At 42.7% G+C, this 72,089-nt stretch overlaps 2 protein-coding genes across 3 annotated transcripts in view; one reads left to right on the top strand and one right to left on the bottom strand.

Moving 5' to 3' along the window:
* trpv4 (transient receptor potential cation channel, subfamily V, member 4) overlaps positions 1–9,222 on the top strand; it is a 13,744-nt gene extending 4,522 nt beyond the window's left edge. For both annotated transcript variants that reach the window (XM_078250663.1, XM_078250664.1), the window contains 13 exons: positions 49–201; positions 1,022–1,162; positions 2,620–2,918; positions 3,051–3,230; positions 3,479–3,637; positions 4,558–4,650; positions 4,777–4,850; positions 5,220–5,385; positions 5,480–5,546; positions 6,055–6,359; positions 6,805–6,932; positions 7,025–7,146; positions 7,285–9,222. In XM_078250663.1, coding sequence (XP_078106789.1) covers positions 49–201; positions 1,022–1,162; positions 2,620–2,918; positions 3,051–3,230; positions 3,479–3,637; positions 4,558–4,650; positions 4,777–4,850; positions 5,220–5,385; positions 5,480–5,546; positions 6,055–6,359; positions 6,805–6,932; positions 7,025–7,146; positions 7,285–7,385 — 1,988 coding nt within the window. In that variant the 3' untranslated portion in view covers positions 7,386–9,222. The remainder of the gene's footprint in view (positions 1–48; positions 202–1,021; positions 1,163–2,619; positions 2,919–3,050; positions 3,231–3,478; positions 3,638–4,557; positions 4,651–4,776; positions 4,851–5,219; positions 5,386–5,479; positions 5,547–6,054; positions 6,360–6,804; positions 6,933–7,024; positions 7,147–7,284) is intronic.
* A 3,387-nt stretch (positions 9,223–12,609) lies between these two features.
* On the bottom strand, positions 12,610–60,871 carry fam222aa (family with sequence similarity 222 member Aa). The gene is made up of 3 exons (XM_078250662.1): positions 59,982–60,871; positions 35,773–35,915; positions 12,610–19,619 (listed from the first exon to the last, which is right to left on the bottom strand). Exons 2-3 carry the CDS (start codon positions 35,867–35,869, stop codon positions 18,145–18,147), a joined length of 1,572 nt encoding a protein of 523 aa, XP_078106788.1. The 5' UTR covers positions 35,870–35,915; positions 59,982–60,871; the 3' UTR covers positions 12,610–18,144.
* Between the last annotated feature and the right edge of the window lie 11,218 nt (positions 60,872–72,089).

Below are 72,089 nucleotides of genomic sequence, written 5' to 3'. Positions count from 1 at the left end.
GTACTTATACTAAAAACATTCTTTGTTTTAATTTCATTTTTCCACCAGAGCTGTCCACGGGTAAGACATGTCTGCCCAAAGCCCTGTTGAACCTTTACGGTAGGCAGAACGTCACCATCCCACTGCTGGTGGACATAGCAGAGAAGACCGGAAACCTCAGAGAGTTCATCAATACGCCCTTCAGGGACGTCTACTACAGAGGTATGGACAATGGACATAACCAAACAATGATACCATGCATTTACATAAAAGTCATTTGCAATTTAAAGGAGTTGTTGAAGAAATAAGTCATTTGAATTCTGCAGTTTTATACGGCGATCCCCTCATTGAAGTTGAAGCTGTTTGGTTTAGAGTTACTGTAGCTTGCCTGGCTGGTGGTTGACAACCCATTATGGGTAAAAGTACTGTATTTGTATTATATATGTGTACAGCAACTATTTACAGCTCTGTAAATGAGAAGATCCAGGCCTCATTTGTTTCAGCTTTTGTCCCTTACATTGTTGACGAAACCATCAGCCTTCACCACAAAATTTGGTGTTGCTCTTTATCGTTTCTCCATGACTGCCTGATTTGCCTGTTTCTCTGTACTCTGTAATTTTCACAAGAATGGTACTCAGTTTAAGGCATTCATGTAGGAAACACCTTTTTATGTGACAACATAAAAACTTTGAAGGGCTCGGTTTCTTTGGGTTTTGACCCCATAGAAACAACCTGCACATAAAAGAAGCCCTAACCCCTTGTGGCTTTTAGTCTGTTCTTTTATGACCTCAACCCTCTAGCTAATAATTGGAGAAATTGGGTTTCTCAAATGGCAGGAGTTGACACTCTTTCTCTTGTGTAACTGTGCCTATTTTTGCTTAAAGAATGCCTGTCAACATCTCATTTAATAATTATCTCTGTGAAAACACATTCTTTCAGCTGATATCTATGTGATTGAACACAACACACAAAACACACACCTTGGAATACTAATAATAGTTCAGTTGTTTCTGTTTTATTGTGTTTTTTTTTGCATTGCCAGGCCAGACAGCTCTCCACATTGCTATTGAGCGACGCTGTAAGCATTATGTGGAGCTGCTGGTGGAGAAGGGAGCTGATGTTCACGCCCAGGCGAGGGGACGCTTCTTCCAGCCCAGAGACGAGGGGGGCTACTTCTACTTTGGTAAGGACCTTTTTCTTGTGTCATTGTTCTTCTATATTTCAATTTTCAGCAGACCTTTAACTCTCTCCTTAGGTGATAAAGCACTGTATACCGACGGTCACAGGAAGAGTTCTGGAAAACTGTTACTGTATTTTCTGCCTCTTACGGTGGTAATGATGTGGTGTGTTTGTGGTTTCTATGACTTCACTGGTCACTCAGTCAGTTTCCACACTGGCTCTGAGTTTTTGCTTTACTCACAAGAAGTTATTCTGTTTTTTACTGCACAGAGTTGACGTCAAAGTTTTTCGATGTGTTCTACAGCAGCTGCCAAGATAAAATAGTTGGTACATGGTAAAGAAACCTCTGTTGCCATGGAGAAATGAAGTGACATATAAGACCCCACCCTTTCTCTTAATGTGGCAGGTTTTGGAAGCAAACGCAGTCAGGATACTGCTGTGGTCCAGACGTGAAGTCCACCTCATAGCCCAATGTTTTCTAAAGTATCGTTCGAGAAACCATCATTAGTGGTGCTCCAAAAACACATGAAAAGACAAGCATTGTGTCATATGTTCGAGAGGTTGTCCAGTCAAAGGTGTCAGTGTTCTGCAGTGAAGAAAAGTAAACATCCTCGGCTAACCCTCCTCTGGGCAGGACTTCACTGACTTGTAAGAGAGGGAAAATAAATCAGAGCCTGTAAACTAAACTCAACACTGCCCTCTGTGGTGTCCGTTTAGGCACAACCTACATCACATGTGGGATTTGTTATTTATAACAGTGTGTCCTTTTAGCCTCCTGAAGGTAATTATAGCAGATATAATTGATTTTAATGTAACTCTCCAAAAACACTGAAAGAAAGGTCGCTTGTTATGGACTCTGTTTTATTTCTTACCCAACCCAATTTCTAAGATTTTTTTGTTGTTTTTTGTTCATGCAATATATTTCTCCCTCATCACAGAGGAGATGATTTCTATTTGCACTTAGCACGGTTGTCATTCTCCAAATCCCAGCGTGTCCGGGCACAGTGTGAGTAATTTGCCGCGGAGCTTTGTAGTGAGGTGAACAGGAACCTGGCAGGGCTGATGGCTAATGGGATTTAGACTCACGCTAACACTCTGCATGCACCCGTGCAAATCCATGAAGAGGAGTGTTTCTATGTGAGGTGACAAAGTAATCTGTCACCCATGGCAACGGCTCATTTTCAGCAGCTGCTTTTGGCACTCTGGCCCCATTGCGCCCTTCCCTCAAACAACTGCTAATTGTGCTGTTTTCATATCGGGGATTTAAGTCAAATCTTTGATCCATGTTTAGTATGCTTTGCAAAAACATACAGACGTCAGCTACGGTTCTTAATTAACCCTCCTGTTGATTTGCTTATTTTTAATCTGAAATACAGTTCCTTTAATCTCCTGTGAATTCAATATGTAATAATGAGTGCTCTCTCTCTCTCTCTCTCTCTCTCTCTCTCTGTGTTTGCCTAGGTGAGTTGCCTCTCTCACTGGCTGCATGCACTAACCAGCCTGACATAGTGCACTACCTGACTGAGAATCCACACAAGAAGGCCGACCTGCGGCGCCAGGATTCACGTGGAAACACGGTGCTGCACGCCCTAGTGCACATTGCGGACAACACCAAGGACAACACACGTTTCCTCACAAAGATGTACGACCTGCTGCTAATCAAGAGTGCCAAGCTTTACCCAGACTGCAGCCTGGAGACGGTGTTTAACAACGATGGCATGTCACCCCTCATGATGGCCGCCAAGCTGGGCAAGATCGGGGTAGCGATAATGATATATTGTTGTGTCAAGCAGCATCAGTATAATAAAAGAAAATTTTCATTATCCCATTTCCACAGGCCATAATATTTTTAAGTTAAAGGTCAGTAGGTCAGCTTTTCGTTATTCCTCCAGGTTTTTCAGCACATTATCCGGCGTGAGATCAAAGATGAGGAAGTTCGTCATCTGTCACGTAAGTTTAAGGACTGGGCGTATGGGCCAGTGTACTCGTCCCTCTATGACCTGTCTTCACTGGATACATGTGGAGAGGAACCGTCTGTGCTGGAAATCCTGGTCTACAACAGCCGCAATGAGGTGAATAACAATAATTTGCTCACGTTTATGTTTTTATTCCAACTATTTTTTTAAATACAGCTGAAATTAAATATTGTTTCTCTCAGGATCAGAGTATTAAGAGCAACAAGACACCAGGCATAACATAAAACATGTACAGTATAGGTGCATCAAAAACCAGATTGCGATAAAAGTTTCTGTGTGTGTACATTCTGTCTGTTCTTTATTTTATTACATGTCATGTGTGATGTTTCTGGTCCCGTTGTCAGAACCGCCATGAGATGCTGGCAGTGGAGCCTATCAATGAGCTGTTGAGGGCCAAATGGCAGAAGTTTGCTGCTGTCACCTTTTACATCAGTGTGGTTTCCTACCTCATCACCATGATCATCTTCACCCTAGTGGCCTATTACCGCCCAACGCAGGAAACGGTAGGTGTGAAACTACTGGAAATGTGGACGTTTTCACAGCGTAGACAGATCTCATAGGGACAGATCAATGCTTTATGATGTGAAATTGTTGAATGTGCCCATGATGCACTGTATTTTCAGGACAACATACAAACATATTTTGTACCATAGCAGCTATTTAACGTTTTGCTTATTTAGTATACATGTATATATATGTGTACAGTGTATGTTTTATGTGTAGGCCACATGCGTTGTACATCAGATAGCTTAATACTCTTTGTACATGAAATGTTAATGTATCATGTACCAGAGCAGTACATTTGTATTCTGAATTTGTATCAATTTTGTACCAAGTGATCACTTACTGCACTATATTAAAGGAATATTTAAAAGTTTTGGGAAATATATTTCTGCCTTCTTGCAAGTAGGTAGATGAGAAGATTGATACCACTTTCATATCTGTACGCTAAAAATGAAGCTACAGCCAGCAGCTGGTTAGCTTATCTTAGCATGAGGACCAGAAGTTGGAGGGAACCAGCTAGCCTGGCTCTGTTAAAAGTAAAAAAAAAAAAAAATCCACCTTCTAGCACTTCTAATGATTTTACGCAATATATCCTATATATATTAGTTTTTTCTATATGCAAATGTAAAAACGGAAAATTGTGGTTTTACAGAGGGGGTTACATGCTAATGCTAAGCTAAGCTAACCGGCAGCTGGCTCTAGCTTTATCTTAATGGACAGATCAGATGTTAGATTAATAACAATCTTCTCATCTAACTTTTGGTAAGACAGCAAATAAGTATAGTTCTCAAACTGTTGAAATAATCCTTTAACTCTCTGTTTAGTCGTATCAACTGATATGGTGTATTTTGTATATATATTTTTTTGCTAAAATGTTCAGATTGAGTTAATCGGTAAGTCTCGTCTTCCTTCCCTCCAGCCTCCGTACCCTTACACCACATCCTTTGACCACCTGCGTATGGCGGGAGAAATCGTCACCTTAGCATCAGGAATCTTCTTCTTCCTCACCAATGTGAGTCAATATGCGCTGATGCCTCTTTATAGTTTGATCACTGGTTGCTCACTGCTGTCTCCCGGTCTCTTGCCTGTAATGACAGTGTTGTTGTCATTATGGAAATGTCTATCCTGCTCTTTGCAGATTAAGGACCTCTTCTTGAAGAAGTGCCCCGGGGTTAAGTCTTTATTTATTGATGGATCCTTTCAACTGCTGTAGTAAGTCTCCATCCTCCGCCCTTGCTTGCCCTCTTCCTCACCTCTGCTGTAGCTCTTGCTGACTTTTACTCTAGGCAAATTTTGCATCCTCTAAAGTGAGTCATCTAATTAATTTCTCAACCTCCTCCCCCAACATGTTTTATAGTTTACATCTTTAATTAAACCCATGGTCAACACAAAGAGCAGAGAATGTCAAGCACCTCTCTGAACTGTGTTAATTTAAACCATTAGCAACAATGTCTACATTCTGTTAAAAATACAATCACGCCTTCCTGCAATCACGTCTTTCTGCGTTCATATATTACTTCAGTATCACAGACTTTAGCATTCAAACAACTTCCTTGACACACTTCTCTCTGTCCTCTCTAGCTTCATCTACTCTGTGCTGATTATAGTCACAGCTGCTCTCTACCTGTCTGGCATTAAGACCTATGTGGCTGTGATGGTGTTTGCACTTGTCCTGGGCTGGATGAACACTCTTTACTTCACCAGAGGCCTGAAGCTCACTGGCACCTATAGTATCATGATACAGAAGGTTAGAAAATAGAGAACATGGACCAATGAAAATGAATGAACCCTAAATATCACCATCCATGTGTCTTAACACTTATTTTATTTTTGGTTCACAGATTCTTTTCAAAGACCTTTTCAGATTTCTGCTGGTGTACGTGCTCTTCATGATTGGATATGCATCAGGTAGGCTTTGGTCACCTAACCTTACAGGTGTATGTCAGCATTACTAATAGGGATAGTTTGACATTTTGGGAAATAGGAGAAAACAATAACACTGTCATATCTGTCCATTAATGTACATACATAAAGCTACAGCCTGGAGACGGTTAGCTTAGCTTAGCACGAAGCAAACAGGTTTTTTTCCCCAATTCCCAGTCTTTATGATAACTTAACAGTACCTGGGTCCTAGCTTGGCTATGTCAAAAGGTAAAGAAATTGCCTACCAGTACCTCTGAAGTTCACTACTTAACCTGTTAAGTATCTGTTCTGATCTGTTCTGTACATAAAACGTAGTGTAAAAATGTTCAAGGCTGGCTGTAGCTTCATATTAAATGGACAGACATAAGAGCACTATCGATGACCTTATCTAACTTTTGGCAAGAAAGCGAATAGGCAGCTTTCCCAAAATGTTAAACTGTTGCTTTAAGCGCTCACAGACACACAACCCTCCTCTGTTCTTTCTACCCCACAGCCCTGGTGTCCCTGCTGACAGTGTGTCCTCCACCGGGCACAGAGTGTGAAGGGGGCTGCCCCACCTACCCTAACTGCAGGGACCAAGACACCTTCAGTGTTTTCCTACTGGACCTCTTTAAGCTGACCATTGGGATGGGAGACCTGGACATGATCCACAGTGCACAGTATCCTGCAGTCTTCCTCATCCTGTTGGTTACCTACATCATCCTCACCTTTGTCCTGCTGCTGAACATGTTGATCGCTTTGATGGGGGAGACGGTGGGACAGGTGTCGAAAGAGAGCAAGAAGATCTGGAAGCTTCAGGTGAGCTGGAAGTAACTTAAGTTTGTGGGTGTCAGTGTCAATGAAAATTGATCTCTTGCTTTAAAGGGTCAGTTTTCCCAAATTATGAAAACATATATTGTCTTATATGTGTATGTTAGCATCATCCTTGTGAGCAGGTTAGCAAGATGATGTTAGCGTTTAGCTCAAAGAGAGCCAAAGTACAGCCTCACAGAGCCACTAGCGTGGCTGCAGGAAAATGTAATTATTCATAACTGTAAGCACCACAAACAAAATAAGTATTTTATAGTTTCACCTCTTATGTGTTGGAGTGGATGCAGAAATCTCGAATGAATATCTCCAAACCTGCCAAATAAAACCCATACAGTATCTGCATTGCTAATTACCACAAGATGTGAGTAAGAAAATAGGTTTTTGTTATTTGAGTGGCTTAGATACTCTGAACATAATTTACTCATACTCACAGTGGGCAACGACCATCTTGGACATCGAGCGCTCTTTCCCAGTCTGCCTTCGGAAGTCTTTTCGAGTCGGGGAGATGGTGACTGTGGGGAAGAGCTGGGATGGCACACCTGACCGACGCTGGTGCTTCAGGTATTGTGCATGGCTTATAATCACAGTCACTCTACAGCGCCAATGCCACTTCAAAGAAAACTGTCTAACCCAATGGCGTCTTATTATATCAGGGTGGATGAGGTGAACTGGTGCCACTGGAATCAGAACCTAGCGATAATCAACGAGGATCCAGGCAAGAATGAGACATGCCAAGCGAACGGGTTGCAGCAGAGTGTCAGAGCCTTGCGGAGAGGTGAGGTTCTCACTGTGCTCTCATGAATAAATGCATCGACAAATAACTATAGATTCATGTGGAGCGCAGACTTAGTTATTCATACAGATCAAAGCAAATCCTTTTTTTTATTTTTATTTTTTTTTATCATCCCTCCAGACCGCTGGTCCACAGTGGTTCCGCGGGTGGTGGAGTTGAATAAGAGTCCGCGGCCTCGTGATCTGGTGATAGAGATGGAGCCGCTGGCGCCTAGGCACTGACGCCTGCAGAAGACTAGTGCTGTCCTTCTTATAAAGAGACAGCAGAGAGCCATCATTGCCAGTGAGATCACTCTGCAGGTGACTAATTTGCACAGATTTGATGTGCCTTTTGTTCAGAGAAAGTATAGTAAATATTACAGTAAGGTTGCGTCTTAAATTCCATACTGACATGCTAGGCTGAAACAGTATGTGAGATTTTTTAGTACGTCCGAAATCTTAGTATGAAACCAATAGTATGTGAATTGCATACCATTTCCAGTGAAATATTACAGTATGCAAACACTGGACACTACGCCGGTATCTGATAATGCAATGCGGCAGAAACAACAACGTTCGAAACAGACGGACAGCAACCAAGGCAGCTCTGTAAAGTCAAAAACTCTTTAATTTACTATAAAAATCTACATATTAAAATCTGTCATTTTGTCATCTGCAACATTGGTCTAGTTGCTTACCTTTTTCAGCAATTTAAGCATTATCTGGCAATGCCGCTAGAGCTGAGGTTGGCCAGGGTTACTATGGTTACACGTCTCCAACCGGCAAGGAGGCTCACAGGAAGTGACGTTGAAACTTACAGCTTAGTGCGTCCGAAAAGATACACACTACTGTTTATTTACACAAACGTATGATGAACAATAGTATACATATTATGTAGTATGTAGTGCATAGTATGCGATTTTGGACGCAACCTAAGTCAGTGTACTATAATAGGACAGAGCACACAGACACTGGATGTAAAATGTCTTAAAGAATTACTGATCTAAAAAACATAGAATAGAGTTAAAAACACCAAAGCTGAGATAAAAAGAAGAAAAAGTATTATAAAAAAACGTTTTTTACAGCATTTCGAGGCTGATCACTCAGGGATTCAAGAGAGTCAAAATATTTTAGCATTTCCAGTCTCATTATAATGTTACAGAAAACAGAATCATGGGGTTTTCTAATAGCTAGCAGAAGCATAATTACTGTATTATTGCATTAGCAGTGTAAACAAAAGCTTTGGTAGAAATGCCATTTACAGATATAATCACAATGGGAGATATTTTTTCATCATTGCAATAAATATTCATAGACCTATAGTTCTGCTTGTATTTGTTTGCTTTATACTTAAGAGGTCCCTATATGTATCATTAAGATGATATCCTATATGGTAATTTGAATGTGTATTGTTCAGGCTATGGCAGTTTAATGTATATAAACAGGATATATGTATTGTATAAAGTGTATTTTCTCTCCATTTTCTATACCGTATTAAATAAGTAGACTCAAAGTCTCAGGCTTAGTCCGCCAACTCAGGCAGCGCAGCTTTCATTTTAACTGAAACAATGCACTATGCCAATTTCTGATGTGTGCATTATTATATGAACACAAAGACATTGTTCTGAACATGATGGACATGGTGAGCAGGTTATAGTTGTCAAGTAAATATGCAAATGCAAGACAATAGCCTTCCGTGTTATGGTTTGTCTTTGAATTTCCAGTTATTGTTCCTTTGCAGCTGGGGTATTTGCATAATCAACTCTCAGTTCTTGCTATTATGTGCTTCCCCCTATTTACTACAGTGTTTTCATTGCAATTGGCGCCTTGCCCTATAGAGCATATTGTTTATGCACAACTACTGTATGTATACATGTATTTCTGTTATTGTACTACATGACAAGGTTTTATTAAGAGCAGATAGACCATATCATCACTAATTCATTACTGTTGGGGGTCACAGGTCATTGTTCACTATGTTTACATTGCTTTTATAAAAAGACATGTCTATGCATTTCATGTTGTTTTTACATTGCTGCACAGAACATTAAACACTGAATTAATTTTATGAACCATACAATATTGATTGATTAAGTTATTTTATCCTATTTGCTACCAATCAGCATCAACCAGAAATTATTTAATTTGAATTTGTAAGGGAAGCTTAAATGATAAAACACAGTTTGGAAAGTGCTGAAAACAATACCCATAAAAAGAAAGAAAGAATAGTTTAATATGGAAAATGTAAGATTTTTGTGGGTTTTTAAAATCTGGTTTTCTGTTTCCATTTTGTGTTTTAACAAGAAAGATATAGTATTGTTGGACAAACCTTTAAATATCTACATGTATGTTCATCTCAGTATTATCACAACATTGTTCTATAATTCATTGCATGAAAACCCTACATTTTATATTACCATATGGAAAATCAAGAATTACATTTTTGGTGGCCAACCAACTATATTATCTTTCCCAGAAGGTTTTGATGACATTACATGTGTGAAAAATGTGTCCTTGATTTCGAGGAGCAGTTCCTTCTCCGGCCTGCTGATGGCTGCAGAGGTCTAAATTCCTCTGCTGTGTTACACGAAGAGATCCCAGTTGAGGCAGCCAAGTGTCAGCTGTGTCAAACTGTAGGGCTCAAATTTATATTTTGTAATTATAGCTGTAAATATTAAATTGTCAGTGCTAACTGTTATTAGCAACATAACCTTCAATAGGTTATAGTTTGTAGAATGCATTTCACTTATGACATTTTTTTTCTCCTATGGATCTCAGGTCTCATTGACCTCGCTGTAACACCCGGCCAGTAATTACAGGCTTTTGCCTTCGTAATGAAACCACAAGCTGGCAACAATATATGAGCTGCCTCACTGCTTTTCACCTTTCATCATTACACCTCACCTTTCCTTTTCCTCTTTAAAATGCTACAGTGGTGATTCTCACTTATGATAACTAGGGCCTCACCCCTCACCTCCCATCCTCCTCCCCTCCCTCTGAGGCCAGCAGCGATGAAGGACACAGGGAATCTCTCACCACCTCAGAGGGCTAATCCTCTTTGCCCCAACTTTAACTGGGCCACTAATCCTTCAGGTTTATCTAAGCAGTGAGCACCTAGCGCTGCTGACAACTTGGCCTGCCCTCCTCCCCGCAGCCTGTTAAGTAGGGCAGGGCTCGGTCCTGCAAGTGTCACTGTCAGCAACTCTGGAACCACACACTTGCACAGGAAGTGTGAGCTGTTAACAAAATGGCTCACTTGCTTGCAGCATGTGTGTGCTTGCTGCCACAAATGTGTCTCAACAAACCAAAGTGACAGCCAGGCAGGATCATGTTGTAACGGCACTCATTTAGCAACCGCACATAAGGGAAAGTTGACAGTCTCAGACTTAAGTAAACTAACTAGCTTAGATTTTGGCAGTACAAATTGTTCCACTATTGTCCAGCCAGTTAAGCTTTAAGGTGTTTAGGCTGATGAGTCTCAAGCGGACACCAGGCTGGACTTAGGCCAACTCACAATTTATTCACTAAGCAACAATCCAGGCTGTCTGATGGCTTTAAGTACATTTATTGTCAGCCTGAGGTCCAGCAGCCGGACCCAGAGAGGGAAACCTCCCTACATATTGGTTGCACTCTCACTAAACATTTCACCAACTAATATTGTAAAAGAGGTGGATGGATCATCACTGAATAATTCTCTAGGCAAACAGATAAAGTAAGGTTAATAGCTAAAAGCAGGCTTCTCAGAGATTTAAGTCAGTGCTAATTTTCTTCCTTGAAATAATTCCTTGAAATTCCCTCCATAATCCCCCAGTGAAATGTTTCACCAAGGTGTGGTATTTCTAAATGGAATGAGCAATCATTGGAAGCACTGGGAGATGAGAAGCCAGACATATTGGTTAGGTTGCTTGTGAGATGACCTTTCAGTTCATCTAAGATGAAACGAGGCTGCTGAACCCGAAATGATTCAGAGTGTCTAAACTGACAGGCGAGGGCACGGCCGTAGCAGAGCGTCATTCGGCTGCCTGGCCTCTATAGGCATCTCTCATGATTTATTGTGAAATTGCCAGGAACTCAATGTGGCGTGCAGGTGAATGAGTTTTGCTAATAAGAGAAGCATTTCTGCTCCACAGAGCTCTTTTTCTGTATGAGCGAGCGTGTATGAAATCAGTGTGCAGTCTCCCAGTACCACATGCTCTGGTGGAGGCAGCTAGCTCATCAGTCTACAGCTTATCTGATGTTTTAGGTGGGTGGAAAAGGTTGGGAGTGAGGAGAGAAAAGGAGGGTAAAAACTGTGAGATCCTGAAGGTACTTGTGTAACATTGAGATTGGGTTCATGTTGTGTTCCTTATCTTCTTGTATAGTGAGACCATGTTGTACTGGCAAAATCCTACTAAGAAAAATCATTTTTTAACAAAAAAGACAACATATTTTTGATGGCTTGACGTTAGAATATAGAACAGGGATCTTCAACAGGGAGTCCAAGAGTCAATGCAGGGGGGGGCCTCCAAATTATTTTTAATTTTTGAAAGTTTTTTCCAAAGTCTTATCATGAATCCAACATATTATTAGCAAATATAACCCACTGCTTACTGGCCTATAGGTAAGGTAGTCACTAAGGCCATCCACAGCTACAGTCAATCCTAAGGATTCACTGTGCCACATGTATGTTTAACATTAAAACATGATTTATAAAATCATGCATACAATTATTAGTAGCTTAATGTTCTATACAAAAAAAGGTATGTATGAAGGCTTTAGGTTCCCCTACACATTATTGTAGGCCCAGTTTATTATGCAACTTCAATTTATACAATATACGTATGTAGTAGAGGGTCCCTGAGCTGTCTCTATTTTAGTTAGGGGTACTTAGCTTAAAAAACGTTGAAGACTCTTGATATAGACTATTAATGCTAAAATTAAAATGTAATGCAAAACTAAAGCACTAATGTAGTTTGTTAATCATTTTGGTGTATTTTTGGATGAGGCGTATGGAGCAAAGGAGTGTGAGCTGCTGTAAGAGACCATTGACTGTGCTTTGTAACAAATTACATTAAAATAAATGTTTTTTTAAACAGCTGATATTCTCTTATTGTATGACTTAAATGTCCATGATTCAGAGGAGAACATCCAGTCTTTGCCACAAAGCAGTTTCTTTAAATCGTCATCCAGGAAAAATGTCAATCATTCCAACAGTATAAAAGGATACTGTGGGTTGTTTTCCAATGATACTTTGAGGCCATACTGATGCCGCAATATACTGCTGCAAAGGTGAAAAAGGTCAAGTGACCAACAGGATTGTAGAGGCCGGCATATGGCGGTGATGTGCGAAGTGAATCCTAAGACTAATATGCTTACCTTCATTACAGTAAGGTCTCGTCCAGAGTCTTAAAAAATGTTTAAGACGATGTTTACAGCAAGGGACAGAGAAGAAGAAAGACCATGGATGAGTAAAGCAACAAGAGAGGCATAGAAGTCATCTGCTTTATTTACTTTTGTCAAACAATAATACATAAGAGAGGAGAGGTCAAATGAAAACCAACCACCTACATTAAAATAAAGACATTTTAGTCCTGAGATTGACAAAAAGCAGGGAACAGACAAAATATCTACTGTGGTTGTTGGGATGGAGGGGGAACAGTGGCAGTTTCAGCAAATTGAAGATGATGGTTGTGGGGAGATTAGGGGCAGATTACAGAACTGGAGAGGGGGTAGAAGGTAAGCAATCACTGGGATGCTTGGCTGTAGGCACATTCAAAAGTTGAAAACCCCACGACTAAAGGATTTTACAGCTCTCTTTATATTCCGACTTCTTATTTCGAAATCTAAGACTCATATATATATATAATTTTCAAAAAAAGCAAGGTATTCTTTACATTTTTTTATCCTGAGGAGACAAAATCATTTTTTTAAACATAAATACAACACTGCAGGGAGAACAATAAGAGAGATGCTTAATAGATTTCCCATTTCCATATATATTATTTTCTCAAGGTTGCAGCACCCTCAGACTTTGGCAGGGTTGGTGCATTTGAGATCATTTGGGAAAAACAGCCCTGTTTGTTCACAGGAACATTCGGAGAGCACAAACAGTAAAAGGAAACAGGAAGAAAGAAAGCAAAATCCCCAGACTTTTGTGTTTAGATTGGATACAGCAATATACCCACCACATAAACTAGATGAATATTTGGAGGCCATAAGCTTTTTCAGCTGAACATACATAGTTGTGACGCTGAAGAAATAAAAGCTGTAAGCTCCTGGATTTACGACCCGCTGCATTGCCTTTTTGAAAAAGAAAGGGCTCTGGGGCTGTGCCTTTGGAAAAGATCCTGATTTATTTTGTGATCTGTGCTGATTTTTACCTTGTGTTGTATTTTATAAATGCTTAAAACAACATTTAAATTGTATGGTGTTCATACGCGACCCTTCCAGTTTTATTCAGTAGCACTATAGAGATGGCAATGTGCTGTAACTCTATAGCAAAACAACAAATCTTTTAGTGATATTGTGCAATAAAGCTATAAGGCTGGTGGGTTAACTATACAAGCCTCCTCAGGACCAACTGTATTATTGATTAGAGTATTTTCTTGCTAGGTCGGAGAGGACTGGCCTCATGACTTTATCTTCTGCAGACGGTGATGAGGGATGCTGGGAAGGACTCTGAGATGAGAGCACCAGGGGCCCAAGGGCAGCCAAGGGACATGACTGAGGTTGACCAAAGCGGTGTGGAGGGGACGTCACCCCCCTACTCACTCCCCTTTGTCATCTGTAGGTTAGAGAAGCAGCGCCAAGACTCGACAGAGTGAGCAGCTGCTTTATTTTCTCTATCCCTCCGTACCCTCCCGTCCCCTCTGTTTTGAGAGTGAATGAGCTGGTCTGTCCGCTCTCCTTCCTTCTCAGCAGTTTTTAAGGTGCATAATGTGTGACTTGACCTTTCCACTGGGCAAGGGTCTTCATGGACTTACTGGGATTTACTAAGGGATTTTTACAACCAGCATACGTCAATTCCTCTCCACTTTGCCCTCAGGCCATCCTTGTGAGCGTCTCATTGCCCTTGAAAATGTGTTAACAGTCGATAGTCTGTATCCACAGAGATAAGTTATAGATTGAAATGTCCTCCCTCGTTCAGACGGTGTGTGATCGATGTAATGTATAATTTCCTGGGCAGCTTAACTTGAAATATTTTTTCAAGCATTAAAAAGTTAATTACAAATGAAATTTTCACTTACTAGAATTTAGTAAATTGAGGCACAATAAGTCTTTCAGGGAGGAATGTGATTTCCTCAGAGCTTGAATCTGAATGAGGCCGCAGAGCCAAAGAGGGGACGCTGAAACTAGCACCAGGAACATGGCAATTATCCTGATTACTGATGCTTCGAGGCTCCTCTGACCCCAAAATCCCTCCCTGTATCTCTCTCCCTCTTTCTTTCTTTTGCTGAGATCTGTCATATTGCACAGGGCCCCTCAGCCAGGCAGGGAGCAACCATGTATAATCCAACAGAAAACAAATCCCCTCGATCAAACACAGCCCAGCTTTTTAAAGCAGGCCTCTGAGCCCAGGCGCTATGGTGCAGTGCTGAGGCCCTCTGAGACGCTGTGGAGGCTGTGATTTAGCAACCCCCCCTTTAAAACCCTGCTGTCCCCTTCAATGCCAGCCAGCCAGTCCTAACCTTCAGTTTGTTTAAGCACTGCTGAACCATGTTGGCCCCGGACAGGGGGAGGGTGGGCTTAGATAATGACATGCCATATGCCACTCTGCCTCTGCAGCTGAGTGAGCCACGCATGGATCAGCTCAGGCACAAATCTATTTGAAATTTAATTCTATTATCCTAATATGGGCTAAGCGTCCATTGTCCAAATCGGGAATTGTGGAATGGACCAGAGTTGCAGGGCTAAGATGCATCCCATCAATAGGAGCTAATTAATGTGTGTAAAGGACCAGGGGGACAGACAGTTTGGAGCCTGTACAGTAGATAACAGGTATAATTATCTTAATACCACCTTATATTTAATGCAACATGTAAATTAACCTTATATTCTTTTATATTTCTGCTAAAAAGGAAAGAAAAATGCTTCATTTTGTGTTGTCTTCTCTCTGTTTCACTCAGTTGAACTTAGCTCAAAATGGCCAGATTCCTCGCAGTGTCTAATAGGAAATCCCTTGCTATTTGAAAAGGGTTTGATTTCAACCCTTTGAGTGAATGAATACTCTGCACTGGCAGTGTCCAGCAGCCAGGCGTTACCCAATATTCCCATTAGCAGAGAGGCCTGGTGCCTCAGACCTCCACTGGTGGGAAAGGCCAGACACCAGAAACTCCACTGCCTCAAGTGTCTCCTCTTCACTTCAACATCATGTGACAGGGTTTAATGCTTGGATGCAGAAGCCAAACGGAGGGGATTTAGGGACGGGATGTATCTGTAAATCTGTCAAAATATTTCTACAAGACAGAAAATATGCTGGAATCACAGTGTGGCTGGGGTATTAAGCTGTTGAAACAACATGAACATTTTTCACTGGAATGTAAAGGAGGCTTACTGTGCAAATTTAAGCCAAGGGGGCTTCTTATTCTTTCCACTGAAATCTTTGTCAGCCTTCAAAGACAGTAGCGGATCTACAAACACCATTAGCTCAAAATTAAAGGCGCATAATTAAGATTAAGCAGGGGTTATCTTAAGGGGAAAATGGGTCTATTTATGGAGTGCAAATGATCACGGAAACATTATTTCCTGCTTCATCTTTAATGTCTGTGTGTAAATCCTTTCTTTTTTCAACAATGCTGAATTCCTTTCCCTTATCTTTAGATGGCCAAAGTCTCAATTAAATATTGTAGGTTTTTCCTCAATGGCAGAGGTACAGTATAGTAAAGGGTCTACGACACACATTACGCTCCACTCTGGATCTCACAGAGCTGCTGCTGCTGAAACGAGGGCCCGATCTCCCGCTGAATTCTAGAGGACATGCGTTAAAAAATAATGACAGACTTCAAAGCCGAGATGTGGCTTCTGAATATATTCTTAAAGAAATTTATTTTACACCTCAAAACAAAAAAGGATAGGGATTAGGGATGTGGTACATTGGGAATGTATTGACAACTGTAGTTTACATTTTTTTGGTGTAAGCTCAGAGAAAAATGTTAATACAGTCATAATAATTGCACTTCATAAATCTAGACTGATGCCAGTATTTCCCCACAACAAAGCTCCGGCTCCTTCTCTCCAGTTACTAAATTCAATTTACCATTGAAATTTGACGGACAAAAGAAATGCTAATTTAAGACCAGAGGACTGCTGCACTGATCCAATTTTTCTCTTTCACTTGGGTCCCACAAGGCAATAAAACATCGCAGTAATTTAAGTGCAGTACATTCAAGAGAATCTCACAGTCATAATAAATATTTCACTGCTCTGAATCATTGGGTTAAGACTGGCCCTGTCTAAATGTATCCCAACCAGGGGCTGAAAAGGACAAGGCAAAGCAGTGAGCCTCGTCTCATTTCATCTGATACCAGAGGACAGGGCATGATTGTTTCCATTTTGTATGTTTGCAGGATCAGGGGTGAATAGTACTCCCAACCTTCCGTTTGTCCCCACCTCTTTCTGTCATAATGATAACATTTGACAGAAGGGATGTAGCACTGTAACTACAGGTAGAAAGGAGTCATGTGAGAACTTGATCTCTACTATAGCTCCAGAGAATATCTAAAGCCTCTGAGAAAAGGGAGCGAGATTTGCAAAATATCTCCTGTACATTACTCAGATATGATGTTGATGGGACTGGTTAATCAGTTTTTCAGTCTTGATGGTAGTATTCTTATAATGACACAATTACAAAAAAAAAAGTCTGAGGATTTTGATAAACACAAACTAAAATGCACACACGCGCATGCACTCAGCCACATACACGCATAAACATACATGTAAGGTTATATAAATAACCTCCCAATCACATTCTTCATTGTAACATTTCTTTTTCATGGTTGTTTTTTTTGTGACATTTTCTTTTTTAAATAAGTATTTCAAGATGTATTGTAGATTCCAGTGTTGGTTAGGAAAAAGAGCTCTCCGACCAGGTTCTTACAGAACCAAAGCAGCGACTATGCCTCACACCAGGACATAAGAAACTGCACATCAGCTTGAGGAGGAATTATTAAATCATAAAAACAAAAGTGGAAAAAAAAATAAAAATGAAAAAAGCATTTGAGACACTTTTCCCCATAGCAGCCAATGCATATAATATACCTACAAATATATAAAACAACAAAAAATAGGTTCAAGTTTTTCAAGTTTCTTAAATATATCATATCCAATCTACCCAATTCCAAACTTCAAAGTTAACAAGATTCAAGCAGTGCAATTTATGTATCAATTATAACAGCAATCATAACTAATATTGTACTATCCTTTTAATTCAACCTTATGATCCTTGTACATACACACCCGAGTATTATTGTGTATACATTGTGTATCTGTATGTGTTTGTCTATGTCTGTGTTTATTTGTGTATTGTTACAGAGTTTTGGATTTTGAAAGCAGCCCTAAACGTCGGCCCTTTTAAGACCCTTTCAGTGACAACCTACACAGTAGCTTCATCCTTAGTATTTGGAAGGGGGATACAAGTGCCATATGCACTTCATGTCAAGCTATGATTCTCCTCAAAAAGTTCAGGCAAGTAAAACAACAGCAAAAAAAACGAAGAAAAAATAAATCAATCCAAAATTCCTATTGGCAAACCACACAATGGAACATCTGGAGAATCTTGAAATCCCTTTTTCTCTCCCACTGGCAATCACTACCACCTTTCATATGGGGATTGCCACAGCGTGCCTTGAAACCACCAAACCTAGGGTCACATAGCACAACAACCACTCTTCTATAAGCTCCCACACTAGTTAAAGCAGTGCCACTCACAACAATCTGTTCCCATAAAAAAACATCTCTGTTCTTTAACTTTGATTTTCTTCACAAATTCAAAACTCTTGATTCTCTTCCTCCTCTACTTCCCCCTCTATCTGTAAACAGGGAGGCGGATGTGTGCATGCTGGTGGTCTAACAGACGTGGCACAGACACAGTCTCGTAGCCTTTGCCAAGCATCTGCTCCTTGATGCAGGGTGGGTGGATTTCGTTGATCAGGTACTCCAGAGACTGCAAGCTGCTGCTCAGCACTGATGTGTTGCACAAGCTCTTGCTCGGCAGGCTGCAGCATAAACCTCCCCCGCTGTCTATAGCAGGGTGATGATGATGGTGGTAGTGGTGATGGTGGTGGGGGTAGCCCATCTCTCTGTGCCCCGTGACCGGCCCTCCTGTGGAGGTGGCCAAAAGCTCCTGGGGATTGTAGCAGTCACTGTCAGGTGTCACCAAAACACTGTTCCACGGAGGGGCAAAGTATTGACCCACTGAGAAATTTCCATGCATACCCACACAGTTCAAAGGGGATGAGCTGACTTTGTCCATCCCGCCTCCTCCGCTGGCACTTGCTGTCAGGTGGTAAGGTCTGGAGGAAGAGGAGGACATTTGTGCCGCCATAATCCCTCCCCCTGGAACACAAGTTTCGGGGGACTTGCTGATAGCGCCCCCTCCTCCGCTACCTCCGCTGTACATGCGGAGCACAGCCTGTTGATGATGCTGCTGCTGCTGCTGCTGCTGCTGCTGCTGCTGTTGTTGCTGCTGCTTCTGCCAAAGAATGTAGTCCATACTATCTGCGTACACACCAGACTTCATTGCCTCTGCATTTTGAGTCGGCAGCCCGGGCCCTGTGTATACCATATTAGCCTGGGAACCCATTCCTACTACGTAGCCTCCTCCTGAGGAGCTAGATGAGACCCCCATGACAGTTGTGCCCTGCTTGGAGGGGCTGGAATTTGACGGTGCAGTGGCAGCCCCCTGGCACACCTGCTGCAGAGCTTGGGCCTGGCAATGCTGGTTGATCTGGTAGATGATGCTCTGGATGGAGGGGAGGTTGGACTGTGCGGGCAGGGCCAAGCCTCGGCCCCCTGTTACAGGAATCACTGAACCAGCTACAGTGACATTTGGGGGAACCGACAGTACAGGGCCTTCTGGAGGCTTTGATGGCCCAGTGTGGTATACCATTTGGCCGCGGCCACTGGCTAAAGTGCTACTACTAGGTGGAGGGTATGGGGCGACAGCTATGTGGGCTGGAGAGAGCTTAGTCCGTCTGCCTTCGGAGTTCTTGAGAACACCTTTTGAAGGGCCAAAGGTGGCTGTTGATAATGATGACGATGAGGAGGTCTTGACGATGGCGAGCAGGCCCTGGTTGCCCCCTGTGTGGGTATAGGGACTGTAGCGTTGCCCTGTGGTGTCAAATCCATTCACAGTCCGATTAAGGTGCTTGTGCTGGGGAACCCTGATGTTGGTGGGGAAGATCTTGATGGACAGAGGGCTGTTGGCCGTTTTCTGAGCGAAAGCGTTAAGTTCTGCCGCAGTGGGGTAGCGTGGGGAATGTGTGGGCACCACCAGCTCACCTGCAAATCAAACAGAGAGAAATGTATGAGTGAAATGAAAGATTGAGATAAAACTAGTTGTAATGTGTTGCAGACCAGGAGTTTAATTACCAGAAATATCGAAGGAACCAACAGCAATGGCAGCCACAAAGTCAGATCAATCAATCAATTGCAATAACCACTACTCTGTTGCAACAGTAAAAGCTGGGAGCATTACAGTGACTACATTTAAAGCAGACTGAAAAATTAGAGTGTTCGAGAAGAGCAGGTGAATGAAACCAGATGCAAAGAGCGGACACACTGCAGAACAACCCAAACAGAGTTTGCAAATAGTAAATCAGGACTGACATTCATTTATGTTCCATCACTCCCCTCCTTCATTTGAGCTTTATTTCCATCTCATTTTCACACCCTCCTGTGGAGTTTCATCCCTAGGCAAATGGATCTTTAAAAAAAACTCATTCTGTCAAAGCCTGGTACCTTAGGCGCTGTTAAATCAGTGCATTGTGAAATTAATTTGGACCCTCTTTATCATTGAATTGGGTTAGCCTTGGATACCAGTCAAGCACGGACGAAGGGGAGGGGATAAAAGCTTGTTTAATTGCAGTGGCACATTTGAGATTTAAAAGTGGTATCACTTACTGGGTCTTACCCTTGGCCACAGAATTTCAACATTTTTTATTACAGGAGTACGTGGAGAGGCCCTCACAAAAAATCATCTACGGGGAATTACAAGCCTGGTTAAGGTGAACATCATCAGACCAGAGCCAAGTCAAGATTGTTACAATGTTGCTATCTGCAAACTTGGTCAAGGATAAAACTGGAAATTGGTTTGAAGATGAGCATATGCTGAAAAGCATTTAAAAAGATGGAAACACATCATTGTTGAGATTAAATAAATCAAACATAAGACATGCCAATGGTTTGCACTTGTGTGACTATGAAATATTTCAATGATGAACACAGAGTAGCAAAAAGTTTGCGTTTGTGTTCATGTAATATAGATGTTGTATGTTATTGTATGTATTTTACATTTACAGAATAATACATGACAGAACAGACAAAATACAGGTCAAAATATGTTGCTATAGATGCACATGTAAATGCTGTTTATTTTGCCATATGAAACCAATCCAAACTCAAAATTCAATTCTGCAGTAAACGCGGCGAGTAAGACTAGCCATGGTCCTTGCTCAATGAGCCAAGGCTTGGCCATTGTGAATTGAGGTGGCAAACAGGAAAATGGCAATTTCTAAAAACCCCACCATGTGTCATTGTTTGGGGGCTGGGCATGGAGGTGAGAGGCCGAAGTGAGATTGGATTTAAACGACATTATTCAGGCAATTTCATGGCTACTTAGCTCAGTGTAACAAAAAGGGTGGGGGGTTGGAAAAAGAACTCAATTTACAAGCAATATATCAGCTGCCACAAATGACTTGCAACCCCTTCAAAAATGACATTTTTATGCAAAAGTTAACAAAACGCACAAAAATTAACTGCCATAACTGTGCCGTCAGCAAATGTCCTGGCGACCTAAGGAGTCTGCAGGTTGGAGGCTGTGACTAGGACTCACTCCATTTCCTCTCCAATTGCAAAATTATTTTAAAGAGACTCCACAGCCAAGTAGTCACAATTCTCATTTCTTTACTCCCTTACAGATAGCATGGGGAGTTCATTTCAACAACCCTATGGGTCTCCAACTGTGAAAATGATTAAATCTACAAGATCCATATCATAAAAGAAATAAATTGGGAATTTAACAGCAGAGTGGAGAGACTGTGACTATCCCAAGCCAAATTAAGTGCCTATTCCAGTCAGTTTGGTTCATCCTGCAGACAGCATGCTTTCTAAATCAGAAACACTCAACTTCAAATTAGAATTTAGATTTGTAAAAATGACCTGGATTTAATGACTTTGTTTTAATCAGAGTGAGGGAACCTGGTGCCATCCTAATGGGCAAGGCTGAGTGTGCCAGTCCAGCCTATCTAAGATCTTACCATCCTTACTGAGGCAAAGCTCTGCTTCCCTGGTGACGGCAGTGCCATTTGCTTTGATGTTCTGACTTGCAGTGGAAAACTGACAGAAGACTTGTTTCATTTGCTCAGAAGATAAAAAAACATGCTCATTTCAAAGCACATTGCTGGTCCACATGCAAATGGAATGGCAGCATTTTTTCTGATGTTCTTTACATGAGGGCAAAAAAAGATCTTTGATCATCACATGGTCTAAATGAGGAAAAATACTTGTCTTTCAGGCATATCAAGGGCCTGTGCCCTGCCGTCCCTACAAGCCCCCAGCTGCAATATGCCCATCATTCCACCTAATTACTGCCACATGAGGGGAAAAAAACTATAAAATCAGCCAGGAAATTCATTAAAGGGTGGCTAATTCTATTCCTTCTCACTGACTGAGTCCATATTTTCCATGCCTGAGCCTGCATTTCTTCTGAGAGAGACGAGAAAGCCTTCTCCCTCCGTCTTTTCCCAGCTTGGCCCTTGTTTGTCAATAGGCAGAGCCTTTGGCACACCAACCTGGCATCAAAGGGTTTCACACTTCACAGGCCACAGGGATTAGAGGCCTTTCAGGCCTACAAAACCCATCTCAGCTCCACAAAGGCTTCCGGTTATTAGAACCCACAGGCATAAAGGAAGAAGAGGAGGAGGAGGCAAATGAGCATCTGGATGCTTCTGATTCCAGCTTCCTCAATAAAAAGTTCCATGGTATAAATTTTATAGCAAAGTTGATTACAGTTAGTATGGCCAGAAACTGGGGTGTAATTTCACTCTCATACATATACTATTATACACTCTGTGTCTTTGATGTGCAGGGTCTCCACATCTCTCTCCTCCAGAGCAGTACGTCTATACATGTGAGTGAGGACATGGAGGTTAAAGGAGAGTTTCTTTTTAGGCTGGCACTCTGTGACTTATTAGTTTAGGCTGCAGTAGATCATAGCTATGAGCATACAGATGGTGCTGGCTGATAAACACCCTCTGAGGCAGTCAGCACTGCCTCCGTTGAGGAGGTGTGAGCCCTCACCTCCTCATAAGGTAGGGGGTTTCCTGCACCTGTGCACACTCTCCAGTGTAGCCGTGCATGCAAAAACAATGCATGAAAATAGAAAAACAGGCAAATGCAAACACACACACACACACACACACACACACACACACACACACACACACACACACTTGCATCTGTAGTTGTGTGTCTCATTTGCCATCAGTGGAGCATGTTGTTATCCTCTGCTCAGCTCTCTCTCATGAAATGTAGGGCAGGGACAACAACAGGTGCCTGTGCGGGCGACAGCCTGCAATGCCTCCTGGGCTAAATGCCTTACACTCGCTTCATTTCGACATGCGACAGCCTTGTAAGGATTAATTATTTCCCTAGGGATGGAAGAATATGGTTTTTCCCTTCCTGTGAGCAGGAGGCTATGCGCGCTCACAAGCACATGAAACAGCTTATAGTAAACGAACAGGGAAACCTGGGCTAGCACTGCTTTAACAATAAGCAAGAAAAAAAGTTTCACATGAAAGGAATGTAAACAAACCAAGCATATGATTGAACTGCATTGCAGATGAGATAAAAGCTCAGGCAAACACATGCATTAGTTCTGAGAGATCAGGCGCCAGGGAGCGGAGATGGCAGGGAGGCAATTAATGGGCTGACCTTCGTCCTTAATCACCCAGTGCCTGGCACACAATGCCCATGTGTCAGAGCAGCACATCTCTAAATGCCACCCCTCATTAGCACCATGCACGCAGTGAGAGAGGCTATCTGTGCAGCGTTACACTCTCCAGCGGTCAGACAGTGATAGCAAGGCTGCGATAGGATAACATGGCAGCCCAGAGCCGGACTGAGCTGCAGTAGGCCATGATATGATCTAGAAATCCCATTTCACTTGGAGGATGGGCACTCTCCTTTCTCTCTATTTTTGATTGGCATGAAACTCCCCATGCGCAATGTCCTTGGTGTACCCATTGCTGTTAAGGTGATTGCATGTGTGCTTATGTGTGTGTGTGTGTGTGTGTGTGTGTGTGTGTGTGTGTGTGTGTGCGCGCGTGCGCACGCACGCGCGTCTGGTAAAAGGGGTACCCAGTTCTGAACACTCAATTAACACTCCTTTAATTAGCAAGCAGTACATTTTGAATTCTGATGAACTAATTTTCTTGGTGTGAGGGGGGAGGGCTGGTAAAGATGAGGTCCACTGGGTACAAAACAGCAATAAAGAGGGAACTGGTTAGATTAGACTGTAAAAAATCCATTAAATTCTGTGCACTTCTTCCAAGTGAGAGGTCAAATTGTGTTGATCACAAGAAGCAAAGGCAGACAGAGAATATTAGAGCAGGGAGTTAGGTGAGGTGGAAAGGGGAGGGGGGTTAGCAGGGGAGTGGAGAAAAAGGGAGAGGAGATAGGGAGTCAGAGCTGTGCGAGAGTGCAGCACCAAATCCAGAGGACCATGAGAATGCTTTGCATTTTAATTAGTGGTTTAAATGAATAAGCTAAGGGAAAAGTCTGAGAGAACCGCTTGAAATGCCCTTGCTCCCGTTTATTAGTGTTCCAAGTGTTCTAAAATTACAAGCAGGTTGGATAAGTTTCTTCTTATTAGTGGAGAAAATGTTCAACAAATCAAAAAGCTCTCGCCGTTTCTTCTTCTTACCGCATCTTTTGATCCCCTCAGTGGGGAAAAAAAGTGCTTGTTTAAATGAAGGGAGAGAGCCGTTTGGTTGAACTGCAATTAAGTTTTCACAGAACGAGTGCAAAGTACACATAACTTTGGCTAAACAAACAGAGCCGTCTGTGATGAGGTTAGGGCAAACAACAGGAGCAGAGATGAAAGAAAACATGGGGTCAGCCTCAGTCCAACATCAACCAAGTTCACTGGGAGCCATTTCCCCCTGAGAGGGACAGTTTAATGTGTGTGAGCCAAGAGGGGTCATTAGCTGCTGTACTCATCATAGGTCCCTTCAATTTACATGCAGCATGCAGTGGGGTAAGTGCATGCAACAAATGATCCTCACAGGATTCAAATTGGGGATTTCTCAAATATGTGGTACACGTTTTAGACCACTAGGCCACCAGGTTGCCCCTTTTATTCACATTCCACCACTAATGGACACTTTTCCCTTAACCTCATTGTAAATTATTCAAATATAATAATAATTCATGGCTAAAACAGTCTCAGCTTGGAAAAATGTCTGACCTGTCAAATGTTGTTGTTGCCGCCTAGAAAGGGCAGATACAACAGCATTGTTCCATGGAGGAACCCTTGACCTAAGTCTATTGTTTAGATCTTAGCAGATAGGATCATGGTCTATGACATCCTCTCCCCACCTCCGTTAGCCTGCTGTAAAAGGATGGGCAGGCGGGGGGAAGCCAGAAGCAGCTTCGCGTCCTGAACAATACCTGCCTTGTGCTAATGGAGGTGTCATCTGGCACAGGGCTGATTAGTCAGCGATTACAGCCAGGCCTCAATTGCCGTGACAACTGCTGCAAACACAATGGGCCCTGATAGAGCCAGCTGTTTGGTCCTCTGCAATTAACCCTGCATCCCACTCGTCTCCGGCAGTGCGCTGCCTCTAATTGACTATCGGGCACACAAAGCAGGGGCTGTCGGCCAGACCCCCTGGACCTAGCCCCCCACCCCTCTGCCGAGGTAGAGATGATAATAATAGAGGCATCCTGTGGACTCGGCCATCAGTCAATCAAAGCCTCAGTGCCCCACAGGAGCTTCCTGGGGAGAGAGGGAGCAGAGGAAGCACATGTATGAGCCAGTGATGAACAGGGTACAGCAGCGTTGCAGGGGGCAGACATGTTGAATATGCCCTCAGCCAGAGTACTAATCAATTCAAGTGCAAGTGAGGGGAAAGGGAACCCTGCTGCTTGCTTTATATCAGAAAAGCCATTTTTAGGAACACTCATCTCCCTCTGTTCATCTCAAGGTTGATTTTTTGTGCAACAACACAGCGAGAGAGAAAATCAAGGCAATTATTTGTCAGGCCTTCGCTATCTATAATTGCAAAGATAAAAATCAAACTGCAATGATTTCTCAGAGGATAGAGCTGTCTGAATTCACAGCTGCTTGTGTCATCATAATCATTAAACAACTGCATGTTGTAAGACAGTCTTCACCAAACTCCTCTGTGTCTCCTCTAAATTCTTCACATTTATTTTTAAAGGGGGTTGGATTTGAACATTGATTGTAATTTCAAACGTAACTTCTTAAATCCCAAATCTGTATTTTGCGAAGTGAACAACCCGTATATTTTACAGTTACATAGTGCTACGTTTAAATCAAATGTCAGACACTAAATAACAGGAAAATAATTTAATCGAATAAATCACTATATAAATAAAATCAGTAGTTGGGCAACATTTTTCAACAAGCGGTGCCATGCTGCTATCACATATTGGGCTTTTAACCTGCCAACATGTTTCACGAATAGCAAAGAGGATAATGAGAATGTTAAAGCAATCTGCACACTGATCCTTCCAGGCACACAGACATGGCACAATGTCAAAAATGGATTTATTCATTAAAAGAGATTGGAAAAAAGTTGGACAAAACTCCCAAATCTAATCTTTCATTTCATTAAAACCAATCTCATCTCAGATTTAATCTGTTTAACCTATTTCCTGCACAAGCAGATGGAAGAAATACCAAATTGAGAGCCTAATTTGGGCTTCCTCCTCACACAGACTGCAGCATGAGGTCATTTAGTTAGCCTGCAGTGAGGCAGTCCACGTGTGCAGTTAATACAGTACACTGAGACAGAGACAAGGTCCACAGGTACAGATATCACTAGGAAGGAGCAGAGGAAAAACAAGATCCGTTTTACCTTTCTGCACGTGTTTGCCTATCAATATAATTGCTCTTTTACAGTTTCACATATATGTATAACGTGATGGTGGACAATGTGTCCGATCAAAACAACTAATTAGGTTTCTGTTATAAAGGCTTCCTCCCAAGAAATGTGAAATATTATACCACCAGGACACTGTTGTGTTTTCATTTTCTCGTTAGAATTTATCTCTAAAGCCAGATGTTCCTGAATCAGCCATGAAAATTAATTAGCTGGTTTGATGTGGCAACCTCATGCTCCTTCCAGACTGACCTGGCTTTTATGAGCTGTAGGGGAAATTACTGAGAATTGATTGATCCTGAAGGACTCTTCTGTACACATGGCATGGCAGACACACACACACACACACACACACACACACACACACACACACACACACACACACACACACACACACACACACACACAGCTACCAACAGCTGACCCAAACTATTTACCATGCTGTTGATCCTTTCTCTTTAATAGCTACAACATCGATAACGATTTATCGTCAAAATCCATTAATCTAAAGAAGCTCCATACATGTTCTTTATTTTTAGTTCTAAATAGCAGGCAAATAAATGTGATACACAATTAAAACCAGGTTCAATTTCCCTTTATATGTGTCTCTTTCTCTCTTCTTCATCCTCATTATCCCCTCTCTATATTGTGTATGTCTCTTCTCTTGCTTCATCCCCCTCTCTATCTCTTCAGTCTCCCTCTCTGAGTAAGTGAGTTTCATCTGGGGTGCTTGCCGGGCGAAATCACCTCAGGGTGAACACTTTATTATCTGTAGTCAAAGCGTCACCACAAATACCATTCTACACACACAAGTGTCACTTTCCATTTGTCTGCACTCTGGCTGCATTAGCGGAGCCTAGCCGGCCCAGAGGCTTGTCTCAAACACGCCCGGCAGAAGAAAACTAACAGCGTGGGAAAGCACTCGTCCTGCATTCCTGCCCCATTAACACCACTGGCATCACCAGAGGAGACCTACTGCCTCTCCCGGGTAATAAAAACAGTAGCACTAACCTTTGTGAAGATATCATTTGAAAAGGCAGAAAGATAAAGATATTTAGGCAGACATCTTACAGCCTTGGCCTTTTATGTTATGTTTAACGCAAGAAGTCATAGCATGCATGAAAGAGAACTAAAGTCCAAGCAGATCACTACACATTACACATTACACACACACACACACACACACACACACACACACACACACACACACACACACACACACACACACACACACGTTAATTGATCTAGCTGACTGTCCAGCAAAAACAACACCAGTGAGTAGTTTAAGTCCTCTTTGAGCCACAAAGGAATGCAGGCCAACAGCAGCCATGTCAGGCTTTTTGTGGGACACCCGTACACCAAACAAACACAGAAACTGGGGCAACATGTTTACCCAACACTACACACTGCACTCCATTAACAAAATGGACAAACAAAAAGAACGGGCTTCGTGTTTGTTCCAATGACGGCCAACAAAAAAAAAAAGCCATTTCAATAGAAAATATCAACCCTGAATATTTCACGGAGCAGCTCACAGCCACGACCTCATTTCAGGCACGAGTTTCACCAGGCTCTTTCCATTTGCAATAATTTATGGGCCTGGATGGGCAACGTAATAGATTATAAATGGAAAAAACAACTATATTCATCACAAAACTGCTCTCTGTTTAATAATCAAGTTTGGCCAAAGGGCTTAGTGGAGTGCAGGGTTCTGTTTAGATGGGGGGGACCTAGCCCCCGGTTGGTTGGCTGCCTGTGATGAGCCAGCCCTCAGGCCTGCCTGGGCCACCCTCATTGTGCATACAGCATGGTCTAGAAAGCAGAGCTTTATCAGCAAATACCCCGAGTCAGCACAAGCAGCGGGGTGGTTATGCGTTGCGACTGGCACACCAGCTGATATTGTCATGTGCGATTAGGCCTGTGCTCATGGGCCTGTGAACTCATTCCTATGGCATCTAAAAAGTCAAAACCCCCCCCCCCACCCCACCACTACCACCCCCCCGACTGTCCTCCATTTATATCCCTGCCTTTCTGCTGCCCTCTCCTTCTCAAGGTTTTTCCATTTTACGCCCTACCACTTCACAATGTACCCTTACTGAACCTTGTGAAAAGCTGTGCTCCAGTACAAACAGATACAGAGTCAAAATACATCAACAGGTAAGACTGGTTTGATTTCCAAAACAAATCTCTGCAGCTTAATTAACTCGGCCCACAAGGGTCACCCACAAGTTAGAGCTAGCTAGTGCACCAAAAAAGCAGCCGGTGCCAGTTGTTTTGTCTCGGTACACCTTTCCAGATGACAATGATGATAAAGGGGAACAAAGGCCGGCTCACGGAAGAAAGAAATTCAAACTGTGAAGCAAAGGAAGAAGAACTAGAGATTAAACCATTCAGTGATGAGGCAGAGAGCAGCGCAGGGCACAGAGCCAAGAAAGAAATACAACAAGCTAAAATCCTGACCTGAAAGATTTATGTCAAGCCTTCCCTATCCTGTTTTTAGGAGAATATGCCACACTGTGACACTATTTTCTCAAAGGGCTACATGTTCAGCCAAGAGCAAGCAGCATTCACAGTGATGCATAAACTCAAATGGACACAGCAACAACACAAACACACACACACACAGGTTTGGAGTATGGGACCCCAGAGGTAGAGATTGTAAGCGCATACACAGATAAGAAAAGGAACCAGTGCAGAGAGCAGAGACGGAAGAAAAAAGGGAGAGAGTGGGAGTGAGAGGAAGAGATGAGGGGAGGCTGGAGGCGCCTGGGCAGGCCTGTCAGACTGGAGGAAGTGCTGGTGCGCAGGCCTGCAGGTAAATGGAAGAAGAAAGGCGCCTGCAGGCTGCCTGAGGCAAGCCTGGGCCCTTCTGTTCTATCATTTAGGAGACAAGTCTTCCACTGATTCCCAATTAATATTTAACACTGCACAGACAACAAGGCACTCGGCTGCAGTACACATGGAGAGGAGAGGAGAGGAGAGGAGAGGAGAGGAGAGGAGAGGAGAGATTTTCAGCAAGAAAAAGATTTCAAAAGATTTAATGTCAATAGAGTTGTGGAGGCAGAGATTTAACAGAAGCTATGTATTATATTTTAAGTATTGCTGTTTCTTAATTGATATTCTTTAATTTTATCCATCTAATGGACTGAGGTGAAACATAAAAACGGACATAGCTTTAATCACTTCATTAAGTAATACTTTTGCTTTCATGTAACCTAGGTAGGTCAATCACATTTTTAGTGCCTAGCAACATCAGAAAGCTAAAAACAACTTTACGAAGTAGACACTTTGGAAATCTGTTCAAAGGCCTAAAGGTCCAGTGGAAATTGTTCAGAGTTAAAACTACTAATCAGAGGTCAGCAAAGAACACACCCTGCCTCTGAACCTATAACCAAACAAATGTGATTCAGCATTTCTCAAATCTAAAATGATGATGCAGCCAATGCATGAGAAGATGGCCTTCATGAGAATGAACCCAACAAGCATACCACAGAAGATGTGGTAAAATGTCCCACACGAGCATTGATTTCAACATTGTGCTGTGGTCAGTTTGCAGTAACATGCTTTCTCTGCAAAACCCTATACACCATTAGAGCGTACTGAAGTACACAGTTCACAACTGGTTCGGACCAAAACACTAAACTCTACTGCTGTCGGCTCTGTAGTTTTACACTAATTTTACACTTTTCCCAGCGTAATGGCACTCCTTACAGGTGACCCTTAACAACAACATACTGATCAATATTCACCTTTGGTGAATTTTAATCATGGCCGAGAGCTTAGAATGTGTGGGCCAATTAACTAAATTGAAATTAACAGATACAGCTATGGTAGATGTAATTTATGTAACAATAAACTGTGTGTGAGAGTGTAAGCCAGTGACACAAAGTACCATGTTGCTGAATGAGGACTTTTTTTCTATACTTATTTTCACATTATACAATATGTATTTAGCAGACATATAAATATAATAAAATTGTGACTCATACTTTTAAATGTGCTGTAATTTCTTCACGATTTGGATGGAGTGACTGGACAGAAATAGAGTAAAGGCTGGAAATCTAGTTAAAAAGGTAATCAAACCTTTCTTCCTACTTACACACTTTGTAAGTCCAAATCTTGGCCCAAAACTACATTTTTATTTTGAGTTTTCTATCAAAGAGACCACTCCAAAACACTAAGAGCGTGCCAGGAGCGTGCAACACCTCCTGAACGCCTCTCATGGTCAGTCTGTGGTGGGCTCAGCACTGAGATGGCACAAGCTGTGTGTCATTTCCTGTGGGACAGCAAGGGACTGCGGACACTCTCTGTACATTCGCTCACATCCCCCCACCCCACGCCCACTCTCTGGCAGGCAAAGACAGAGGGTGTCAAAGCCTTGCACCTGGGATGCCCAAATGCCAGCTCGAAGGCTTTGGAACCAGGAACCTGTTTTTCAACCCAAATCCCGCTGTGACAAAACTAAAGCAGAGCCCCTCTTCCTCAAGCTCACCTCCCAAGGCAATAAGATTGCTTCGCCCCCTGTGTTCACAGCAGAAGGCAGAGGGCAGAGAGGGAAGGCATGGCTCCGTGGGACGCCACCAGGCGGAAATGATCCTCTGTGTGCCAGCGCTGAGACGCCAACATGACAGAAGAGCCAGTAGTATGCATGAGGTAAGTAGTACTAGCCACTAGCCAATATCACAGGGCTGTCCCTCAGAAATAAAGTGAAACCTGATGAATGATGATGATGAGTGAATACTCTGGATTTTGCAATATAGCAATGTGATGAAGGTGTGAATTACATATTTCAAGTGGCTATGAAAACCCAGTGATCCCCAAAATGAGATTGCATAAGTAGGCACCCAGGAGGAGGCAGGCCATGGATAGCTGTCAATCACCTTTCACTATGAAAAATACCTCATGACCTCTGCTTCCCTGCTGCAGACTGTGGAATAATGACAGTCTCTGTGGGCACTCTGCGGAATTCCAAATGGGAGTTAGGAACGAGGTAGTTCAATCAGTGGGAAAAGGTCAAGTGCATGCATATTCTCTCTCCTTCCTCCGTCTCCATTCCGTTTTCCCCAAGTTCCACTTTATGCCCTCCACCTCCAGGGTACTGAGGCAATCAGGGGAAAGGTTGTTATTTCTGCTGCTGCTTGTGACCACATTTAAATATTCAACAGAAAACGCAGCCCATGTTTTTTTTTTCCTCCCCTACCTAACAGCCGTTGGAAAATCATGCTGCAATTTGATACAGCCAGCTAATTCCCCTGTTTTGTCTCACACTGCCTCAGACAACAGTGGAATAGAGGTGGCTGGAGGTCATTACCTGAGCATATTCCCTCTAACTGGTGGTGTAGCTTAAGGAAGGGAAGCTGCTAGAAGCAAAGCAAACTAATGGCTCTGGCAGCTCCGCCTGCAGAGGCACAGGGCTATTAGGAAAACTACAATCCCCAGGTGAAAGCCCATGTCATGTCCCGAGGCGGTGTGTGACATGGCCAGGTTGTCTCTGTCGATCAAGCCAAAAAAGGTCTGAACCTGGCCTGACATGGCATGAACCTGGGATATCAGGCCTTCTGGGAACTTCTCATCTCCACTCGGATGATTGGCACCTCAGGCCTCCTGGGTGGTGTCACAGAAAATTACGGCTTCAGGTGAGCTTGTGTGTATGTGCATGTGTGTACATGTGTTCACCTCTCTGTTACAAGAAGACACATTCTGGACTTCACACCAGTTGGTTGGACACATTCAACTGGGGAAAAACTGGTTTTCTGAGCTTGTTTTCACCACAGTTGCATTCATCATGATGTGAAATAGTTTGTCTTAATTAGGGTTACATAAGTCATTGCAATGCAACCAAAAGTATGCTGAATCACTGTGTGTGTGTGTGTGTGTGTGTGTGTGTGTGTGTGTGTGTGTGTGTGTGTGTGTGTGTGTGTGTGTGCGTGTGTGCGTGTGTGGATTGCAGCCAGGACCTGCTGGGGTTAGAGACACAAGGGAACACCTAGGTATAGCCCAAAGTTTGATCCAATCACAGGACAAATATGGGAGGGGCAGCGAGCTGTGTGGTTAATGAGGGCAGAACCTGCAACGGGCCTGGATAAAGAGCACAAACATGCACACCGAGTGTGACAATGGCAATCTCATAAAATGTCATGCCTGGCTCAAATGTAACCACTAAGTACTGAATAAACAAATGAAAACTTGCTGAAATCTGAAAATATATAATTTTGGAAGATAGCCAGGCAGAAATATCCCCATCAACCAGTCAAGTGAGGGATTCTGGACCTGTTATACTTTAGCTGACATGTGGCAGAGTAATTGCTGTCTGGGCCAGAGAGGAGACAGGGTAGTGGTGGGGGCTGCTGGGCCTCCTGTCCAGCCATCTCAGTGTTACTCGTTACTGGACAAGTGCACCTCCCTCTTCCATCCAGGAGCAGTGCTGTTACGCTCACCCCTGTTCCCCGGACCTTCAGACCCACAGTGGAGGACGACGATCAAGAAGAGAGATGGGTAGTGAGGGAGATTGCCGCTGGCCGAGGGTGGCCAAGGTCAGTGGCATTCATTGAACCCTTTCCCCTTGCGACCCTTTCTCTCTCATCTGTCTGGATGGGTGCCCTCTCTCTGGGGCACAACACGATGAGAGGCCCTGGCTCCGCTGCCGTCTCTGCCTTTCATGTCTCCATCTAGGGCAGTGGTAGAGAGACGTGGAGGGGAGGACAGAGGAGGGGGCAAGCTACAAATGTCACCCATAAGGGGGGATTTAATTAAAAATGACAGGGGCTGGCGCTGGAGAGTTCAGCCACATATGTGCGGAATTTGGGTGCAGTGAAAGCAAGTGCCTATGATTTATAATTCAAGTAATGCTCTGCACTCCTTTTAATTCTACGGCCAAAAAAAAAAATAAAAATCGAAAGGCCGCCTCTGTGAGGCTAATTCAATATGATATTTTTAAGGGCAGGCGGTCCTCGCTCTCTCTCTCTCTCTCTCTCTCTCTCTCTCCCACTTGTCAGTCTTTCCCTTTCTCCCTCTGCCACTCCCTCATTTCTCTCCCCTGCACTCCCTGCTCTACAGTACCTTACCCAACCCCCCCGAGTCCAGACACAGAGTGGGCTGTGATAATGGAAACATCCACCTCCCGTTTCTCCCGCTAAGCTCTGTGCGCTTGGGGGAAATTGATTGTCTGGCGAGCCGATCTGAACGCTTCCAGCTGATGGTAGAGCCAGTTAAGTCCTTTTTTATTGAGGGTATGAGGGATTTTTAATGGGAGTCGCATCAATGATCTGTGCAGCCACTCGGCATCTGCATGCAGGGGCTTTTGCTAAAACCCTCCTCGCCCTCTCATCCCAACTGCTCTGCCACCCTAGTCCTCACACACATGCACCCATCTCACTACTTTTGTGTAAAGGACAGCAGATGCAAATGACACACCTCACCTCTATCTCACTGCCAGGTAATCCCCCTCCTCTGCTCTCACTCACTCTGTCTCTTTGAGGGATGTATTCTAGTATTCAGCCTCGTGTTGAGAGCCCAGGTCACCTTACCCACAACCCCCATTCCACGTTGGCACAAACTGGTCCACGAACAATCAATCATGGGGACCTGCTCAGCATGGTGACCTGAGTGTGCCCACTTTTGCAGCCAGACCCACTGTCTGCCTTTCTGCACCCCTTCTGGGCCTGGATGAACAATTGCCTTATTGAGGCCAAGAGCTACACAGTGGTGGAAATCCAACACTTGCTCCCCCCTCCCCCTCCAAGAACAGAAAGGAGGCTATTATGTTCAAACATCCTCATTATGAACCTCAAGTCAGTCGCTGTGGTAGTCTTTCAATCAAAGGGTTTAACAGGTGGAGAAAGAGAGGGAGAGGAACAGAGAGGGTCGGTAAGAGGGAGGGCAAAGGGAAGACTGGAGACTGTTCTTTTTCTCTATTGATTTGAGTCCTGACTCCCACTGGCTGCTCCTCAATAAAGGACTCTGAGAGGAAGTGGGCTAATCCTGTGAAATTGGAATGAAGGAATCGATTAAGACTGTTGAGGACTCCTTCCATTTCCGTCAATTCCTCTCCATATTTACCTTCTCTATTTTGTGCAGTTTCTCTTGTCCTCCCTTTCACTTCACCTCTCTCTGAAACCTCATTAGTGAGCCCGGTTGAACCCCACTCAGCTGAAGAGCTGCCTCTTCCAAATGCACTTGGAGCTTTGTTTATGTCTCTTGTTTCTGTTTCACAAACATATATACAGCTCCATATGAAACATCCATACAGACTAGCAACATACAACTCCGGATCTGAGGAGAGAGGCAGCACCTAGTCACCTTGTTATTTGTGACTCTCCTCTCCTCTGTAGGAGGCGACTGGAGTGTGATGTTGAGCTGAGAAGTAGCTAATTGGCCAGTGAGAAGCTGAGAAAGAATGCAGGCAGTGCTTTATTTCTTCGTCTTTCACTGGGCTGGTTACAGGCCTGATACAATGCCCCACTGATGAAGAAGCACAGAACCTGCCATTCCCACTAAGCCTCTCTAAGCTGAGGTAAAAACTGGTAGGCTAGTGTTCCCCTGCTCTCCATCCACCAGTCCTTTTAATCGGCTTGAGGTAGCTCGTAGGCCTGCCATGTAAACAAAGGCCACTAAAGACTCTTGGAGCGTTCAATAAGAAGGAAAGACCTTTCTTTCCCTCATTGGAAAACATACTCTTACTATAAAAGGCTTATCCAAAAGCTTCAACAAAATTCACCTTCCAGATGCCTGACTCCCATAGCTCTCTCTAATCTCAAACTGGTTAGAACTAGTTTCGCCAGCTCTGTAACAGTTTTCAGCTCTTGCTCATCTCTGTCCCTTTACACCATTTTGTGAGTGGACAGAGGGTGGTGCTCGGGGAGCAAACAGAGCAGCTGTCATGCTTTACAGGCGGCCGGCACAGCCAGGGCCAGACACTGTAAATGTTTACAGACCCTCAGGGTCACCCAGGGCCAGTGAGGCACGTTAAACACTGTCTGTTCAGCCCTGTTGCCACGACTGCACAATCAGCACTGCTAAACAGCCCCCCTCACAATGAGTAGCCAAACAACATGGAAATCCAAGGTCTAAGTGCAGAGCGAATGAAACTGTTTAGAATTCCTCAGAGTAGCGAGGGAACACAGTGACAAACAACAGAAACCGGAAAGTCTATTTTCCTTTGCTTATTCACAGTAGGGGTTAACTACCCGTTTCTATCATTCGCCATGACCGATTAAATATAAACGACAAACACAAGCCTCTCTCATTCATTAGCTTTGAGCGAGCTGAACACCTGACCTCCAACGCTCCCTGTCACTTTGTTAACTTACATTTCCGTCCAAGGGCTTGCGGGGGCTCCAGGGTCTTGCTGGCACACACCGGGTGCTGGGGTGGAGGGTTTTGCCTCCTCTGCAGACAGGCCAGCATGGCGAGGTGGGCACAGTACTATAGCCGGGGGAGTTCTGCGGCAAACCTGGAGCAGAAAAAGAGAAAGAGAGGAACGCTGAGTATGTTAAGGAGGATGATTCGAGGTCAAAGCTCCATGGCTGTGTCCGGTAAGCCGGTAGGAGCTGGCCCTGGGCTAGATGGTGTAGGTTTCTCACCCAGGCTTTAATTGGGAAAGCATGCCTACAGCTGCCTGCCTCTCAGCTCTGTGTGCTGAATGATAAACACACACCTGCACTGGGGCAGCACGGTTGACACGGGTTCAGAGCACAGTCCAGGCCAGTCACTCTGCAGCTTCAAACAGCACATGCACACAGCCATTCAACCGCATCTCCCGTCTATGAAACCATCCTCAAAACAAACACACAGGCACACACAGAAAGTAGCAGCACTCAGGCACATTCCTTCCAGGGCAGTGTGTACGTGGTGATTGATGGCGTTATCTATGGACAGCAAAAAAATGGTAATGCTGAGAAAACAGCAGTCTGTCTGCTACAACTTAACATGCAACAGCTCTGGGGGACTGTCAGGAAAAGCCTGGGGGACTGAGCGGTGTCTAGATGTATGTGCAGGTGTGTGTTGAACCGTATGGTTCCATGTGTGTCTGTGTGTGTGTGTGTGTGTGTGTGTGTGTGTGTGTGTGTGTGTGTGTGTGTGTGTGTGTGAAATGCGATGGGTTGGGAGGGAGAGACTGCCAACCGTACATCAGGGCTAGTGACGGCACTAATCAATCTCCCTCTAGGCCATAAATCTCTAGCTCTACACTCCCCCTTTTCCCCACAGCCACCTTCACTCATGAACAGGGAGGCAGTTGCTGCTAGTTTCCTCTCAAAAAGCCCATCACAGCCCCAGTGGAAACACAGGACACAGTATATATATATATATATATGTATATATAAGAAATCCTACTTCTCCCTCACCAAGGACCCTCAACAATCGAGTAGCATGGTAGGTATCATTCATCAGCAACATACCAGTGTCACATAGCACAATGATGACTGATTACTAAGTCTTCTACTTGGATTATGTGTCAGATGAGCACAGCTGAAGCAAACCATTTAGGTCCAGAGAGTGTTTTTATGTGATAAGGATCGAGATTCTCTCTTCTATAGTTCACTTAACGGATATTGTTTGGTTTGAAGGAAACAATGTGCTCACTGCAGACGCCCAGTCTCACCTAAAAAGCATGGCTGTGTCTGTATAAAGCATTGCTGCCTTAATCTTAGCTCTGCATGTGTTTGAGTCTCTTGTCCAAAATGCATCGATATGAAACACTATCGTTTCCATCTGGGCCGGTCTCCTCCCATATTAAAACAAAGAACAGAGGCAAATATTTCATCTGTGCTGTCAGCACCAGCGTCTCCTGCCATGATGCGTGGCAGATTATTGAAAAATGATTTCTCATGCGCCTGTCACAGGCTTGTCCCCTGTTATTTATTTTCTCAGTGAATCACTAAATGAACATTTAGCCACCTGCCATCAGTCCATTACTTAGTTTTATAGATTATCATTTAAAGAAAGCAATTATAATGATTACGAGATAAATTAATGACAGTCCATAAAGCGCCTGCTCCTGTTCTTTCTCATTAAAGGAATAAAGCAAAATATAGATCACCCGTGAAAAACATCAACATATTAAACCACTAATAGAAGCATTCAATCAAACTAACCTTTACACAACATGTTTCTCTCTAAATGTGTTGACTTGTAAAATGTAGATAGTACCATTTAAAATATAATTTAAATCTGAACTGACTGGATTTTCATTAACAGGTGCATGTGTGTGAACCTTAACTGCCCTCCTTACACAGATGGCGTGTAAAGTGCTAAAGTGTGGATTGAGAAATGGAGTAAGCAAGCATGATCAACAACCACCAACACAATTTACTGCCTATAATTAAGGTTAAATGCCTTTCCTGGTTTGAATAGTTCAAAAAAGATTAGAAGCAGGTGTTACAGAAAAAAAGCACCACCCCTGCAAAGGATTCAGTCTTTCACTAATAAAAAAGATTTTATAATAAAACATTTTTTACAAGACATTTCATTTGACCTCAGACCCTGAGGCTTTCATAACACACTTAACACTATAGGTCAAAATAATGTATTTTAAAAATGTGTCAGTAGCAGCACAAAGCAACACTTTTAGCACAAACCTGACAGTGTGAAAATGGTGTTTCACAAAAAATGCTTCTCCCTGATAAATGTAACTAAATCTTTAGACTCAGAATGTATTGTTAATTACACAGTTCACTGTTTCTCTCTCACACACACACACACACACACACACACACACACACACACACACACACACACAAAACACACACATTGCAGATGGAATAGAGGGGCCACTCTATTTCTCGCCAGGTGCTTGAGCAAAAAAGGTCGCTTGCAGTGCCATTTCCTCTCGCACACAGGCAGGCCTGGCCCAAACACACTGGCACTTTGAGCTCATTACTGGCTATTCACATAATCCTTTCTCTGTGTCCTCTCTGTAAGGATACTAATTTCACAACGAGCCCATCCTCACAGCCCGTTTGTTAAAAGATAGTGGTTGAGAGAGAGGAAAGGGACACATGGTGTAGATTGAGACTAAAAGCTAGACTTAACGGGGGGATACCTCCACAGTTTTTCCCTCTGAAATGAAAGACAATCGTGTAACTACCCTCCATTTTTCTCCATTTGCTGCTCGCCAAATGTATTCTGAGGCATTATACTTTGCTGAAAGAGACCCACTTTTTTCAATTCAATTTCAAGAACCAATTTTCTCCTATTATTGACTTTAAGAGTGAGGCAGAAGGAGCAAGTCTTTGGCTTGTTTGTCATGTTACCCCCTTTCCCCTCATCTCCTCCTATTAGGTTATTGTACTACTTAGCAGATGTCTATCAGAGGCAGGAAATTATCACCAAACCAAAAACCCCTGTGACCCATCATCCAGCTGCCCTAAAATCATGCCCAGGTCATGAAGGTGCTGGTGTGAACACACACACACACACACACACACACACACACACACACACACACACACACACACACACACACACAGCCCTACAAGCCGCTCGAAAAACCACCTGCACTTCACTAACTCATCAAATCCATTCACAGGTCTCCTATTACACCAGTGTGGGGATATCTCAAAAGCCTGGATGCCTATCGGCTCTTTGCCGTTCTGCTAACGCTGCTGCGGGGTTTTCAATGGGGGCGGAAGATCAGTCCCATGAGATGAGTGAATAAGCTGGAATCAAGAGGCAGTGGGCTTGGCAGAGGGCTATTTCTAAGTTAAAAGGTTCTTAAACTGCAGAGATCAGAGGAGATGACTCCACGCGCCCAAAGCTGTCTGCCCAGATAAGCTTCCTGCCGAGTGCGGGGTGTTACAGGGTGGTCATGGGTGAATAAACAGAATATGTGTGTGTTTTGAGCTAAACATGTGAGGTGAAAGACAGAGTGAAGAAGAAAAAAAATCAAAAACTGTACCAAAAGATGGCATTTAATGTGGTCAGAGTCATTGTTTGCTTTTGATCAGATGGTTCCTGTATGCAAAGTTCTTGTATGGCTGCTTTTCTTTTGGAAAAACATTTAACATTTGTGACCTTTGGCTTCTTTTGTCAACTGAAAGGGTTTTGTAGAAAAAAACTATCCTAGGAAGTATGTTCATATTAGATGTAACCGCAGCTCAGGATTTATGTGTAGTGTCATGTAGTGTGCCCTATATGTGTGCCTTTTTATTTTATGCCTTTCCTAACCTTAACCATGCTTTAACCTCTAACCGATTATTTGCCATAACCACAAACTTTACATAGCGTTTACCATACCATACATACATGTACAGATGCAAGAATTTCAAAACGTTAGCATTAGATGTAAAAAAAGAAAAACTTCATAAATGTTGTAATCTAAGGTTTTGCAGAATCGTCCAGTGCCAACGTTCTTGTCTGGCAATAAAGGTGTTACAAACCATGCTAATATTTCTCAAAGTAACATATCAGAAAAAGGTATCATGTTGGTATTGATTTTGAAACTCAAGTATTGTGTCAGCTTTAGTAGCAAAAGAACAAAAAAAATATATTCCCAGCCTTACCTAACATTATCCCTCAGTGATTTTTATAGAGAGCAAATCGCCAAGCTTCTATAGATGTTTGACTATCTTGGTTAAAGTGTCCCCAGTGAAGCTCCCCCTTCCAGTGGAGGACCAGCCGTGGCAGACAGCCTCCACAATGAGTGAAGGCGGGGCTTCGACCTAATTGAATGGTGACCCTGCCATCTCTCTGTGGGACACCCCATGCAGTGCTTTTAACAAGCTGCTGTGTCTCCCCTCTTAATAAGCCCAAACAAGTTAATCCAATCGACACACTCAAACCCTTTCTTTTTCTTTAACAAGGCACTGCCTCTACCCCCTTAATCCCCAGCTCCCCCTTTTCCGTCACCATACCGTCACATGAATGGAAGGAGAGTGAAAGGATCCATTAGGAAGGACTGGCAGTAAACCCCTACAGCTTGGCACTTTTAACACATCCACACTAAATAATTTGCACTCATACTGTATATTCAAAACACACACACACACACACACACACACACACACACACACACACACACACACACACACACTAATACTCACATGTGCCTGATATAAAACTGGTCTACTTGAACATGGCACACAATGAGAGGGTTATGTTCGCTGACCCTGATCCACACACCAACAACAAAACAACACACAAACAAAAATTCTGAGGGGACGATTGCCGACAGGCACACACTCTGGGACATATAAAAAAGGCATTGTTAACAAACCCTCCCAGCTCCACAAACAAGAGCTACTGATTCCCTAACAATACAAGCCCCTGGATGCACTCTCTGCACAACCTCAAACCAGCACAATAAATAACCTGCACAACAAAAGGCCATTGTGTGTAAAAGCCTACAGTACAGTTTATGTATTATTTCCATGATATACTGCGTTGGAATAACATATTGGCAGCTGATTCTTATATATATATATATATATATATATATATATATATATATATATATATATATATATATATATATATATACAATGCAGCATGTCACTGTTATTGGGGCTTATACAACATCGTATGCCGTGCAGTCGTATTTATAAGAGGTTTCTCTGCAGATTAGGGGCGTCTTGGTAAACACACTCTATACACTTATATATTCCAGTCAGCTTCAATAGCTTCACCCATGGCATGAAGAGTGAGGAATGTCTGGCAGTCCAATAGCAGCGAGTCGTCTGTCATCTCTAATCAAAACACGCCTGCCTAGACTAATGTCAACCCTGTAATAGCGATGACGACTAATTGACTTCACAGCCAACTGCTGCATCTTTGCACTGGGCTAGGTTTCATTAATGGTAAATAACGGGCTCAGAAGGCAGCGAGCCTTCATGACTGTGTGGTAACCACATTCAAAATGTAGAAGATGCAAAGAGCTGAAGTCAAGCAAATGAAAGTCAAATGAACTTTAGATTCATACAGAGACCCAAGTATTAGTATTATATAATTAGTATACTGTATTGAACTATATCTTTTCAGCCACTACCTGAGCAGCATTCTGAGGGGTAATATTTCATCTGGTCAGGTAATGTGGCATTTCCACCAGTCAAATTGTTTTGGTAGATACTAGCCTATAGGGATGGGGGGGGGATTGATACAGCATAGTATGGAAAAAGGGTAATAAATTGCAGAATATCGCAATATCTTTAAAATTGCAATAATATCATATTGTGACAAAAGTATTGTGAAAATATTGAATCGTGGGGTCTCTGGCGATTCCCACCCCTACTAGCCTACAGGAGGTTATTGTGGATTGGGCTCTTTTTTTTCTTCTTTTAGGGTCTGTCACTGTTAGTGAGCATCCCCACGGTGGTCCAGCTCACATGGCACGTGCATAGATTCATAACCTACTCTGCTTCCTTGTGTGATTTTGAAGGGAAAAAAACTCTCCATACTTGAAACACTGTAGCAGAATTGTTCCTCTATGGCTACCCAAGCTAGTGAGGAAAATACTGCAATCTTAGAAAACAACCAGAGATGGCAATTCTCTAAAGTATTACATGTGCAGCCTTTGGTGGAGCTTACCACATAATCAGTTATGTAAGTCTCTGCATACTGCTCTTTTTACACCTACACTATAGGTGAGCAGTGCACAGGGGCATACAGTAAGCTAAGCCCTGATCAGCTTGACCAAGACATGAGCTGATCATATAATTTCCATAAAATGCCCTGAGCATATAAACTCATTATGCTTGAAGCTCAACAGCACTGTACAATAAAAATAGCAGTGTGACAAGACATGCACAGTACATTACAAGAGAAGAAATTGAATCTGCCATTTGTAGCTTTAAAAAGCGGAAAACATTTTTTAGCAAAGTGCAGCAAGATGAAAAACACCACGATGATAAACAAATCCACAAGTCATAATTGACATGTAGCCTTGGTTTGTATTTCTGATTTTAAAAGTTGTATATCCTGTGCACCAATAACCATTCTGGAACCCAACACATGCATGCGATCCCACGCTGGGAGAGCCCCTTCGGTAAAATATGTTGGTTTCCAGCACAATACAACCAAGGTGCTCGTACAACATGACTGAGCCTCTGTGCTCCTGCGGATGCCAGGGAGGGACTTTGAGCAATGAGAGCGTGGCTTAAGATTGTCAGACAAACCACAGGGGAAACACATCTCCTTCTCCTCTTATTGCCTCAGCCTTTGTTGCATTGTTTTGCGAAGCAGCACCATCAGTTGTCATCTAACACCACTTTCACACAGAAACCATGCGAATGTTGTGACATATTAAACAGATGTGGAGAGTAGCTGTGGAGTTTAAACTGAACTGTTGATCGCAGACACGCCAGAGTGTGTGAAAATACCTCTGCAAAGGACAATTTAAATCAAATCTGGCTGCAATAAAAACTAAATATCACTCTTTAAAACAGGTTTTTGCTGCAGATGCAACCTCACCAGGCAGGACTTTCAAACATAAATCACAAACCCTCCACACTAACTTCAGCCAAATATGAAGAATTAGCTGTGCCAGCTTGGTTTTAATGCTAGGCAGTAAACCTTATTACACACAATTTGTAAAGCATTGTTGATATTGCAAAATTTCTTATCCCAATGTGACACAATCCTTTATTGTCTCAGACAGGTCCATTCACGGCTTAACACACCAACAATAAAACAAGGGTTCTTTTTTTCCTCTCTACCCATCCTATGGTGGCTAACTTGAATATTCAAACAGTGTTGATTGTCTTTTTGTGTTGTGTTCATTGTTTGTTGTGCTGTCATTCCTCAGCTTGGCTCCTGAACTTCAAAGAAAGGATTATGTCAATGTATGATGAAATGGAGTGAGCAGGCGAGAAAAATGAGAGAGAGAGAGAAAGAGAGAAAACCTTCACGCAAAATGGCCCTGCCTCGAAATGTATGCTTATTAATGGGTGTTCAATAAATCAATGGAATATAATTAAATTCAAACAATGTGATTTCTTCTCTCACTTGCCGAAGCCTGACTCCAAACATCGCTCTCTGCAGGGCCTGAGGTGACCCCAATTCCCATGGTCCAAAGGACGACTCTGCCGTCTTTCACTGCAGGGTGTCATAGATCCAATAGTCAAGTCATGCATAACATTAGTGTGTTGTGAAGCCCACAACGCAATCAAATAGTGCACCGTTGAAATGTTGACACTGATCTCATTTGATATATTTGAAGTGTGACAAAGCCATTTTTGCTCTGCTGTATATAAGGGACTATAAAAGAGAAGATGACACAAGTGCTCAGAGCTATACTTGCTGGAAAAGGAAGCACATATTTTCTCCCCATTGCAGTTTCTGTCTTTCCCTTTACTCCATAATGTGTGTTATCCAGCTGTTGTCATCCTGCTCCCTCTCAAAGCCAGCCCTGACCATGCCAGCAGAGGGAATCCAATTGGACAGAGTGGGAGGTGAGTCTGCGGTTGGTAATCACCTGCTGGCTAAAGGCACAGATGGCACAAACACCAGCAAGATGTTGTCGTGCAGCAGCAATCCAAGAAGTCTTTCTGACAGGCAGATAGACAAACACAGAAACCTGGGAAACTCACAGCGAGCTGAGGAATCGCAGCATGCAGATTTGATGCCGAAACCTGGCAACCGGCGAGCTACCTAAAGTGGAAAGAGTTAAAGCATCGATCTTGTGTTTTCACAGGCAAGGTCTTGGTGTCACTGCTCAATGATTGGGGAAAGTGAAAAAATGGGCAGGTTGTAATGATTTAAAATAGATGCTTTCCATGACAAAAGCAACCGATAAGGGCTCCCGTTATCAGCGAGTTTGACCAGCCACGGAGAGAATAGAGAAGCGAGGTCATCGCAGAGATAACAGCACATGTGCAGACTGATTATCTTTTCCCTCTCAAGGATTTTTGATACATTTCGTCGCTCCTGTGATTTATGTGTTAGACCAAAGACATGCCTTCCTGTTTCAGGTCTCAGAACTACACTTCAAGGAGAACACTGGCTGGTCTCCACCTGTTAAGATTTACTCTTGAGCTGCCGTGACTTTAAATCTTCTGACACACTGGAGACAGTCAATTTAAGTTTCCACCGGGATTAACGGAAGATATATGCTGATACATTTAACTACAACAGTTTGAGTAAACGCGCAACTGTCACTGAACTCAGCTGCAGAGCCTGTTAGCTTTTCTCTCTCAGCTAGAAAAAGGAAGTTGGACCAAGTCATTTAGTTTATTGGTGTTGCTAGCAGAGATTTGTTATGGTAGTCAAGGGTCCCAACACATCAAACATATCAGAGTAAAAACACCCCGGAGAGTGTTACTGCTCAGTGCCTTGGTTTGTCCTTCACAAGAGACAGGTAACACTGCCAAGACCCAGTAATTAGTGCAGATGGAGAAATACTCCCTTCCCCTCCCTGCAGAAATGCCAAGGGAGGCAATCTATAAATTCCTGCATATTAATGCAATTTAAAACCACTCCAGACACCTTGCTGGAGGCAGGTGATAAAAAGGTGAAAGGCAGACTACCTGGCACACAGCTGCTGATATGTCGGTGACATCTGTCCTTTGATAGCAACTTCCTGGCCCGACAACCCCCAACACACACACCAAAATAACTTGATAGTCTATCTCCTTTCTTAGAAAATGCTCTCCAAATCCTGACCTTAAGCCTTACAACTCTCTCTATCAATAATTAAATGGTAATCTAAAAATCCATTTTAGTTGGGTCATCTTTCTGCGCCATTGTCCCCGTTTCTCTTCTTCCTCCGTCTATTTTTTCCTCTTTCTGTAAGATCTAGTTAGAGATCCCATTAGCATGAAAGAGCAGGCTGGTAATTGTCTTCACCCTACTGAGTGATCCCTGGATAGAGGATTAGGCGGAGAGAAAGCCCTATTTCAACTCGGAGCACAGATGCTGCCCAAAGCCACCCACTCCAGATTAGATTAGACTGCAGAGGGATGAAACCACCGTAACTTCAAGCAACATTAAACAGAAAGTGTGGACAGGAGGTTAAAACCAATACACTTTTGTTCACTTTTCACCACCAGCTGTGACCCCGCTTGTTTTCCTTTTTCCGTCCTCTTTTTGGAAATTTTCTTTTTAATCTACTAATATGCTTTTCTGTTGAAAATAGGGATTGGGGGAAGGCAGTTTATAATTTCTCTCTCTCTCTCTCTCTATCGCTCTTTCTCTGATATACACAGAGTATTTAGAGCTGAATCTCCCTAAATCATCCCCCTGGGCCACCCTGTCCGTCACTAATCTGCCTGCCGCCGCCCACTCATAAGGAGGTGTCACATTTCTGGCACTCCTTCATGGGATAAGCACTTCAAACACCAGAGCTTCTCCTCTTGACCTTTCCACGGAGATGATCGATTAAGCCTGTTGGATTTATTCCATAAACAGGCAACCACTACATCAAGAAGGCGAGGAATTTACCTCAGAGGCAGAACTTAAAATCCATATAAGCTTCATGAGTGTTCCAATTTTTATTGGCTTTTTCAATCCTCTTCTTGCAGCACATTAATAAGCACAGAGCCTTTTGAGAGGCTGTTTGGTATCTGAATAACTGCAGTTCTCTACCTGTAGTTATTGAAGCAAATAACAATGACAACAGAGTGAAATTCAACTGCTATCTGTACTCCATTAAACCTGTGATGCAGAAAAACTGTTTAGCCCACTCCCCCGCGAGATAGAGTGGAGTACAAAAGTTTGAAAAGTAAAAGCAGCACCGTGGAAAATCTTCACTCTGTTTTTCAACTGTCCAGGAAGCTCTGTGAGGCAAACCAAGGAACAGTAAAAAAGGTATACTGCTCGTTTGATGCATGAGCCATTAAGTTACAACACTGCAGGCGTCCTGTTTTCATGCTTGAACACTTTCCACATGCTTTCAGCAAGGACAAGACTAAACAATCTTGAGTGAAACACCAGGGAGGAGAAACCCAAGAAGACAAATAGCAGCGCAACGACACACGCTTTGAACCACAACAAATCGCGTCATTTCGAATCCCATTTGTGAAAGTTAAAACAGGAAATCTTAAACCAGTTTCATTGAACTAAAAAAAGGGAGAGCTCCCTCTGAGGAGCCAAACCAAACTCCTCCTGTGTGTGATCACAGTAGCCAGCAAACTCTGCTTCAGCTCTGAGGGACTCTATGGTAATCATATCCTATTTGAATAATGAGGCAATACCACCACTCCTGCTGCCCATTCCCCCTGCATCCTTGACTGGAGTCTTTGATAGACACTAATTCTAGCTCCATCTATAAAGCTCCTCTCATGCATTTTTAATAGAATCTATTACTTTAGGATTAAATTATAAAAGACTGTCCTCCTTAAATTTTTAATAGTTTGCATAATTGGTATCGGGGCCTGAATGTGAACCTTAAAAACCCAGTTTGTACAGGACTGCGCTGCAAAACGAGCACTGCACAGCACCGTTGCACAAAAATGACACACATGGCACGACACTATCACCGAAGAGCATGTATCTGCACACGCTTGTGCACGCACATACAAGCAATTGCCATTATTGCTTTGGGCTCATTGCCGTGGAGAATAAGGTGGTGTGAGCCCAGCGCTGTGAATGAAGGGGACAATAAGGTCAGGGACCATGAGAGCTGCCTTTGGCTGCTGAGCTTCTGCAGGAGCCTGAGGCAGGAGGAGTCAGCTGAAACAGGAGACACAAACCAGGTGTCCATAGACACCTGCTGCCACTGATGTCAACTGTGACCACAAGACTCACCGGGGCAAACAGCAAAAACTACTTAGCAGGTTTACAGCCTCCCTTAGTCCCTACAGTGACCAATAACTGTGTTCAGTTAGCTTACATGGAAATGTATTTCACTTCACTGTTCCAGGTTCCAGGCAGATAAGCCATGAGTTAAATGTCATCTGCACTCTCTGCATCTCCAGTTCAGCTCTTTCTAACAACAGACAGAGCATACAGGAGAGCAAATGTGTCTGAGGCAGCTTTTATAAACTAAAGCCCCCTTAGAAATATAGATGCATGTCACCATCCCCCAAATTAGCACCGCAGGGACACCCCCCTCGCCGCCCCCGCCTGCTGGCGGCAGCTCTTTGGCATATCTGTACCGGGGAAAATATTTCACACTGTATGAATTATTAAGTGCGGGGCCAGTGCTAAGCAGTGTGGAGATAGACCAGTTATTCACAGCTCTATTGGGACAGATGCGTCGGAAACCCAGGCCGCTTGCCTATCAGATCGTTTGTCACGAGCGATAGACAATTTACAATGAGAGAGTTTTTCAATTTATTCATTCTGCTGTCACTGCAGTTTTCTACCTCCACTCATTTCACTCAGCAGCCCCCTCTTCCTTTAACTCTGTCTCGTCTGGTGAGGGGGCTCCACGCCTGAACCAACCGCCTACTTCTCTGTCTGACAATGTTGCTCACTTTGTCTTTCCTCAACCTAAGGAGAAAGGTGGAGGTGGAACATTTGTGCAAAAGACATGAGGTGAGCAGATCCTGATACTTTAATCATCTTAACTGAGGTAATGGTGTGTTGGGGACATCCTGTGACCGCTGAGGTGTCCAGGCCCCAAGTGGTGAAGCTGTGGCTGACTGTGGCTCTGTTATAAAGGAACAGAACAGGAAACAAGGCAGATGCCCCCCCCCTTACATACAAACAAAAGAAAAATAACTGAATTAAACTGCTGCTGAGTTATTTACACTATCAAAAGCAAGTTAAGACATGAAAGAGAGAATTTAAAAAAATGATAAATAAATATGTACAATAACTATACTATTTGGATCTGTATTGTAATAAAATAATCTTTCCAAGGGCAAAATCATCCCAAACATAGGTTATTCTTTTAGTTCATGGGAATCTTTATACAGGAGAAAGAATATGATCTCAGAGGGCAGCATACTGCTAATTTTCACTTAAGAGGAAATGCTAAATAACATCTCCCACGCAGACAGACGGAGGACCTCAGCACAAATGTCTGGCAGACTGCAATTTCAACATTAATTACTGAAGGTGAACCAGCAGTCAAAACAGCCACAAATTAGTTTTCAATTCACAATAAAATTCCCAAGAACTACAGAACAGACCAGCCTCTAAAGCCTAAGCAGTGCTCTTCCACCATTTCAAGAGATGGGGACTCAAATTCAGGAGCGACCAAAACACAGATAATGTATGTTAAAATGTAAGCTGAATTTACAGGAGAAATAGAAAATGACATCAGCAGCTTTGTTGCTCTAAATGTTCGGTGAGAGCAGTTTGACCTGAAAAGCAGCCCAGAGTGTTTCTCTATCTGTGATGCCCTTTGAAAGCCCGACACAGACGGGTTGCACTGAATAGGCCTTGATGTGAAAGGCAGAGATGTTAGATAAATGTCCTCGCAGCCAAGGCCTCTGCCCTCTTCGTGATTATGCATTCTTATACTCAAATACCCACTCCCCCTAACACACACACACACACACACACACACACACACACACACACACACACACACACACACACACACACACACACAGACATGCAGTGCCAACAATCCCACTGAGGGCAGCATTTGTTTGGGGACAAGGTGACCCTGTTGCCTAGGGGCCTGTGAACAGGCACAATGAAGGCCTCTCATCCTGCACACACCCAGCCGGCTGTGTTGAGCTGATGACGGGTGGAGGGGTGGGGTGTGAGGGGCATCACAACACCCAGCTACTGCAGTTTTAAAACCCTATTCAGGAAGCCCCCTGAGATAGCTCCTTTCACACCCTGCACAGACGGAGCAAAATCCCCGCTTGTAACCCAGAGTCAGGCAGTCAACAGATGGAGCAGCTATTGAGTGAAGGATCGTGCCGGCAGAGGCGGCTCCCCATCCATCCCTGCTGGAAACAATGGGGCAGCAGGTCAAGAGTGCTGTCTCCAGAAGGAGGGGTCAGGGAGGAGGGGCAAGCTTCGACACAGTTGAGCTATGCGAGCGCTTTGAAACTGGAGGAACTGAGAGAATCTGTTTTGGGTGGCGGGTGGAGGGGAGGAGGCTTGTGGCTGGCTGCCGGGGATCAGATTCAGGTGGTGGGGGTTTGTGTTTGAATCTGGGGCAGCAGTATTTGTGTTTAACCTGCAAACAAGAACAAAAAGACATCTCTGCGTGCACACATTTGCATGTTCAGAGGAAACAAAGACTCACAGTTTACAATCACTTGTCTTTGTGCACAAAAAGAGAGAACTTCATTGTTGATAACAACCACTGCAGTGAGGTAATACACACAGAGAATAGAGAAAACCTTTACTACTGCAAAACAGTCGCAGTGCCCTCAGGATATTCTTTCATAAAAAACTGAAGTGGATAGACTTAAAACTGGTGTCAAATATTACACAACCAGGCCACACTTCTTTCTAGTTATTAAAGTCCATAATTTAAAAAACAGATGGTTCATTCACTCATTCCTTATTGTTCAAACTTTCAAGATTCTCCCAGCAGCACCATGTGAGATTACAGGGAATTGCCAGAATGAAGCCTATTAAAAATAGTGGGTTTTTTTTGTTCTGAAGTCGTTATTAATGGACCAATTTGCTGTGTTTTTAAAGTGGAGGAGCAACTGTGAGACAGAGGGTGAACAGCTATAGCTACATGTTCAAATGTTGATGCATGTGTGTGTGCACGGGTGCGTGGTCACACAGATGATCGCAAAGCAGTCATAGCTCCCTGTAGGGGAAAGTATATCCATTTCCATTGACCAGCAGTCTTGCTATCATGTGGCTCTGACCTGGAGTCAATTAGTCATCAGTTGCCCTGCCTCACTGGGTTTCCATGGCCAGAGACGAGACAAAGACACGAGGAGGGTATACAATGATCCCATAACTTCAGTATCTTTATATGCCGTAAACATCCAAACTGAGGAGCTGCTAAATACTGCCACCACACGTTCCCTGATCCTTAAAAGGTTTGGTTTATGTGGCTATTTTGCACAGGAAGGCTCTCATTACAAAGCAGAAGGTGTCAGGAGCATTGAAGCAACTCTACATTAACAACCACTTGACAAGAAAGTACAGAGACTCAAAAAAGACCACTTGGGAAATGTTCACAAATCACACCTAATTAAACACAAAAGCCTTGTCCATGAAATCAGAGTGCAGAAAGCCTTTTCAAGATAGAGGCGAGATAGGTTTTTCTGGGGTTTTCTGGGTTGTACTAAACATACATTTGTGCATGGACACTGTTATTTCATTCATGTTTGTGTTTCCATCCAACAAATTATCAGCTTGGTACAGAGGGACAAAGGGTTGAGCTATAATTCATCCTTCCCTAGGTCAGATCACAATACCTCAATGGTTTGCAATTTCAGAATATGATGCTGTTATGCTGTTTGAGCCCACAATTGAAGAAAAAAAATAAAGCCTGCTCCAACCACGCTGAAAGGGATCAATAAGTGCATAGAAAAAGAAAAGGGCCATAAACACTGAGGCTTTTATTCAGAGTGCCGCGATGCAGATGCGAGCACAGAATGCACCTATAGAGCAATGCTGAGAGCGGCAGAAGACGAGAGAAATCCCAGAGAGTTATCAGGTGGGGCCAGAGAGCACTGGCTATATTCAGACCTTAGCACCATCCATCTCCATAGCAGCTATTGGATTTCTAATATTGTTGGTTTTAAGGAGGATCGGCTTTCCTGCCACAATGAGGCGGATTCAGTCCCAGTTGCCCCCTTTTCCTTTTCAGTGTGGTCTCACAAGGTCCTCTCGGTTTTCTGCAAACAATACAGCAGGGCTGCGGCCCTTATTTAAAAGATTAATAGGATGCTGTCTTGGCGGAGAAGCAATCAGTGAGGTTTCTGTGACAGCAGAAAAAGTGTGAAAACAAGGCAAAGAGGAGAGACCATTGTCACGGTTACCAACTGGCTGCCACAGCTCAATTGAGATAGCTGTGGCTTTCAAGCCCAGCTGTCAATCACAGCAGTAAGCATCAATGGGGTAAATTTGAATGATAAAACGATAAGTCATGAGCAGGCGATTTCCCTGTCATTGGGACAGGGGCTGTTTGAGTGTAACTCACTATGGGTGGAGAGATTTCACTGCAGCCATATGGAATTTGGTTTTGCCTCGAGTTGCTGGCTTCACCCCTCAATCATGACAGAATGTGTAATCACAAAATGTCTTCCTCTCAATCCATGTTACAATTGGCAGCATGGTGCTGTCACTAGAGATGGGGGAACAAAATGGAAAGCTGACTAAAAGACAAGCTTTAAGTGACACTTAATTTGAGACACACAGGCATTCTCTCAGCTCCAGTAAACAGGATCCATCAAACTTCGCCCAGAGCCTGTGTGAGTCTGCAGCTGTCTGTGGGGAGAGGCACAGTATGCCTGAGAGGCCCTCAGTTACCAAGAGGACTGATGAAGAAATCAAGTGCTTTAAAAGTTCCTAAAAACAACAAGAAGAGGCACAGGACAGACACTTTCAAAGAGCACATTTTCATCTCATCCATGTCTACAGTAACACTCAACGCGTTTCTTCCTTTAAAACAAACCCAACAAAAAAAGAGCATGACAGAAGCTAATGACAGCCTCAGAGAAGAGGGTAAAAAAACACAAGAAGAGAAAAACACTGAACAGCTGCTTTTTCCCTTCTTCCCTTTGCTCATCCCAGGAGAGAGTCCCATGCGATCTCCCTAATCCTAGTTTGTGGCTGACAGAGGGGACTGCAGCTCTGTTGATCTCCCCACTCACATGGCTCTGTGCCTCCCCCCCGCCGCCTGTCTCACCGTCGCTCCGCTGCCAGGAGGAAAAGATGGTGGGGAGGGGGAGCGGGGGGCTACATCAAGGAGAGACTCTCCCAGTGGGTTCTCGTCAGTTCCAGGCCATTGCACCTTGCTTGCTGGGATTTTGTTCACACACACACACACACACACACACACACACACACACACACACACACACACACACACATACACACACATATATATCCATGCAGAAGCAGATGACTATTAATGGATACGATAATGTGGTGTGTGTTTTTGGCTGTACAGTAATGTTTGGGTTTTAACAATTGTTGTAATATTGTGAATCCCTTCAGTGACAGATCACTGGAAGTTGGTGACATAAAAATAAGTTTGATGCCTCACAAAGAGTATTTAAGTGGCACAGGAGCAGATAATGTTTAATCAAAACCCAGTGATACGGTTGATATGGTCAGTGGTAATGTGCAGCCAAAAGGCCTGACACACTTTCATGTTCTTTGGGGACGAGCAGAGAACGGCAGGCTGCCCTTGTGCGTTCAGTCTCTACAGATGTTGCCTTGGAGAGCGGCTGACTGGCTGGCTGCGGTGACAGCTGGACAGCTGTTCCTATAGACGCAGCCACAGAAGCATGCCACGGAGATGGGGGTGGGGGATAGCGCTGTATGTTTAGTTTATCTGTATGAAGTTCCCAGGACGTGCAAAGCTGTCACTCTTAGCAATGGTGCATGAGCCTGGATAAGGAAAGATGGCACTGAACAGGATATGGAGAGAGAGCACAGATGGGTAAATATCAGACACGGCTGACATTATTTGAAGAAGCTCCATTAACAAAACAGACTTTTTGTGTTTGAAATTTGTCTTTCCAAAAAACGAACAGTCTAATGTAACACCAACTGGCTACACTGGCATAAGTCAAAACATTTAATTTGATCCATGAGGTCTGTTTGAGCAGCCGCAACTTTTTTTTATCATCATAAACAAGTGAAAGTTTAATGTGAACTTCACAGGGAATTTCAAATACAAAAATGTCTTCTTCATAAAAGAGGGACGAAGAAAATATATATTCAACAGCAGAGAGGATAATTGGCTGAGCATTAAAACGACTCTGGACTTTGTGCCAACATCAGTGACTGCTGGTGATGAAAGGCAGTTTAAATTGGGGTCATGTTCCGATATTATACCTTTATCCTGCCACTTAAAAACACAGTTACCTAAAGTTATGGAGACCTGCTGGAAAACAGTGCAGGTTAAAGATGGCCTTAAGATTAAAGTCCTAACTGAGGAGTAAGATAAAAAAAAGCAGTTGAAAAAGCATTGAAATGTTGGAAAACACTCAGCAGTATTAAATGCTGTCACCTGCTGAATAAACACACTGCAAATCATGAGTTAAACAGCTTGGATTGACGCCAGTCACTTCCTCCAAAACTCTCTTTTCCTAAGCAGGCCAGGCTATTCATTATGCCACAAAAGGTCAGCAATTTGTTCAACTCAATAAAAATGTTAATAAAACTAAGAGCTCACAAGAAGAAGCACTCTGGCCAGCCATCGAAAAATGTGAATATGTGACTGTGTGCAGATGCATCTATTTGAATGCGACCATGCCACTGCAGCATTATGTGGGTCAAAGGTTGTACAGCAGCAGCTATCAAGCAGGAAATATAGCTTTGGCCTCGTCATATTCCCGGTCAAACTCCACCAACTACTCAACACAAAGCCGATATTAACACATGCTGACAAACACACAAACAAATCTACAATAACCAGGAGCTGACAACACACAGAGACACACACACACACACACACACACACACACACACACACACACACACACACACACACACACACACACACACACACACACACACACACACACATCCTGCTACCAACACACACACACACCAAAATCTCCAATTTCAGCTCGCACCCTCAACCCACTCTGCTAAATAAATGAAAAGACCCATTACGGAGATTTAAAAGGCCGGCATTTGGTTTATAATTATATATGAAATCTTTTAGAGGAAAAAAGTGATTACTCTGGATGCAAGTCTGGAAGTGGGTGGGGGTGGGTTATTGCTAAGCAACCAGTCATTATCCCCCAGAGTGGAGCGAGGTGACCGGCCATCCGTCTAACTCCGGTGGCTTGCCTGGCTCCTGTGCCTGGCTCCCCCCCCCCCACACTTTTTCCTCCACCACTCTCTCTCCCTCTTCCTCGCTCTCTCCCTGCCGTCTCTCCGTCCGAATACAAACAGAGATAAAGAACGCTGCAATCGCTCTTGACACACAAATAGGTTAACACAATAAAGCCGGCTTTGCCTGGCTCACTCGAGGGAGGAAAGCAATTCCAGCAGCAGGCAGGAGGTAATAAAACAGGGCTAGGAGTGTGTGTGTGTGTGTGTGTGTGTGTGTGTGTGTGTGTGTGTGTGTGTGTGTGTGTGTGTGTGTGTGTGTGTGTGTGTGTGTGTGTGTGTGTGCATACATGTCCTCATGTCAATGTTCCTATGTTTTTGTATGTGAGTGGAGGCAGGCATACATAAGCTCTTTGGCCTCAGGGCCTAATATCCCACAGATTTCCAACTCTTTCTTGACACAAATAATAACGACAAAGAAAATGACGGAAATTGCAGGCTACTCCTCCATTTAGATTAAGGAAATGGTTGCTTTATATTAACAATATAGCTGACCTGCATCATCCCTATACAAACACATAAATGTTTCCCTGTGGGTTATATGCCGGCTCTCTTGTAAATGGTCTCTGGCTTGGTTAAAATTCAACAAGTAAATTGAATGAGTTTTATCTGTGCAAGCCTCAGCTTACTCTCCCTCTCCTGATGCGGCTGCCAGGCCTGGCAATAACCGATAAAAATCTCCAGAGTTTTATTAAATCGTGTTGCATTCACGCTGAACTCAGGAAAATGGTGAGGTGGCTTCTGCAATTACAATCCAGACCAGACAACATTGTTTTCTCCAGTCAGTGGAAATTTCATTACCTTACAGCAACCGCCTTAGAATTGGGTAACAGCCTCTTGTTGTCACAGACACAAACCGTCTGTGTGAGGTGTGGCACTCCATAAGTGTTATCCATTTGCAAAAATATGCATCTAGCCAGTCACAATGTGGATGCTGGTCAGCATAATGTGCACCATTATTCAGTGATATGAAGGAACTGAATGGAGGAAATAGCGGTCAATAGCTCATTTCTGGATTGACTGTGGTGTAATCAAACGCATTGAACCTTAATAGATCCATGCAGCTGACTGTATCTCACCTCCAGGCTATTATAGACGAATGACGTGGGTCACACATGGCCTCATCTCTCGCATGTCAATAAATAGAGAGAGGGTGAGCATGTTTTTTTTATTGTGTAATGACTGTGGATAAAAAACTCAATTAAAGCTTGTGGAAAAGTTTCACATGTTTAGGTCATACAGGATAGCCATTTGTAAGTGTCAATCAATTTCCCTGCTTTTACCCCACTGTTCCTTCAACTAGGTAATCAAACAGCAGAGATGTAAAGTGGTGGCTATTGTCAACAGGGAATAAATTACCAAAGCATGACGAGAAAACACCTTATCTGTCTGATGTATTTCCTGCTTCTGCAGAAAGCTACAAAGCCCGAGGGAGGGCAGTCAACCAAAATGCAGGGAGATGGAGATTAGGATGATGTGCAGTTCCTTGTTCCATTAAAGTTTGATCTTCCTCAATAGCCGAGGAGAATCAGATATCTCCCATTCAAGATTAAAGTACACCAGCATAGAGATTAATCAGAGGCCTGCATGAGATAAAAACAGCCTTGCTTCTGGCATGGAAAACAGTAGCAATAAAGAGTTCAGCTGATAATGTGAAACATGGCGAGACAATAGCAAATCAAACAGCATGCACGGGCCTCCAAAACAAAACAAAGCGCAGACTAGACTGCGATACAGTGGCTGAAGATGTACAACAGGGGCTGATCTGATAGTAACCGAGGCCATCATTTTATTACTGGTTAAGGTTGAAGAGGGCACACTGAGGATTTTCCCATGTTGCTCACTGTCGCCAGGCTCTCATTCCCTTTTCTCCTCCTCTCCTTGAGATCAATGGCGCTGGGGTGATTTCACAGCAGCCTGCACTGTCACCCAGAACAAATCAATGTGACCATGAGGAAGGCAAGAGCGGCATTGTTTTTAAGGAGAGCAAATTCGCTGTTGGAGAGCTTGTCAGATTTGCTTTATTCTCTTTCTTCCACCTCACTTTTCTGGCTGGGTTATGGAGCAAACTATAAACTGCACAGCACTCAGCCTCTCTATATTAGTGTACTCATTAACCACATATAAGCTGCACAATTCCTTTTGACTATACTGTATTTCACATGCACAAGGGCATTTAAAAAAAAAAAAAAAACTGACAGCCCTAACCTTTCCAAATTAAAGGCTAAACATTAACTCCGGGGACCCGGTGAGACGTGACTTCCACTCAGTCTGACGGGGTGAGAGGGGAAGAGAGGGTGGAGGTCGGAGGATCGTCACTGTCCGTCATGCACTAAGTGGCTGCATGATGGCTGATGAAGAGCTGCCAACATCTACCATCACAGCAGATCACATAAGCAGAGCTGTGGTCAGGTGAACATTTTACTATAGCCTTAACAGGAAATCATAGGCAGGGTAACGAGCAGAGAACCACACGACGTCTCGCTAACAAATAGCACTCATCAGAATCACTGCAGGGGTGCACGTATGCAATCACATGCCTGTAGTCTATTTTTGTGTAGCTAGCCTACTCCATATCAAACACAAACATGCTTGAATTGAAATGCTTAAGCTGTTTATGATACCAAAAGGCCTGCACTGTTGTAGACAATCACTGACACGTCACAGTCAATTTACTGAAGATTTTTGTATTCATCTGTGCGATATGAAGCTAATAAGACTGAGGGTCAATCACCCAGCAGTAAAATAAAGTGTAAAGTTTGATGAATTGTAGGAGCTAACTACGTGAAGCCTAAAGAACTGCAAACACGAACGAAAAATAGACAAACAGAAGCATTGCTACTAATCCTGCCTGCACATTCAATGTCAAATCTTATCAACACCACTATCTCTGCTGGAAACTGAACGTCGCTTTCACCTCTATTCATTCACACTGACTGGCTGAAGGGTGTGTTTGTTTCTCCACAATCATTTCTGCGTAATGCTTTCGTTTCATGTCGCTTTTTTTTCATGCTCTGTCTCCACATCCTGAGTACTGATGTGCAAGACAAATCTTGCTGCAGGGACAACAGAATTTATATTAAATCATGTACTATTGTAAAGTACAAGAAAGGGCACATCTCTTTTGTTTGCCTGCACATGAGAAGTGTTAAAATAAGGACTGTTGTAGACTTTTCAAGAAACGAAACACTTTGATCAGGCATCTAATGAGCTGCTGGTGACATGGCTTTGAGAGAAATCGTTCATGTTCCTTAAAGTGTCCGATGATATTAAGAAGTAAGATGTTTTGTGCTTTTCTAAGATATCAGATAATCTAAGAATGATTGTCTTTTTTCTTTTCTTTGACAGGAGAAGAAAATGTTTTTCATGATTATTTACATCGACACAGATTTACACATTTGTGTAAATAAAAAAAAGCACTTTTGTTAATAGAGCCTGTAAAAGAATGGACATGCATTAGACATTAGACACTTCAGGGGTGGGTAGATCTAGTAACACAGGCACCCTCACACACACACACACACACACACACACACACACACACACACACACACACACACACACACACACACACACACACACACAAACACACACACACACACACACACACACACACACACACACACACACACACACACACCTGTATCTACTATTTTAGTCATCTTAAGTGCCAAAATGAGTTTTGGTGCCTCTGGGTATGTGTTGAGACAATCAAACCACGCAGGGATTAAAAAAGATTAATACACAGCGCAGGAAATTAAACTTCAGCGACTTAAACGATATTCATGAGTGGAGCTCACTTATTCACTTTAGGCAGGCGCTTTAATAAGCAAAGAATACAGTAAGGAACCCAAACGCTATCAATCAATCAAACTGATATGCAATTTGAGTTGGAAATTGATAAAAAATAAACGCCAGGCTTCTTATGGTGCATTACTTTTATTAATACTGTGCTAAAATATGTTCTCCACCTCCCAGCTGTTGCCGGCATAATTGATTAGGCTAGCGTAGTAGTAGTTCAGATTTGACTTTAGTAATTAAGGGATCATAATTTCATTAGCAAGTAAAGTAGAAAAGAATAAATTGCTGATGTGATCAGGATTTATGCAACACAAGTTTTCAAAATATTCTTTCAAGATTATATGTGGACATTTGCCTTTGTCAGACAGTCAATAGCAGTGAGCAACAGGAAACATGGTGAAAGCGAGAGGAAGATGAAATGTGAGTAAAGTCTTGCAGCAGGACACTTGAAGGTCCAATGTTACATCTAACAGTAAGCCAGAAAATAAAGAGGCAAAAAAAGAGCTACAAACTCCAAAAGGTAATTCAGTGACCTAGATATTAAAGCTGTTCTGCCATTCTCTTCTCCCCTGCCTTGTCCAACCTTCATGTTGAGTTAAGGCAAGCATTATGCTGGGAAGACTATTTGTTTAGGTGAGGAGCAGCCGCAGAGCTAATATGAGCACAATTTGCTCAGCAGGTCATAGGCGCAGAGTGGAGGAAGTAAATGAGGCAGTTCTGCCCCCTCGGGTGCAGCCCCTGCCTCATACATCACTGGATGTTTTATTCAATACAGCCAGGAAGGCTCTATGGCAGGTGCCCTAACTGTGGGGGTGCCTGCCCTGCTGTAGGGGCCCATATTACATTCAGCGAGCTGCCTGTCTGCGGGGCTGCTGGAGAGAGTGACTGGAGCCAGTGAGGAAGATACATTTTGAGGATGCTTGTAGTCTAATGATAAAACATACTGTGTGCAGTTTTTTCACTGCACAGTCAGCATAATGTGAAAGCTCATTTATGTGCAGTGTGAGCGATGAAGCTAAATATTGCAAAGCAACCTCAGCAACCATGAGGCTCAAAGTTCACAGGAGTGAAAACTGCCTGAACTTTATCAGCCAGCATTCACATTCAAATATAACATGGACTTCAGTTACATTCAAGATAACCAGACCTTTCTATTTGCATTCAAGACTCTGGCTGCAGAGGACACATTTGCTGAAGAATTCACAGGACAATGACAAATTGCCTCCAGATCTCAATGCAGCACAGTGCATAATCCATGTCGCCGAGCACAAAGTGAAAAGTTTTACAGTGTTCCGCACACGTCTCCATGAATTGTATGAGTTCCTTGATACAAGCCTATCACAATATGCAGGCACACTATAAAAAGAGATTGTATATAATTAACCCACCAGGGCGAAAAATCACTAATTGCAGCAGTCACTATAGTCACCCTCCCCACACGTGACGCACGGGGGCGTATAGGCTACAGATGAGAAATTCGCACCTTTTGCTCTGAGCCGCAACTCCTCCAGTGCCACATATCCCTGCCTGTGGGGCGATACCCTCGACAATACACTTAATTGCTACCCACACTTGAAAAGACCAATATTACACATCAAAGCAGTTCCTAAAGCCATTCGGGAGCGGCTCTCTAACAAGTCGATTTTACAACACTTCATTTATTGGGTCATGCATAGAAACAAAGGGTTTAAATCTGAGACATCGTTATGTGTGCGGCATCCTGGGAAAAAGGGAGCATTGACAAACATTCATTATTTTCTGCTGTAGGTCTATTTACCATCTCAAAAGGATTCAGCGAGGCTTTGACAGTAACTACTACGTTTATGGTTACAAAGAATGACCCAATTCACTCTGAATCCGCAAGACTTGCATCCAAATAAATAACGTAAAATATATTTACCATAAATTGCTCCGTAGTGCAGACTAGAACTCCATGCAGATTGTAGCATTCACTGAGCAATCTGCCTCATACTTCTGTGGTCCAAATTAAAAAGGATTCATTCTGTTCTCCAAAATCCAGCAGCTGCTTAGTCGATGTCAAATGTTGATTAAGTTTATCCTCCTCTTCCAATTGTATGGAAATATAACGGTAACCCTGCGAATTAGATTCCACACTAGCCTCTAGCATGCGAAGTTAATAAGATTTGCCTTTTCTCTCGATTCGGCTGCCAATTTTTGGCGAGGGCAAAAGCGCAGGTCGGCAATTTGAGGAGCGTCTTCGGAAGGATTGCGCACCAAGTGCGCTTCGGGTTTTCAAGGTTTAGACTCCGGAACAAAGTAAAAGGTCCTGGTTGCTCTTCTTTTCGCTCGTAAATACCTCCAAATAACAGCAGTGATAATCGAAAGACTGGATGGTTGAACTGCTACGCAGTATTCCAAAATCCACCGCTGTTACGCATGGGTTTAATGTGGTCCGCCTGCTCACTATAGACGACCTTAGGTGAAATGTATCATGCGAATGTTAGTAATATTATCTAGGCAATAGTGTGTGAAGGTACCCTTTGGCTGGGCCAAAGCAGCTGCCTGGAATATCCTTAAGTGACGCGATGTAAAATCCCGGTGATCAGGCTCTGCTCCGTCCGTCACTTTCTCCGTGGTGTCGGCAGCCTCTCTGATATGTCTTGCCTCCCGATTCAGACTCAGATTTCCAGCTGAGGCTGTGGAGTAACCTCGATAGCAATGCTCCGAGATACTCTCTTTGGTGTATTAACTAAATAAGCAATGGTTAGGTCTGAATAAAGAGCTAGCTGCTTCAGGCAGCTCCGGGATGCGGTCCTGCCCTTGTGCAGAGCTGCCGAGACTGACAATAACCCGGAACGCTGCAGACTGTCAGGCTGCACAGACCGCCCACCGACCAATCACTGTACTGAGGGAATACAAACATTCCCACGGGTTGGCCAATCATCGGTAATTGAGGACTGTTACCATAGAGATGCTCGGCGTCCAAGCGTCTGAAACCACGTTGTTTATTCGCGGAAACAGAAGGAAAAAAAACCGTTTGGTATAATTTGCCGTGACAGAATGCAGATTGAGATCTTTAATCACTCGTTTATCCTTCTCATCAGCAGCCTAGCTAAAGGTTAAAGGCTCCATCACTTCATGGGAAGAGCTGGGCTCAAACCTGCAGGTAGACGTGCCCTTGAGCAAGACACTGAATCATTTCCATGCTGCTCTAAAGCTGGTCTACAGGAAGAAATAAAGTTCTATCATGCAACCAGAATACAATTAAATGTGATTAGCATGCAGAATTAATCTAGCCTACTGTTTATGAATTGACGACTGTAAACTGTTTAACTTAATTGGTTTAAAACTCCTATAGGATACATATTCCATACAGATAATAAGCCTGGCAATAATCATATTATTACATATTTATATAATGTAATATCAAAATGTCACCTTCTGTGTGGTTATCAGAGTTTATTGTCCTTTATGAGCTCAGATTTATTACATGATATAAAGGCTACTGTAGGATGCATCACATGCACGTTTCTCTATACTAATATTGTTCCTGAACATTGATAATTTCTTTCAACAACTTTTTCAACTCTTTCAGCAAGACAATCTTTTTTTTAAAAGCATGGCATATACAGTATGTGACTGTCTACTTAACTTTGCAGAGTGCCTTCACTGACACCTACAGCTTATATGAGTCACAGGAAACCTTGCAAAACACCTATTTTTGTAAAATGTCATTACAACAGTGGGAAAGTGGAGGGTTTACTTTGACAGAGGCCCTTAGCATTCCTCTTCTTCTTCTTGCCAACTGTGTCCGGTGCAGACAAACCCCGGGACACACAATGGCAGTACAAGCAATCACACATCATGGACTCTCATAATAAGCTGACGCTGGGAAGTGGGTGATGCAGCACTCAGCTTATGCCAGTGCTGATAAGAGCCTGAAAGTATTACCTCGGTCTGGCAGCCCGCTCCAAGAAATCCATCCTGAGCCAGGTCATCAATTCTGCCCTATCTGATTGCTCACCAATCCCTGGCAGCTCCATGTCGCTGTCCTGGCTTCTGCCTTTGAAATTCTCTCTATGACTTGCACTTTCATGCTAGTTCTTTCACAAAAAATAGGTAGCCTACACTGTATGTACAGGGGGTCTTTTGTGTGCTCTTACACCTACATGACAAAAAAATAAAAGTGCGTCTGTGGAGGTAAAAAGACAATGCCTGACTTAGTAAATCCCTTAAATATATTCACTGCAATCACATCTCCCCCTTATTGCTGCAGTGGACCTATAGAGCATACATTAAAGCCTGTGGAGTTCAATCAAATCACCTAGGCCGTGCGGCTGCATAGTCAATCAAACAGATGAACAATTAATTGAAAGATACTCAACCAGAGCTGTGTTGTGCTCCAGTGAGGCAGGCAGGCAAATAAGCCATTTGATTAGCTGATAAGCAGATGACTCAACAAACATTCAAGGCATGTTTACTGTGGTTTGATTAGAGTACGCCCAATACGCAGAAGATTGGACACAAATACGTTGTGAAAACACTCAGCTGTTCCAATCCCCAAGGCAGCATGAGGGCACATAAAAAACAATGAATTATTTATGGGGGAGACTAGCGAAATATCACAGTGGATAATTTTCTGTGGGCTATATTAAATGCAGTTTTCAAAATAATATGTCTGAGCCCATGCATTCCCCAGAAATCATTCCCATTGACAGGATCTAGAGCCTGGAGATTAGATATAAAATCACATTAGATATTTCCCTGCCAAGAAACCTAAGAGTCTTTTACTAAAATACCAAAGCAAGGTTACTTCCACCTCCTTCTTTCTTACTAAATATGATCAAAGGATATTTGCTTTGTCTCTGTTTCAGGTATTAGCTCTGGTTCGAAATGAAAGACCTCACTATTAAGGAAAGCCTTTGACATGCCTCATCTGAAAGAGGGTTCACAATACCAATAAATCCAGATTCAGCTTCAGTAAAAAACACTTCAGCATCTGTTTGAATGGGGCATCTCATAAATAAAGTTCTTGTACACCCCCATCCAGAGCTAACATTAGTGTCTGTCTCCGAGCTGAAAGCCTTACGCTGTTACAATTTGTTCCAGAAAGTGAACTCAGTTTAATTGAGCAAAGTTCAAGTCTCCACAAACAGCAAAGTAACAGGAAAGAAAATCAATGGCAGCAGAGGCATGGAAAAAGGAGATAGCATTGATTTATCTGCCATTGATTCGCAGGGATCGCTGCATTGTGCCCTCCGGGTGAAATGCACGCTGCCTGCCAACTGGTGGGGATGAATCTGAAAAGGTGTCAAGTGGTCAGAGGACACAGAGGTGGAGGATGAGATTGGGCGCAGCCAGAGGTGGCAGGGGAGGAAGAGTAGACTGGAGAGGATGCAAGGGTATGTAGTATCAAACAGAAAGAAGGCGGTAGACCAAGGCTTGATAAGAGGGGATAATGTTGCGAGGATGACACCACTACACAGGGTTGAGTCTCTGCAGAGTTGCGTTAAATGTCTTTGACAGAAGCGAGAAGAGATCAACATGAAAGCAGAGAGCTGAGCGAAAGGCCTGAAGCTATAACCATCTTTTAAACCAAGACACCAGTTGAAACCAAGACTTCCCTGTCCTGTTGATAGTATCAACATCTGAAATGAATATAGTGACCCCTATTTTAACTGTTATAAGCACAATACAACAGCGGGCCAACTTCAGTTTATTCAGTGTGAAGTCAAAGCTGTTGGCTACAATGATACTGTATGAGTAAGCATATATCAAATCCTGCTGTTGCAAGTGCTTGACAAGTAAAGCATCTTTTGCAATATTTTAAGTCTCAGCAATTGGCAAATAGATGTCTCTCCAGAGACTTTATACTGACAGCCAAATGTTGTTGGGAAGAGGGGAAGCAAGGACAGAGATCAGAGGTCAGAGCAGCCACGCAGACCCAGACGAAGAAGTGTTACTCCTGAACTTTGGTATCTTTACAACATCCCTCTGTCTCCTCTGTGGGCTGTTGGCAATCTCACGTCCACACTACTGAAGAGGAAGTATGTCTTTGATATTGCGGTCTGTTGCTTGTGAAGCAACCTTCAGAAAAGGTTATTTAGTATTTTAGAATAAAACAATAAGACCAATTCTTTCCTACTGCCTTGCTTTTGTGAAGACGGTGATATTTCACCCGTTTTTTTAAAGTTCGGTCTAATTTTTGTGTTCTTTTTTCTTGTTTCATTACATTTTGTACAAGTTCTCTGTATTAGTGTTTTGTGCTAAAGCTGTAATATAAATGTAGTTGACTTGACAGGAAGTCTGTCACTGTTTTATATTTAAAAGACAAGGCGTTCCCAAACAGAGATTCTCTGTGAACTGCTTTGTAACCTTCATTTTTATTCAAGGTGCAGTTGAAGTGAACCTGACTTGACTTGACACAAAGATTGTCACTTGTTTATGTCTCAGAAAGCGGTTTTCTTGTGCAGTGTTTTGGTTCAACCCTCGAAAGCATCTTGTTTCCTGTGTGTGACCAGTGGAGATGTCTTCATGAGACACCACCCGGAGCCTTAACATACACACAGGAAACTGTTTGCAGACAGGCTGAGTTAAGGGTTACGTGGTGCCCTTTATGTTTGGGATGAGTGTGCTTTTGGGTGGTGAAAACAGCTAAATCAAATCACTGCAATAGCATAAGGGTGTGAGAAGCAGAAACTGAACTGAAAACAAGAAATAGCAACATTCATTTCTGCATTTCTAATATTAAACTAACTTGGGACAAAACATATAGGTGGTCAGAGATGAAATGTTGTTTATTTCACATTGTTAAGTCTTTACATTTAGTCCCCATTGAACACAAGCATAAAGTGCCCGAGTGGGGGGAGGCCAAGCACAGTGTGACCTCTGTCACACCTGGGCCTGTTAAATCTCATGGCAGCTCTTCCTCCTCATAAAAGCTGAAGGCACACTAAGGAGACACCCAAACTCTTTGAATTTGCTACATCTGATGCAGAATGTTATGTTCCAGTAATTGGAAAGCTTTGAAGCAGAAGTTCTTCTAGCTGTCACTACCCTGTAAGAACATAAAACACTTTTTAACACCTTTTCTGGTGTTTGTCATTACCTTAATGCTAGCTGTAGCTCCCAGGATCATATTCAGCATATTCATATATTAAGCATATTCTTAATTAATAACAACTTAAGTGATGCTGCTGTCTATCAAGGAAGTGTTTATGTGACCACACAAACACACACACATATATACACACACACACACACACACACACACACACACACACACACACACACACACACACACACACACACACACACCACAACCACACATTGTGTATTTACGCTGTTGTTTTGCCGCAGAACAGCAGCTGGTTAAGGCAGGTCTGTCAAGAACACAGCTATTCTTAATGTTGTTTGAGAGCTTTGCATGTTGTATACAACACAATGCAGTCAACTTAGCACTGGTGTCTGTGACAGGTGAGGGCCACTGAATACACTTTGTTTTAGTTTAGACCTATTTTAATAAGAACGCACCCAAGGGAGCAGCTAAAACACAAGCATTCACATATAATCAATATGTGTGTAAAACACAAGTACAACGTAAAATACACTCCATTTGAAATGACAGATATTCATGCTCTGGACTTACATTCCCCCTCTGTGTAACGAAGAAGGATTGTGATGATCTCTACACTAATTATATATCTTAATCTTGAAAAATAGGACTGTAATTTCAATAGAAGTTGTTTAAAATCCTTGACTGTGTCCCAGTTCTCTGATACATATTTATTCTAACTGGGTTTCAAATATGTTGTGCGTTTATTTTGGAAAAGTAACAAAATGTGTATTGGGTGAGTATACTCTCAAAATATAAAATTAGTTGATTTTTTTTGTGCAGTGTTGAAGCATGTCAAAACATTGCTTGATACGGTATATACATACATTGAGATATATATATATATATATATATATATATATATATATTAACTATACTGAAAATTGTTTCAAATCTTCTCGAGGTCCACTCACTATCCTTTTTCCTGAGTTTTCAATTGGTCTTCATCAGTGCATGGAGTGGGTCTGCTGACACGTGAGTTCATTAGCTATTATGCTTTCATCTATAGCACATTTTATGTACATGTATACAATTTGATTCTATATTAATTCTGTTGGGCTGTTTCCTCTGTTTCCAATTTGTATGCTAAGCTAAGCTAACCATCTCCTGGCTCTAGCTACATATTTACCCTACAGATATGAGAGTGGTGTTGATCTTCTCATCTACAGTAACTCTCAGCATAAATTAAGCGTATTCCAGTCGCAGACCGTCTTATAAAAACAATAGCTGCAGTGCAGTCACTTATTTGCATTATGGATAAAACATCAGAACATTTCAGAGGATTTTGTCGTCCCTGTTGCCAGTTACTGTATTCTGAATTCCCTGTGTTGCATTTTAAATTGCTTAGGCTTGTTGGTTTCAAGTTGTGAGGCTACTGGTTGAACACTTTCCATGTCTCCCCATCTCAGTCAGTCAGGCTCCAGTGGACAGAGGGACCATCATACTCTGCTTTGCGCAGTGCTCAGCTCTGCCCAATTTTGCTCCTCCGTTCGCAAGTGATAGAGCACTATCAGTTCTGACAGCTCCCCAGAGCCACAGGAATTTGAGTGCTCCCTCCTTTCACCCATCCTGCACCCCCAAAACACACAGACATACACAATCACTCACACACACACACACACACACACACACACACACACACACACACACACACACACACACACACACACACACACACACACACACACACTACCTCTTCTCTACTGTCTGTCTCTTAAAAGGACGAGGGTTGGAAATAAAAGGCGGAACAAAAGCTGTCAAAGTAAAGAAAGAAACAGAGAAGTGAGGATATCTGTAGGGATGCTAAGGACAATGGGTTATTTTGTCCCTCGTTTTATTATTGGCTTGTGTTTAATTTGAAACAGACAGCTAATCACATTAGAGACAACCTCTCCACAACACTCAAGCACCCCTGTCTCCTGGAAGCAATCACCACGCTGAAAATGTCTCATTGGATTTTCAGTCCAATTACTTAACTCCGTACAAATTGTTCTCGATGCGACTGAATTGTGAAGCTAAAATGATTACAAAGACATTTATACCATAAAATTAAGAAAGTTTTAACTACAGGAAGCATACAGATGATGACAATGACAATAATGCCAATCATTTCAATAATGATAATGATGACCATGATGATGTTAAGCTGTCCTAGCTTCTTATTTTAGCCTTGATGTATGCATTTGCCTTTTTTGCAGGATTTTACATGTCCGTTTCTCGCTAGAAAAAATATCAATTATAGATAAGATGGTACGTTATTGTTACTTAGATTGAGAAGAAACAACACAGTCTTCCTGTAAGCCGTCAAACACAGCTTATATACTTGGGGGTTTGCTAATATATCTTCCTTGGTCTGGTATGACCAATAGTGGCTAATGTTATCTAATAATAGCAAATCTAAGATATTGCTGAGTGGGCGCCATCTTGAGAAAACAGTCACGACCAGTAGAACCGTTCGACTGGTTATGACTGTTTTCTCAAGATGGCATACGTGAACGGTACTGTCTTTATAAACTATCTTTTTAATATGTCTATGTAATATGTCTGTACACTTACAAAGTCCTCAATGCTTCGGTTTACATGTAGGGACTCTCATTATGCTACCTTGGAAGTGTGGTGCTATTTTGAGCCTGGTTAGTGGTATAGCAATAGTGATTTCTTTTTACTTTACCTGTGCCCCAACGACTAGCTTTATAAGCTAATTAGCGGTTTGCGATTAAACTGGTCACATTCGATTAGCATGAAAACAAATCCCAGAGAACGGTCGACTCAGTACACGTGTTATTAACCCTGGGTTCATTTTGCGCCGGCTTTGTCCTTTAACTCCTGTCATAAATTAACGAATTGCCTACTGGTTGTGGGCCTAAAAATGAAATATAAAAGAGCTGAAATATGCTTAAAAAAAAAAGAGCTCCATTCAGCTGAAGGTAATTATCTGTGGGTTCATCACTGCAAGAGACCGCTTTCACATACAAGTAGCCATGTGATCCATTGGTAATATCAGCAAACAAAGAAGATATGGTAGAAAATAATGGGTTTGGACATAACCATGAATGAGAGAGCAGGTTAAAAGTCTGTGTTGGAAGCTGGTTAACAATCCCAGCAGGACATCTTAGCTCAAAGCACAAAGTGTGAATGAGATCAGAGAAAAATCTTAAACCAAGGTGCTGGGGGCAGAGAGCCAGAGCGAGATAGAAACATCACATGGGAAGAGAAACCAGCTGAAAAGAGCAGCATGCAATTAGCCGGAGTTAGAGGTTGCTTTGTTAAAAATTAAATAGTCCATTTCCCATTTCACCATGACATAATTGACTCTTGAGTGATTTGTATTTGTTGAGCTAAAATTACTCAGTAAGAAACTGGATCCAAAAGAAGCCCTCGGAAATCCAGGTGTTCATTTAAATGTCTGCCGTTGCCAAGTCTGCACATCAGCCGCAAGTAAAAAGGTGCACAGGCAGAGGTGAATGCTCAAGCTAGATGGTGGATGCCGGATGTGGATTAAGGAACACTTTGACCTCTGTCTAGCACCACATACTCATTTTTCTCCAGCTGATCTGTCTCCACTACGCCTCAGTTCCTTCAGTTTTCTTCTACATCCACCTGACTCATTTCCATCTTTCTCTCCACAACTGCTTCTAACCTTTGACTCCTCTTACCACACTTAATCCCTTTTTGGTTTCAAGGAAGGATCTTGACTGCATTATTCAATATTCATATTTCCATCTTCATAATTCCTCTTCACTCAACTCTGACCTCAAAAAAGCTGCCTTTCTTTTGCTTGGTGAATTATTATCCCATCTTCTGTGAGACCTTGCCAATCTATTAATCTAACTTGCCATTTACTGTCTTTTCTCTCCAGCTCTGTTAAAGGTTGGCTGCCTCTCCTCTCACTCTATCACTCTATCTCACCCTGTCAGTCAGTCTTTGTGTGCAAATCCCACGTCTTTCTCCCCGGACTGAATTATTCAATTTAGATGCCATTTGTTTCACAGTTGGCAACAGAGACTGTACGCACTCTCCTCTATATAAACTGTGGTTTCTAATCGCCAACTGCACGCAACCCTTCTCCCCTTCGACTGTTAATATTCTCTGGCAATGCAACCCCATTTTCTATTTCACATTCATTTTATGTCCTTTCCTCTAAATTAGCAGCATATACGTGTGAAGAGGGTTTTAGGAGCTGTTGTCTCCGGAGACAACTCTCTGTTTCACACATGGAAATCAATTTGTCGAGACGAGCGTTTCACAGAAAGGTGCCATTAGGATTCACTTTATCAGCGAGGAAGGGGTTGAGGTGTCTGCACCAAAGACCTTACTTCTTTTAAATCGGTTTCCTCCAAAGGGACCACACCTTGCTGACTATAAAAAAGTTTTCTTGATGATTAACTACAGAAAGATGTAAATTTACATTAGCATTTTCAAAAAGGTTACTTGAATTGCTTTTAATAAAGCATTAAAACAACAAAATAAATAAATAGAACCAAGGCAATACACACGTTCATACATAATCAGCGTTGGCTTAACGTATGTGAATTTTCACAGAGAAAAAGGATATACGTACATGTCATTTTCAAATATAAACGCAAACTTAAGAAGTATAAGTTTGTCTGGTTTATTTCATGTTAATCAATAAATACCGTTCCAACTCCCATCTCGGTCACACATTAGATGCACAGGAATAAAATATAATAGACTAAAATGAATTAGAAAAAATACATATTACTAAAGGGTCCAAGGCCACTCCAAGTCCATTAAAGCTATTTATAGTTTCTAACGGGAATTCAAAAGAGAGAACTGACCTTCAACCTATCCATTATGCATACAATTCCTAGAACAATCAATCCTACATTTAGAGATGGCCATTTTTCATTTGTTTATAAGACTAATAGTTCTGCATCATATGGAATAATTGCAATTTACTTACCAAATTTAAACTTTCATGTCCCAGATTTTACATAAATAATCAGCTAAATTCCCTATTTTATGCCATTTAAAGTAAAAGGTGTCAACATATCTATTCAAATGCTTGCTGATCCCTGCAAGCTAAAATGGTCAACAGTTGGACCACCGGAAACACTTCAAAGATATTCTCGTCCAACGCTATATTTAAAATGTGAATGGACAATTTCTGGTGCCAGTAATGCACTCTACTACCTTAGCCCTGACAAACATGTATTCTTCTAATCTAATCTCTGATGCCATGGTTTCAAACTCTTCTAGTAACACCTCTGCTCCAACTGCAAATGGAGGCAATCCGTTGCCCGGGCAACAAACTTCTCTCCTGGCTTCTGTCATGCAAATCCCTCTGAAGAAAGGGCAAAAAGTTAAGGAAGCCGATCCAGCCAGTTTGCAGAGAGGTATGACAGAGACAGGAGTCATTGAAGGTGGAGAGACTCCTTTCACAATAGAGCTGCAGGGTTGTCTTGCTCTCATTTTAAGTCTCTTTTCTCCAATGTTCTAATCTTTTCTGGAACGATGGTCAATATGGCGTGGAAATATTACAGTCCTAATCGCTTATTGGCTCACATAGAAACATGAATCAAAAAGCTACTTTTGTCAGGTACATTATAAATTTCCCAAAACCAAAGTGCATTGTTCTTTCATTTTAAGAACAAAATTACAAAGAGCACCAAAGTAATAACATTCAAAGCTCTAATAACACAGAGGAAAAAAAAGGGAATGACTAGTCTGGCAAATTAAATCTACGAGAGCCTCTGTGTACCCAGAGACCCTCACAGGGGCATTTTTTCCTCGGTGGCCTTAGAGCACCCATCCTCCTAATGGAAGGGAAGCAGAACAGATGGGACACAAATTGCACTTTCATACACCTCAAGGTTCAAGGCAATTTCCCCTCTGCGCCTGTGAAGTTCTAGGATTGCCTCTCCATCCTTTGAGCCTTTCACTCTTCAAAGGGGTTTGGGTTTGTTCAGTGCCCAGACTTATACACACACACACTAAAACATACTCTAACACCAACATGTGAACACACGCACGCACACACACACACACACACACACACACACACACACACACACACATGCACTAACTAACCTATATGTTTTCATCATCACATACTTATTTTATTGTCAACACTGATACCATCAGAAACATTACCTACTGTAAATAAATAGAAAGATTACTTATAAAAGAATCCTTTGTTTGGTCTGGCAGGCACTCTCATGTCCTTTATAATGTAGCTCGCTTTTTTCAAGTCATTACATGTGGCAGGGATTTTTGCAGTTTGTAACGGCTTTAATGTTGTTTGACACATTACAATATCGTCATCTGACCTGACTCGTCAGGTCGCTATTAGTCTCCGTTTCCCCATCTCCCTAACCATGAGAGCCAAAAGAATTGCTATTTCATTTGATGTTGTGTGTACAGTGTGCTGTTGAATGGCCCAGGTGCTAGCAGAGCTGCTGAGGAGGTAATAAAAGACTTCCAGCAGTATTGTTTACTGCTCCATTAACAAACAAACATTAGGGCCCATTTGACTAAATACTGCTGATAGAGAATATGGTGATCAATCACCATGGCAACCATCCCCATTAATTAATATTGCACTAGGAGATTTAGGAATGGATGATGAGGACGGAATGTGCACAGATTTTTTTCTTGTCTTTTTGAGGGGGGGTTGGGGGGTTGTGGGTGGAGTTTCCAGTGCACCATCTTTCATTTCTGGCCTTTGTCCGATGCCGGCAGAAGTAGCCTCACTCTACATACCAACCAAGGGGTTAACTGTGTCCCCAAAGCAATTACAGCCAATTGAGGAGCTAGTTAGCAATTAGTGGATTAAATGTAATGAGTCTGCCGTTGCCGTGGAGACAGGATTTTTCAATGATACTTGTCAAAATGAAGAGCCCTTTTAAAAAACCCAGTGGTTTTAACAGATGGAGGCAGATAGGTCCAGTCCATTTAGTGTGATCATCACTT

The sequence above is a fragment of the Sander vitreus genome, chromosome 5 (assembly GCF_031162955.1).
Source record: "Sander vitreus isolate 19-12246 chromosome 5, sanVit1, whole genome shotgun sequence".
Classification (NCBI taxonomy): Eukaryota; Metazoa; Chordata; class Actinopteri; order Perciformes; family Percidae; genus Sander; species Sander vitreus.
Note: the sequence above shows the minus strand (reverse complement) of the source record. Positions and strands in the feature narration are given on the sequence as shown.

Excerpts from the sequence above, each read along its gene's own strand:
- fam222aa (XM_078250662.1), bottom strand. The coding sequence starts at position 35,869 with ATGCTGGCCTGTCTGCAGAGGAGGCAAAACCCTCCACCCCAGCACCCG. Across the intron at positions 19,620-35,772 it reads GCAAGCCCTTGGACGGAAAT|GTGAGCTGGTGGTGCCCACA; the intron begins GTAAGTTAACAA and ends TTTGATTTGCAG.